Genomic DNA, 72089 nt, shown 5'->3' with positions numbered 1-72089 from the left:
GGCTACTGTTTTATACATTTAAGTAGGCTTTATTAAACATTTTACCATGTACTATACTGTGTTGGACACATTACCTCAGTAAAAGCCTTATTATATCATATGATTTATTTCTCCTGCATATTTTTAGAAGACAGCATTGTTTCCTCCCATATCAATTTTGTCTCTCCAAAATTGTACCAATCAAAGCTGTGACCTTGGGGCTGGAGCAATAGCACAGCAGGTAGGGCATTTGCCTTGCACACAGCCAACCCGGGTTTGATTCCCAGCAACCCATATGGTCGCCAGAGCACTGCCAGGAATGATTCCTGAGTGCAGAGCCAGGAGTAACCCTGTGAGAATCACTGGGTGTGACCCAAAGAGAAAAAAAAAATACCTTGCAGGCATTCTGCAAACTTTCTTCAGGTACACAAATGAACAAAAGTGTAAACTCTAAAAGAGGAAGGGTATTTATTGTGAACTTTGGGCATCTTTTCCAAAATGATATTATGGATAATACTAACTGTAAATGGCTTTGTAGTGACCTACAATTTTGCTTGCACTAACTCAGCAATAAAAGAAAAGATACATATACAGTAAAATGCTGCATACAACTATTTGCATAGTGTATTGATCTCTTTATTTGCTTATTGCAAATACCTTGACATTGCCAATCTGATCCTGCCTTTTATTCCATCAGCAAAAAGGTGGAAACCCATTAACTCATTACGATGAATTTCTTTGTAAACTGATAACAACAGAAATAGAAGTTGTCAGGTCTATGAAGATAAATGTCATATTTATCCCGCCTGCATGGCAGAGCCTGGCAAACTACCCATAGTGTATTTGATACTCCAAAACAGTAACAAATCTCACAATGGAGATGTTACTGGTGCCCACTCGAGCAAATCGATGACTAATGGGATGACAGTGACAGTGATTTCTATGCCTGAAAATCATAGTATGTTAGGAATAAACCCAAGGCCAGCCTACTGGCTATAGGATATCTAGATGAAGGTCTTGTAGAGAAGTGTTTTCTTCAAAGAGGAACCCCTTCAATTTGATGAGGATCTTGTTTGTAATTTTCACTAAATGTACTCTTAAGGGCTAAATAATTTGTTCTGGGGGCTAACACGGTAGTATAGTGGGTAGGGCATTTGCCTTGCCTGTGGCCAACCAGGGTTCAATTCCCATATGGTCCCCCAAACACTGCCAAGAGTAATTCCTAAGCATAGAGTCAGAAGTAACCCCTGAGTAACCCTGTGGCCCCCAAAAATAATTGTACCAAAGTCTCTTGCTTATAGGTAACAAGGTTTAGAGGTTGAAAGAAAGCAAATAATTTAACTAAATTCACATATAGTGTACTTTCTCAACGTATGTGTATATACAGATTTCCACTTCATGCCTAGAACTATTTCAAACTCTGAAGAATGCCTATTTGAGGCATTATGTAGAAAAATGTAATATAAATGCTCAAATTTAAGAACTACCAAAAAAATCATAGAGAAAAATACGTACAATGCTCTACTGAAAATAAAGATCACGTCAAGCTATTAGAACTTTCAGGAAAGGAGCTAGAAATTGGGGTTTAAAAGCTGGAAGGGAAACTAGAAATCAGCCATTAAATGCTTTCAAGCAGTTTCTAATCAGTCAAGCTGACATTTAAACAAACAATTACATAAAAAAAATGTAAAATGCAACTATTGCACAGTCAAATGACTAGGAGTGAAATTAGGGTGGAAAATAAGACTGCTAGCATCCCAGTACTGTGCCTCGCACAAAGCCTCAGAGCTTTCCTCAGTTCAGCCTGAAATTCCTTGAAAGTAAAAGCTGAGAATGTCTTCATTAGTACTACCATTAAATATTAACAAAATAAGTTTGAAATAGGAGCCATGTTTTTCCCTTTAAGTAATCCTCAAATATTGTAAGAACTGATTTAGATATTAATCAGTTTGATTAGCAAAACAAGTTCTATGTTTCATTTTTTGCAGCTGTTAATATATTGGAAATTTTTCCTTGCCACGTGATCAAGATAAGGCTGATGCGATTCCAGATAGAATGCCTGACTCCAAGACAAGGAAAAAGTGACAATTCCAAACTGAAGTGTCTTTTTTTTCTCTTCGTTCACAGCAGCAGACACAAAAACAAATACAGACTACCAGGTAGATGCCTGCTTATATCTTCTGGGCTACAAGCAAACATACACCATTCTTTTTTTTTTTTTTGCTTTTTTTTGTTTTTTTGGTCACACCCAGCGATGCACAGGGGTTACTCCTGGCTCATGCACTCAGTAATTATTCCTGGTGGTGCTCAGGGGACCATATGGGATGCTGGGAATCGAACCCGGGTTGGCCTCGTGCAAGGCAAACGCCCTACCCGCTGTGCTATTGCTCCAGCCTGACACCATTCTTATCTAGAAATGATATGAGGGAAAAATTACCTTAAATGGTGTTGGGCATAAAAAAAGTCTGGGACAAAATGGATTTCCACTGCCTGGAAGAAGGGAAAATGACTGATAAACTAATGGTACTGACTATATTTCTAAAAAAACCTATCTCTTCTTATCATTATTCTATTTTAATTTTTAGAACTGGGAACTCTGCTTATTTTTAGCTTTGTTAAGATAGCCAGTATATTTATGGTTGGGATTGTATCCACAGGTTCATACTAGACCTTAATAAGTGAATGAAATTCAGAAAGGTTTAGAAACAAGTTAAAACATTACAAGTAGAAGGACTAAGGTCAAATTCCTGTCCCTGATACTTGATGGCTTACTTTCATGTTCATTTGAGAATAACTCATCTTTTCTAAAATGTATAGAGCGTCCCAGGCAGTGCTCAGGAGCCCCAGAGTACCCCCACCAATGCTTATCAGCTAGCCAGGTTAAGGGTTCAGTGTTCAAGCATCTGAGGCTGAGAAGGCTGTTGGATCCTGTGATATAGGAGATACCTGGGCCATGCCAGGGATGCTTGGAGGATCTTGTAGTGCTGGAACTCAGATCCAGGATCGAGGCATATGTTCTAACCATTCTACTGCTGACCGGATCCTTCACTTATATTTGAATGCGATTCTTCATTATCACTTCACTGTAAATATCTTACGAAATGAAAATACTTTACTTCATTTCTAATTGTTTTGAACTAAACTTTTTTTTTTTTTTTGCTTTTTGGGTCACACCTGGCGATACACAGGGGTCACTCCTGGCTTTGCACTGAGGAATTACTCCTGGCGGTGCTCGGGGGTCCATATGGGATGCTGGGAATAGAACCCAGGTCGGCTGCGTGCAAGGCAAATGCCCTACCCGCTGTGCTATTTCTCTAGCCCCTGAACTAAACATTTTATATTGTTTGATGGCGATTGTATAAATTTACTTGATTTAATACTGCTTACACAGATTATTAACTATGTTAATAATTTTTGACTTTCCTAAACTTAAATTTCACTTCTACATGTTACTGGCATATAAAACGGAATAAGATATTCCACTTTTTGACTTAGTTTTGTAATCTATCAGGTGAGGCAAATCACAATGGTTTCCTTAAGGGTTGGTACAAGTAATACCTGAGTGACAAGAACTGAGCACTACCACTTGTGGTAAACTGATTATATGCTGGAACACTAAAGCTCTTCTTTTTTTAACAGAATTATTGCTGACATAACACCTTGCATAGGAAATAATCTGAATTTAGGAAAATGAACCTTTAAAATCACTAAATTTTATCTCTCCCTCCACCCTTACACAAGTGGTTTTATATTTTCTGTTTCAGTTTTAGTTCAAAATATTTATATAATGGAACATTTAAAAACTATTTTGCTAAGTTATTGGATAACCCATCTATATCTTAATATAAAGTTGAAGAAATAATGTTCTTAGGGAAATAAAGAGACTTATCTGTAGAGAAACTTAAGGCAACACAAGATTCATGGATAAGACTAACTTTCCTACTGACTGCCATTCCCCATTATTGTATAATTATGAACTTGCTACATAATTATCTCCCTAGCCATTTGATTGCATGCTTTAAAACTCCTATCATAAAGAAAGTAAAATGGAAATAAACAGTATTAAGTCACAGGATGAAATAGTCTAGTTTGGTAAATACTTACTAGTCTGATATTTCTAAACTTAAAAAAATTGCTAAAGATTTCAAAAACTGAATTCCTGTTGAGTAAATTACAAAACTAGTCATCGAAATTTCCCCTAAAGATAGGATCCTTACAAACATGATGACTCTCAGTATCTGTCTTGCAAACCAGAGAGAGAGAGAGAGAGAGAGAGAGAGAGAGAGAGAGAGAGAGAGAGAGAGAGAGAGAGAGAGAGAGAGAGAGAGGAAGAAGGAACGTGCCTGTCAGGGGGACAGGTGTGTGTGGGGGAAGGGTGACAGGGAAACTGGGAACACTGGACATTGGTGGTGGAAAATGTACAATATACACTGGTGGAAGATGAGCGTTAGAACATTGTATGGCTGAAACCCTGTCATGAACAGCTTTGTAACTATGTCACAGTGCGATTCAATAACAACAACAAAAAGAGAGGATCCTTAAAAGAACCTTATTTTCCTATCTTAGCCTTCATTCCTCAAGACATTACTTGCTAGGGAGGTCAAGGCAAGAGTACTTGGAGTCTACAGGCATTTGAAACGATGATGCATTCTAACAGAAAAGAATTGATCTTGTCTTTTCACCAAAAGAAATCTAAGCCATGGGGGCTGGAGAGATAGTACAGAGCTTAAGGCACTTCCTTTGCATGAGGCCTGCCCAGTTCAAATTCCTAACATGACATATTTATGTTCCCTTCAGCAAATTCAAGAATAAACCTTGCGCACAGCTGGGCACAGCCCCCAAACTTAAACAAAAGTAATAAAAACAAGTCATGACATGAAATTTGTTTTCCAGATGATGCCAACAGAGCCTGTGTGAGGCTTCGATTTGGTTGAGTTGAACAATGTTTCCCAGAGTTTGTTCTACAATGACCACAAGAGATAATTTGCACAGGAAAACAAAAGTCAAGAGTTGTCATATCTATTCATAATGGGAATCAGGAAGTAGATGAGGCCAAGTAGATGAGGCCATTTTGTAGCTCCCGTATTGGTTTTGCAGCTTTATTGGTTTGTTTGCAGGTGAGAGAAAGAGCAGGAAGCAGGACCCTTTTACTTTCCTTGGGAGCTAGCTTCCCCACCTTCTGGCCGGGTACCAGTGTTGCTCTACTAAAAAGGTGCCAGTTATTTCTGCAGGTTCTCTCATGGCAGTGAAATTGGAACTTGGAGATGAGACAAGGCCAGCAAGCATTGGTTGGGTTAGAGACTGACGTATCTTCCAATGTTAGTGTATGTGCTGCCAAAGCAAGTATGTCACATATGTTCCAGTGATGCCTGTTTCTTGTCATTTTTCTTCTTACCTGCCTGCTCTGGTTTTAGCCTCAAGTTCAGGTGCTAAGGTTGAAGAAGCCGCCCAGCCATTTCTGCTTTTTCAGCTCCTATGTTAGAGAAGGGTCCGATTGCAAGAGCAAGTCCCTATAATTCTAATCATTCCTTGTAATTCTGCTTGTCAACTTGCATAGTATGAAAACTCCCTTTCCAATCTTTCCAGTGCAATAAGTGGTAAGAATTTCTGCTTACACGTTGTTAAAACTTTCCTTGCTTACCCTGACACTTTTGGGGGGTTTTGGAGGGCACACTTGGTGGTGCTCAGGGATCACTCCTGGTGGACTCAGGGCATCTTATGGAGTGCCAGGAATTGAACCTAAGTTAGCTACAATCAAGACAAAGCAACTTCCCTCTATACTATTGCTCTAACCTCCTACCCCCCCCCACTCCTTTTTTTCATTCTACCTTTGTTCTATATTTGCTTCTCGTGTAAAATTTTAGTGCCAGCATTTCTAAGTTTGATCTTTTGTGATTATGTAATCTGTTTTCTTTGAAAACTTCCCTCATCTTTCCTCATACATATCATTTTAGCGTATATCTATTTTAGAAATGATAAGATGCATTCTTTCTACCACGCAGATTCAGATGAGAAATATTCCTAGCCAAATGTATTCTCTGAAGGAAGGGATGGGCATATATCAGTGGGAATAGAGTTGACAGAGGCTAAGATAACTTTGTCATCCAAATATATTCTGAGTCCTGCTTTATTGTTTCTGAATACCAGAAACCGAAGAAAAGGCTGAGGATAATGCACACACTTCTTTTACACAGCTTCAGTGTCTTGTGGAGACTTTGGAATTTCTTCTACACTTAGGTTTCCAAATCCAGCTGGGGAGACATTAAAGTAAGAAGGCCAAGTTGTAAAGGTGGGAAGTATCACAAGCCAATGCTTTAAATAAACACCACTGGAAAGGTTTTTATTTATGGAACATGCAATTGTGGTAACTTTGATTGGGTTTCTATTGTTTAATGCTCATGTAGGGGTGAGTGTTTGGAAGAAATAGTATGGAGGAGGATTGTGAGATTTTGAAATTGTTACAGAAAAGGAACTTGTAATTAACAGTCAATACTTCAAATGCCTTTCCTGTAGTTTATATAAAAACAGGATATTCTGTCTGCATTCATGAATATTATGATTTTCTTATTCATTATTTCAACAACACAAAGAAGTCTGACTCACTTAGAACATTCGCCATCTTCTTTTCTGCCATCTATATGTACTTGTTGCGTTACATGTATTTATATAGTATAGTAGATATATTGTTTTAACTTATGTTAAATTGCTCTTTCAAACCTAAAATATTATATTGCATTATGCCATGGTATATGGTGGGAGTTGGGAGTGTGTCTCAATATAAATATATAATCATATATATACATATATACACATATATATGTAGGTAAGTGGAAAGGGATGGGAATATTTTGAATGTATTACCTAACACATAGTTTTATAGATCTTTGGCCTGGGATTCCAATATAGCCATAAAGGAGGTTATGCAGAGATAACCGAAAATTTTGAGCTGTGTCATTTACCAACACATCTTTAACTGTATCTCTAATCCTTATACTCTATCCTGAATCTCAACTTGCAATCTACTTTAAGCTTGTCTAACTCTAGTGCTGCAATTTCTAAAGATTATTCTGTATTCTGTATTTTGGACTGGAGTGATAGCACAGCAGGTAGGGTATTTGTCTTGCATGCGGACGACCCAGGTTCAATTCCTCCGTTCCTCTTGGAGACCTCAGTAAGCTACTGAGAATATCCCGCTCACATGGAGAGGCTGACAAGCTACTCATGGCGTATTTGATATGACAAAAACAGTAACAAAAAGTCTCACAATAGAGACGTTCCTGGTGCCCTCTCGAGCAAATCGATGAACGATGGGACAACAGTGACAGTGATTCTGTATTTTAGAAGTATAGACCTGAAGACTAACTTTCTTTCTTAAATTGTTCAATCATTTATCCCCACACAAAGAATCACCTGTATCACCTGTCATCCTGTTGCTCATTAATTTGCTCGTGCAGGTGCCAGTAACGTCTCCATTCAACTCTGCTACGTGCCAGTGTAGCCCAGGGGCATCTGCTCATTCCAGAAACACAAAGAGCATCAAACTATTTTAAGCAGCCTCTCCTTACTCGTCCTTTCCACAGAGTCCCATTATTGTTACTGTTTTTGGCACATTGAATACGCTACAGGTAGCTTGCCAGGTTCTATCATATGGGCAGGATACTCTTGGTAGCTTGCTGGGCTCTTTGAGAGGGATGGAGGCTCCAAGAGATTTTGTGTTGTTCTCTTCCAGGAGCTTTGTTTTATAGTCTCTGGATCTTGGTTATTGATGGCATTACATGGCTGCCGGGGGCAGTTTGTGGGTGTGATTGCCAAGCTACTGAAAAACTGGGGATCTGGGTGGAGGAGGCCTAGTCCCGCTCTAAGCAGGCTTGGATATCTTAGCCATGGGTCCCACATACCTGGGTTTCTCTGTCAGTTCCTTCATGGGGGAGGCTCGTTTGAGCGTGTGGAGAGTGGCCTTCGGCATGACTATGGCTGGGTTCTGGAGGTTTTCGGCTACAGTGGCACTGCTTGGGGTGGGGAGGGAAATTCAACCTGCCTCCCTCCGGGGGGTCCCAGTGAAGACAGCCTGGTGCAGAGGCAGGAGATTCTGCCACCCAAAGAATCAACACACAAAAAGCTGTTTCTCTTATGTATTTTCTGTATTTTTCTTCCAGTTTCTTGATTGTAGCACTGTAGTCCAGTTCATTGATTTGCTCAAGATGGCATCAGTAGCGTCTCCATTGTGAGACTTGTCGTTTGTTTTTGGCATATCGAATACACCACAGGTAGCTTGCCAGGCTCTACTGTGCAGGCAGGATACTCTCAGTAGCTTGCTGAGCTCTCTGAGAGGGATGGAGGAATCGAACCCAGCTTGGCCGTGTGCAAGGCAAATGTCCTACCCACTGTGCTATAGCTCCAGTCTTGATAGTATTCCTTAACAGTGACACTCTTTTTATTTTATTTTATTTTATTTTATTTTACTTTTTGCTTTTTGGGTCACACCCAGCAATTCACAGGGGTTACTCCTGGCTCATGCACTCAGGAACTACCCCTGGCCCTGGCGGTGCTCAGGGGACCATATGGGATGCTGGGAATCGAAACCAGGTCAGCCGCATGTAAGGCAAACCTGCTGTGCTATCACTTCAGCCCCTGACACTCTTAATGTAGAATTTTCAATAAAGAACAAAATATGTACGGCCTTAAAAGCAATGAAAAACATGTGCCTTGCCTTAAAATATATACAAGCATCTATGCATAGTACAAAAAATATCACAAAAACGTCTCCTGATTTCTAATCAGCTGAAATTAAATCTAGCTTTCCATATGCTGTTATACAGTCACCTGTTGCCTCATTTACTCTCAATATCTCTATTTCCTGTGAACATCTCTACTATTTTTTTTTAATTTATTTCTTTATTTTTTTTTTATTGAATCACCAAGTGGAGGGTTACAAAGTTCTCAGGATTATGTCAGTTATACAATATTCAAACACCCCTCCCTTCACCAGTGCCCATCTTCCATCCTCAACCCCCCCAGTATATCTGCCACCCCCTCCCACCTCCCTAGTTCCCACCCTTGTACGTGATAAGTTTCACTTCATTTGCGCTTATCTCGATTACATTCCATGTTTCAACACACAACTCACTACCGTTGCTGGGGTTTCCCCCCAAAAAGAAAAAGACAGTCCTATTGCCAATGAGGCATTTGATAATTCTCCATTACTAAGCATATAGAGATATTAAGTCCTGCTGTTTGTTACATAACTTTTCTTTTTCCCCCTTGCCCCGCGCCACCGAGTTCACGCCTGTTTAGTAATCGCCACGCTGTCTGACAAAGGGAAAAAAACCGAAGAGGATGGTTATTTCCCGTCATCAGCCGGCGTGGGGCTCTGGCTTAGTTGATAGTCTAGTAGAGTGTCTGGAAGCAGTTTCTGGAACCAAAGCTCTTGCGCTGATATCGGCTCCGGCTCGAGATACCACCAGTGTCCCGCTGGTCCATGTACCTAATTTTTCCCCTTATTTCCCATTCCCACGCCACCAGGTCTGATTGCTTAATGGACATCACACTATGTTTGACACCACGCCACGTTTCTTCCTGAGAAAGAAGGATATTTCTTCTCAGCCGGCGTGGGGATATAGCTTAGTTCAGTCTAGAGAGATGGCTACCATTTTGATTGCCTTCAATATTTCAACAAAATACTTACTATTCTTGTTAGGATCACCCACAAAAGTCCGACCCATTAAGAAGGAACCATTACATACTGCTGATACTAAGATGACATTAGGACGCGTGGCCGCGGCAGCGGCCGCGCAGTTCTGGGTTTCTGTCTAAAGTCCAGGGAAAAAGTTGAAGGAGAGAGAGAGAGAGAGATTTCCGCACGGGGGACCTGGCGGAAACTCTCAAGTCACATACTGCAGGTTGCTGGTGGGCTGTCGGTGTCCCAAGCAGCTTCCTCCTCTTCGTCAGTCATTCTGGGGCTGCGGGCGCGGAGAAATGGGAAAGCCCACGTGGCTGCACTCTCTTTAAGTGTCCGATGTGGGCGGAGACCGGTACTTCCCCGCCCTCGATCCCCCGTCAGCCGCGCCACGCACTTGGGTGCGTCTCTCCATTTTGTGCTCAGAAGTGGGGTAGATGCTGTGCTGTGCCCAGAGGTTGAGGGGAAGAGAGATCGATTAAAGAAAAAAAAAAAAGAGAAACGCCAGGCCCCCGCTCGGGGGACCTGGCGGAAACTCTCAAGTCACATACTGCAGGTTGCTGGTGGGCTGCCGGTGTCCCAAGCAGCTCCATCCTCTTCGTCAGTCATTCTGGGGGTGCGGGCGCAGAGAAATGGGGAACATCTCTACTATTATATAATAAAATGGTGCTTTTTATAGCCAACAATGCCGTCCATTTTACTATTTTCTTTGGAAATATTCCATACATTTTGTGATATTTACCAGCATTCACTTGTTTCATGCTTTACATTTTTTGAGGTTTTTGGCTGTTATGTTTTTGGGTAACACCTGGATGTGCTCAGGGCTTACTCCTGGCTCTATGCTCAAGGATTACTCTTCTCAGGCTCAAGGTACCATATGGAGTGCTGGGTATCAAACCCAGGTCTGCCTTGTGCTAGATAAGCACCCTACCCCCTGTATTGTAACACTGGCCCTGACTTTACATTTTAAAATGGATTGTTCCTTTGGATTTTGGCCATATGGTCTGCCTTCTATGCCTTAGTTCCTTTAGCTTGGTAGGTATTTTATGTTTCACCTAAACTCAGTAATTTTTATTTTATACACCATTGTTATCCTATAAATGTTATAGCCTTAATTGTTGTTCATCTATTATTCATCCCAAAGTAGTTGTCTATAGTTTAGATCTTAACTTTGAGCTAAAAACTTGATTATCTATCATATGCACATTTTCAATTAAATGTTTACAGGCATTTAAAAGTTGTTATTTACTGAAGTCAAATGCTCTAGCTCTCCAATGCAATCTTTTGCCAATCTTACATTGCAAATATGATACAGTAATTTTAAATTTGAAAGTGATCATTCAGTAGCCTTGTCTGCTCATTTCCATCATGTGTACCCATCTTACACCTCTGATCACACACAGAAAACACAGTAAATAAGAAAAGGTAAGATAAATTCTCTTTAGGTATTTACCTAATTAAAATGGTAGAATCTATCTTGTGCCTAATGGCTTCCTGGGTTAATGAGATGACTAACTGAATCTCTTGCAATGTGAAGAAAGCTACAAGAAAAAAAAAACTACAATTAAAAAATATAAACTCAACAGTTTGATAGAGTCAGTGATAAAGTAAAAGGAAAATGTTTGAGTGTGTTACAATATAGTTTCCTAATCAAACATAAAACTGATTCTATTTCTATTCTTTCAAAATCGGTTAAGTCAATACAGATTCCAGTTCTACCTTTTAATGATTGATTTGGGCTCTGTCATGGTAAATGACACCATTTTGATGACAGTATTTAGTAAACACTTCTACCTTCATTCTTGTGACTATGAAAGTTAGAAAATTAGTTCTCCACGCTCTTTGACCAAGAAACACAAATATCTCTACATAATTATCTCTAGCATATCCATTTTATCGATTTTCCTGCCACTATCATCATATAAATTATCATTCTGTCTCAAGCCATAATTTAATGATTCTCATTTATCAATCTCTGTTACTCATAAATGACCAGGATAATGTTTTTGGTTGTTTTGTGTTGTTTTTTGACTGTGGTGTTCAGGGCTTACTTTTGGCACTCAGGAATCACTCCTTTGGGGCTCAGGAGATCATTAAGATGCCAGGGATCAAGTTGGCCGTGTGCAAAGCAAGCATCCTACCCATTATAATATCTCTCTAGCTGCAGGATGATATTTTAATGGAGATGCTAGAAAATGTTACTATTACTGACATTCTTAAAAATTTTTAATGGACACTCATTGCTCAATGAATAATTATCTAGAATGTAAATGTGAGCACCCATTTCCTTATTTCTGTAACATTGCATTTTTGAATTATTTGTACTTTGGGGGAACATTTCATGGCCAGTGCAATGCTATTATATATTAATTTTGGCTGTGATAATCTGCATTTAAGTATACATATTTTGAATTTTGTTTCCAACTTTTCTACTTCAAATAAGGTTTTCTTATTATATACTTTCTTCATATTTATTTTACATTTAATCATAAAGAGAGCATAAAGTATTTAATTTATTGATGATTCCTGGTTGATAATATGTGTCCCTTATCAGCATGCAAATTCATTTAAGATTGTGTTTGTCTTTTAAGTGCTATTTTTTCAAGGTCTAGGAACTTTAGGAATATTCAATTTTTTTATTTTTTTTTTTAAATGGATAAATGGATTTGGGGACTGGAATGAGATTTAAAAATCCTACTTAGGCCCTTTGGATACGGCTGCGGAGCGAGCATGATGGAAGAGCCCAAGGGAGCACCCTTGGACTCCAGGCAGCCCACTGAACTAATTCCGGCATGGGACCAGAGACCCCACGGTGCGCTGAAACAGTGGGAACCGGGCATCCCCCAATTCTTTTAACCTGTCTCTCTCTCTCAACTCCTCCCTCCTGAGCACAGTGCAGGATCCGCGGTTTTCCTGAGCGCAAAATGGAGCCGGCGATCCAGCTGAAACAGGACGATTTCGCGCGCTTGCAGGAGACCCCAGGGGGCGGGGGCGGCGACCCCTGCCCACCGCAGATAGATATTTAAACCCACCTCCCCCACGTGTGCTTCCCTTTGGATCCGGCTGCGGAGCGAGCATGATGGAAGAGCCCAAGGGAGCGCCCTTGGACTCCAGGCAGCCCACTGAACTAATTCCGGCATGGGACCAGAGACCCCACGGTGCGCTGAAACAGTGGGAACCGGGCATCCCCCAATTCTTTTAACCTCTCTCTCTCTCAACTCCTCCCTCCTGAACACAGCGCAGGACTTCTCCATCTTATGAGCACCATAAAAGGGTAAAAGTTTGTAGTGATGTTATTTCTGGTTGTACTTTCCCTGGACTTTATACAGAAACCCAAAACCGCGCGGCCGCTGCCACGGCCGCGCGACCTAATGTCATCTTAGCATCAGCAATATGTAATGGTTCGCTTTTAATGGGTCGGACTTTTGTGGGAGATCCTAACAAAAATAGTAAGTCTGTTGCTGAAATATTGAAGGCAATCAAAACGGTAGCCATCTCTCTAGACTAAACTAAGCTATATCCGCACGCCAGCTGAGAAGACATTTTCTTCTTTCTCGGGAAGAAAAGCGGCGTGTCGTCAACTACAGTGTGATGTCCATTAAGCAAACAGACCTGGTGGCGTGGGAATGGGATATGAGGGGAAAAATTATGTACATGGAACAGTGGGACGCTGGTGGAATCTCGAGCCGGAGCCGATACCAGCGCAAGACCTTCGGTTCCAGAAACTGCTTGCAGACACTCTACTAGTCTATCAACTAAGCCAGAGTCCCACGTCGGCTGATGACGGGAAATAACCATCCTTTTCGTTTTTTGTTTTCGTTTTTTTTTTCCCTTGTCAGGCAGCGTGGTGATTACTAAACAGGCGTGAACTCGGTGGCGCGGGGCAAGGGGGAAAAAGAAAAGTTATGTAACAAACAGCGGGACTTAATATCTCTATATTCTTAGTAGTGGAGAACTATCAAATGCCTCCTTGGCAACAGGACTGCTTTTCTTTTTTGGGGGAAACCCCAACAACGGTAGTGAGTTGTGTGTTGAAACATGGAATGTAATCGAGATAAGGCATAAACGAAGTGAAACTTATCAAGTACAAGGGTGGGGACTGGGGAGGTGGGAGGGGGCGGCAGGCATACTGGTGGGGTTGGTGATGGAAGATGGGCACTGGTGAAGGGAAGGGTGTTTGAGAATTGTATAACCGACATAATCCTGAGAACTATGTAACCCTCCACATGGTGATTCAATAAAATTAAAAAAAAAATCCTACTTAGAAGATTAATTTACAGAAGTACATTTCGTCCCCTGGTATTTCTTCTGTTGAAATTTATTTCATACTTCTCTTTCACCTTCCAGTGCTACATACATTGGTAAAAAATTAATGTTGAAATGATCAAAAGTCCAGAAAAAAAGTCAATGAATAAGGTTCTAGAATTTCAAAGTCATAAACATGTTCCGTTATTTGAAATGATGAAAGTTGTTATCTTGAGCAAATACATTATAAATGGAGTTAACCTCTTTTGCAAAGAAGACCTTCCTTCATTAGACTATCTTAGTATTGGAGAGAATATATAGAAATATTTTATTAGTAGTTGGAAGATGGCTCAAGTCCAGACTTATTTTTTTAACTATTGAAGAGATAACTCTTTAATGAATGTTTTTATTTGAGATATATTCCACTGGGGCAGAATATAGGGAGACGGGTAAAGTGTGGTTTCATAGTCCTAATACACAAACTGCATTTGTATTCATTACAATGGGCCTTGAGCTCTATTGAGAATGGAGAGAGAAAATTGGGGGAGATAGGGCAAAAGGACAGCAAGAAACTTTCCGCTGCCTCAGGCAATGGGCAGGGGAAAGGAATGATAGATGCTAGCATCTCCTTTAGTCACCTGGATGCTGAGATATTTTCAATTTTTTTGGACACTCATTGCTCAATTTATGGACACTCATTTTCAATTTTTTTAAAATATCCCAGCATCCAGGGATTTTCATTTTTTTAAAAATATACTTGAAAATAAAACAGGGATTAAGTTTATTTTGTTATTTTGTTGCCAGAAATACAACATTTATTTATCTGGTGATTCTTTCTTTCTTTCTTTTTTTTTTTTTTTTACTTTTCTCTTCAGGGGATACTTGGTTTTTTTACTAATAGGTGAGATATCTCTGACTTTTTCAACTTTTGCACAAAAGGTTATATTTTCTTCTGAAGAGTCCATACAATTGTCTGGGAAAAAAATCAGAATCCCTCTGTGATTTAATTCGTAACACTAAAATAAGGTCAGGGTTTTATGGAAACTAGATCTAACTATATAGAAAAGAAAAATAGTATCTTACATTGTGTGAATATTAGAATAGTTACTGACCTTACTAAACATCTTCCTGCAATATGATTTCAAGGTTGTAGAGAAAGATCTTTACCTCACAAATATTCTCCATCACATACATATGATGATTTGCTCTGATACGGCATTATACCATGCTGAGCTGTAGAGTGTTTTAAACTGAGTATTAGAATCATTGAGCAGAAAGCATGGTCCTCTTCTTTGAGTCCCAATGGAAGCCCCCATTAACAGGGCCTGTTAAATAATGGTTAAGATGCTGTTGCTGATGTTGCTGATCACCAAGTCAGGGTAGCACCAGATGCAACTAAGTGGAAAAAAAAAAGTTTATGAACACTGGAAAGGACATAAAAAGCAAATCAGAAAAGAAGAAAAAAACACTACCTGGAATTTTTTAAAAAAATAATTAGTATCTTCAGATTAGTGGTTTAAAATATGTAGACAAAATTATTCCCAAATGTAAGCTAAAATTTCCAGTATCTCTGGCATCTTTGTATCTAATTTGCTATTAACTCTATATCACTGTGTCACTGTATCACTGTCATGCCATTGCTCATCGATTTGCTCAAGCAGGCACCGGTAACTTCTCCATTGTGAGACTTGTTACTGTTTTTGGCATATCGAATATGCCACGGGAAGCTGGCCAAGCTCTGCCCCGCGGGCGAGATACTCTCAGTAGCCCGTTGGGCTCTCTGAGACGGGCAGAGGAATCAAACCCGGTTGGCCACCTGCAAGGCGAACACCCTACCCGTTGCGCTACTGCTCCAGGCCCCATTATATTAACTCTATAATACTGGTTATAGAAATCAAGCTAATAATTAGAAAATAAAAACAACTATGGGTAAAATTAATTATTCAAATCATTCAACTTATTTATGTGAATGTGCACTTCCATCCCTTCCACATTCACATAAATAAGTTGAATAATTTGAATAATTAATTTTACCCATAATTGTTTTTAATTTCTAATTATTGGCTAGAATGGGCTGGAGCAATAGCACAGCGGGTAGGGCGTTTGCCTTGTATGCCACCAACCTGGGTTTTATTCCTCTGCCCTTCTCAGAGAGTCCAGCACGGTACCGAGAGTATCTCGCCCATGTGGCAGAGCCTAGCAAGCTACCTGTGGTGTATTCAATATGCCAAAAACAGTAACAACAAGTTTCACAATGGAGACGTTACTGGTGATCGCTCGCACAAATCGAAGAGCAACAGGATGACAGTGACAGTGACATAGTCACACTTGAGTATATAATTTATGTGAATATTTATTTAACTGAATAATGACAACAACAGGATGATTAAGTACACTACAATATATTTTAATTATTTCATCATAGTGAATTAGCTATAGTGGAGCGATAGCGCAGTGGGTAGGGCGTTTGCCTTGCAGGAGGCTGACCCAGGTTTGATTCCTCCACCCATCTCGGATAGCCTGGCAAGCTACCAGGAGTATCTCACCTACACGGCAGAGCCTGGCAAGCCACCCATGGCATATTCGATATGCCAAAAGCAGTAACAACAAGTCTCACAATGGAGATGTTACTGGTGCCTGCTCAAGCAAATCCATGAGCAACGGGATGAAGTGACAGTGACAGTGACAGTAAATTAGCATTGTTTCATTATTATAGTAAAATGATGCTTACAAAAGTATATGAAAAATGTTCTAAAATGGCATGGTACTTGGCAAATACATGTTGTTGTGTGTGCATGTATATGTGCATGAGAGGGAGACATAGAAGCAGAGACAAAGACAGAGGGAGACAGAGAGTGAGTGAGAGAGAGGGGGAGAGAGAGGAAAAGGGAGAGAAGTGGGAGAGGGAGAGAGGGAGGGAGAAAAAGAGAGAGAGGAGAAAGAGTGAAGGAGAGAGAGAGGGAGAGAGAGAGACGGTGGGTAGGAGGAAGAAAGAGAGAGACCTGGCAAGAAGACCAAAGCGTGTACAAAGTGTGTATTCTTAGTTCTCTTGATGTAGGCAGGCAGGTAGGGAAGCCACCTCCACCCACCGCCCCACCACCCTGCCTCAGCAATGGGAATGCATTTCCTGGGAAATAATGATATCAATAGCCCTGAAGTTGCAAAAAGCCAACTTTGCAGACAACAGGAATTAAGGTCTGGTAAGACTTCACCTGGAGCCAGCAGCAGACCCAGAGAAGGCTGGAACACCCCAAGGGAGAAGTTCCAGCAGGAACAAAAGGCCGGGAAAGAAATTTCGAAGACATTGAGAGCTTCCATCTCTACCCACCTTGGCAACCTCCCTAGAAATGGACTTTTACCTTGGTAGAAGCCCCACGTGGGGGCAGGTTGGAGAAACCCTATAAAGCCACCTCGAACGAAGGAAGGGCGCGCATATGCTGGCCCAGCTCTTGTGCTGCTTGCGCCCATGTGGCTGAGCACATGTGCAGCCGAGCACAGGTGTCGCCTGCATCTCCAAGATGTGTACTCTCATGATTCCATATATAATGCTGGCATGTATGTGTAGGGGCTCTCTCCCCCCCTTGGAGACACCTGGGCTTTCTCTTGAGTGTGTTACTCTCCACAGTCCCCCACTTTCTCTCCTCCCCTTCAAAAACCTCCAAATAGAATCTGTTTTACTTCACTGCGCGTCTACTCTTGAAATTCGTTTCTGTGAGGCAAGATGAGAAGCCCAAAACCCTCCCAGGTGGCAGAGAGGGATTGGGAAAAAGTGACTCTCTCTCTCCTCCCTGCTTCCCATAGGGCACCAGGGGGTCCCACCGACATCACTCTTAAGATAGGGAAAGATGAGGGGATGTAGGATTCTTTTTAATTTATAGTCTTTCAGGTCTCATTTTAGAGTTTTGCCCATTGTTTTTATGAAAACATCCTATTTTTACCTAGTGCCTCTGATTTCTCTAAGCATGCCATCTTAACTAATGCTTTACACATTTTCATTACAATTATTTCTGTGTATACATGTTTGCTCTACTGGATTTTAGAACTGCTCAAATATTAAGTTATTTATTTCATAATGTTAATCATGGAAAGAACATAGTAAAGTTTTATATATATTGAACTGATTGGAGATGCATAAACACATATGACTAATAAGGAAGAAACAATAGTTTCAAAGATATGAAACTATTATTGAAATTTAATTCAGTGTGATGATAGGTTTTGGGGAAACAAAGAAATCAGAGAAAAAAAGAAATGTAGAGAGAGAAATCTCCAAATCTATTGTGCAAAGTCACCCTTCTCCACCCCCAGCCTCTTGCTGACAACAGAAACTTGCAGGAGTGACATGAACACGACAACACAACTGAAGATAAAATGTCTGAAACCAGATGGGCTGAGCTGACCACTGCAGGAGGGAAATGAAAGTTTGCACTATGAATCCAGCCAACTTAAGTGCTTGCTGAAAAATAAGATTACTCAACACTCAACATTCAGTCCTCTTGGGAAGATTATTACAAAATATCTAGAGCATATCATTCACTAATAAGCTGTCAAAAAGTATTTTATTCAAAGAACTTAAAGAACACAACACATTCTGATGAGAAAATACAGTTCAATAAAGACTAATTCTGAGATAATACAGATGGTGGAATTAGCAAAAAAAAAAATACTGTGCTCAGTGATATAAAAGTCTAGCTATCTTTGCCATGCTAAAAAAAATCTCAAAAATAATGCTGAAAATAAACAAATGGAATTATAAAGCAAAAAATATTCAATGTTGGGTTAAAAAACACACTAGATGACTTAACAGAAGTAAAACTCTAGAAGAAAGTACCTGTGAACTTTAAGATTGATGGATATAAATGACTCATTAAGAGCAGCGATAAATATATTCAAACAAAGGAAGAGATTTTCAAGGACCCATAGAGGTAATACGGGTAGCAAGGCTCATGTTTTGCATGAACCCAACAAGACCCAAATTCGATCAATCCCCAGCACTACTAAGCCACTACTAAAGATCACTGGGACCCACCCTGGAGGCCTCTACAGTTACCGAGAGGAGGCAAGGACAGCTCAGCAGCACTGAGCCATCAGGTCTGGTTAATTAATAAGTGCTGAGAGTGACCCCTAAGCCCCCTGTGCACTGATTTGGAGACTCTGCCCCATTCCCAAAAAGATAAAAATATTGCATAGTGATAACAGAGGGTAGAGAGCAGAAAAAAAATAACAGAATACTCTCAAATCACATGAATTAAGTCATAGACAATTTTTTTTCATCTGAAAAATCCAGCAACTCTAAGTAAACAAATAGAACACACTATACCTTGTTATATTATAACCAAGCTGCTGGAATTCATAAACAAGCAATAGTATTGGGACCAGAGAGATAATACAGGGTTTAAGACACATGGTTTTCATTATGACTGATCATAGACCCCAGTTTCATCCTGGTTCTCCAAGGATAGATTACCTGAGTAATCTATCAGGTTTAAATTGGTTATAGGTACAAGGATAGTGTAATACGTTCAAGAGAAAATGAGGAGCTAAATTTTGCACAGCAGTCTTCTCTTGGGTCTTATTCATAGGATGAGACATTTCTAACCACCAGAATATTACAACATTCAAAGTAAATAAGCCAACAACATAGCTTTGGCTTCATGATCAGCTTCTTGATAGGCAGGATGGTTAGATATTTCCAAATGGCCTTCAGGCTACAGACTGGGACTCAGGGAACACCAGAAAAAGGGATGATGCAAAGTGCCTGGAGCAGACTAAAAGTTAGAGGCTGTGTGTAACAATATTCCCAGAAATACACTTAAAAAATTTGTTTGTTTTATTTTGGGGCCAAACCCAGTGAAACTCAAGGCTGTGTAAGAATATCCTTTTAAAAAAACAATCCCATATCCCTTCAGTAACACTACTGTATAGATAGAGGTAACCCTACTGCATAAATGACATTTATGGAACCATAAAATAGTTAAGATAGGTATAGAGTAAAAAAACAAATAGAAAACACTCTGAGAGAAAGATAAAATAGTATTTTATTCTTCTGCAGATAAGGTCTATCAAATTACAATGTTATCATTGCTCATTTTCTAAATAGAAAATTAAAGTTCCTTTTGGGAAAGATTAATTTATCCTGTATGGCTGTTAAATCCTAATATATATGTATGTGTATACATATATATTAGGATAGGGATTTGACAGGTATTTGTAATATTATATATATGCTATATATTATCATTAATTGATCCTTTTGGAAATCGATTCTGCACATATCCATTTTACATATTTAAATTGGCTTACCAAAGACCATTTGACTAATCCATATGCACTATTTCCAGACTGTAACTTATTATCTTCATTTCTAGTCTAAATTTTTCTGTAAACCCTGTTTTTAGGGACATATCTCTCTTGTTTTTGTTTTGGGTCACAACCAGTTATGCTCAGGGCTTCCTCCTGGTGGTCTTTGGGGTACCATATGTGGTGCCAAAGATTGAAACAATCGACCCCATGCAAGGCAATCGCCTGCCCACTCTACCCTCTCTCCTGGCCCTAGGGACCTGTCTTTCTTGGCTATGTTTGTCCATGGCCATCTGAAGACTTGAGTCCTGAGGTCTGAATGCAGCAACCATGCGATATTTTATTAAAGGGCTTCTTTGCTCTGTAACTTTGCAGGCATCTCTCTCTCCACTTACTATTTTCTTGCTTCACAGTGACAGCTGGAAGCAACCGTATCTATCCACTTGATGAAATCAGAACGTATAAAGCGATTTCTTTGCTGCACGAGGAGGCCATTATGAACAATTTTGACTTTAGGTTGAACATAAAAAGAATACTAGGCTGTGTGGAATTTAATCTCTGTTCGAATTTTCAGGTGAGCGCAGAGTCTCTGTGTTAAGAATGAAGCTAGGAAACATCTTTCCTGTAATATGATTTCAAAATTGTAGAGAGAGACCTTTACCTCACAAATGTTCTTCATCACATCCATACAATCTTTTTCTCTGAGCACAAGACCTTCCTTTTCACTAAAGAGAAAAATGCCATTCTAACTTTTCCTGGGGAGGGTTCTGTTGTGGCCATGTGCTAAGATCCCTCTCGATGGCTGCTTATATGCTGCTCATTCTTTGATGTACTTTGCATTTATTATTACCTCAGTCTTGTCAACAACTCTCTATGCAGATTTTATTATCGTTCTCTTCATACAGATGAGGAGACAAGCAGAGAAAAGTTAAATGCCTTGCTGAGCATCATAACATTTAGGAGCACTCAAGCTGGGTTTCAAATCTGAACAATTTTGATCTGATCAGTTCTTTCTGCGTGAACATTCCTCTCTGTACCTCTCTCAAAGAGAATGGAAAGAGAAGCACAGTCTAGGCCTTGGTAAAAACAGATTCCACAAGTAAAAAAACAGGTATTTATAAGAAATGATAAAAATTACAGTGAAGTTAACTGAAGGCTTTGCAACAGAAAAAGTTAAATAAGTAGAATTAGCTGGAATCAGATACCTTCCTGGGACACTAACTGGGGAGGTAGTTGTAGCTGAGAGAGTAAATTATTTCAGTGATAGGCCAAGACTGGCCTAATAATTATCACCAAAATCACCTGGTACCAGTTCTTTCTGTTGCTGGTGGCTTGGTAAAGTAAAAAACAAGTTGATTAGATCAAAAGAAAATGTGCTTCCACCTCCTTGTTTGACCCACGTTGGTATTAGTTCATGAGGAAAATGCCTGACCATTCTGACTTCAAAGTTTTCATTCCCATTAACAATTAAGGAAACTTTCCGTGGCTCCACAGTATTTTCAGTATTTTGTGGTATCAGTATTTTGAATTTCGGCTGTCCAGAAATGTGAAAATAGTATCTCATTGTTTACCAAATATGCAATTTGCTGCTAGAGTAAAGACATTGCATATCTTTTCATATGCATATTCTCCATTCTTCATTCATTTGGGTTTTCATTTGTTTGTTCTGTTTTTGGCCCACACCGAGCAGTGTTCAGGACTTACTACTTAGCTATGCTCAGGGATCACCCCTGGCTGTACTCCACTACCATACATATGTGGTGCCAGGAATCATGATAATCCAGGTCAACCACATTCAAAGCAAGCACATATCTGCTGCACTGTATCTCTGGTACAAAATTAGATGTACGATTCTCTGGTACTTTTTTGTTGTCCACACCTGACTCACCTCAACACTTCCTGACCCTAAAATAAAGAACTCCTGGAAGGTTTCAGAGTACCATATGTGGTTCTGGGGGATCAGAATAGGATTGACTACATGCATAGCAAGCACCTTACCATATGTACTATCTGTCTGGCCTTCGTAGTCTACATTTGTATGTTATCTTTGGTTAGGTATCTGTTGAGACTATTTATTCATTTTTAAATTGTATTTTTTTCTTTTATAGGAGTTCTTAAGAGTGTTATTCTTAAGAGTGTTATTTTTAGGATATAATCTGTTGTGAGATATGTCTCGCACGAGTACTTTCTCCGACTGTATAAGTTTTTATCTGCTTCTCTTGGCAGTAGTTTTAATTTTAATTAATATTTTAATTTAATGTTTAGTCTACTTGTTATTTCTCTAGAGTCATTGTCAAACCCAAGATTTTCTTCCTATGTTACTTTCTTGGAGTTTCATATTTTTGTATTTTACCTTTTGATCTATGACATATTTAGAACTAATTTCATTGAAAGATGATACCTTTGATAATTATTTCTTGCAGCTGTATGTCCAATTGTTCCAACACCAATTTTAAAAGAAGTTAGAGCCTGAGATGTGGCTAAAAGATAAAAGTAGATGCTTTATGTTCATAAAACCTGGTTCAATTCCCAGCACTGACATTGGTTTTTCTCCTCATTCTACTCTAAAGAGATCAGTTAATTACATTTATACGGTTCTGCATCTCTCAATTTTCCATCCCATTCTGTTTGCCTTTTCTTTTACCAATATGACACTTTATTAGTTATTAGAGTTTTTTATACAGTGTTTTATATTTTACAATAGGAGCACGCCTGGAAATAATGGGTGACTAGCTACTTTGGCCCAACAAAAATGAGGCTTACCTGTACCACACTCAGCAACAAGCAAGATATAAAGGGTGTTCATTGTTGCTGTAGATAAAATACAGGGTTTAATACATGCTAGTCATGTACTTGACAACTTCAAATTTCTCTGTGCTCCCTTTTACAACACAATAGATTATAATAGATTTTGATTTTTAGTAGCATCAGTCCTCTGTGTTTTTGTTTGTTCTAAATATATATTGTGATAAATATTGTGACTGCTCTGAGTATTTTAACTCTCCATAATTATTGGAAAATCAAATTGTTAGTATTCATAAAATCCTTGATGGAATCTTGATTGTATCATTTTAAATCCATAAATCAAGTTAGGAAGAACTGACCAATTGACAATATTGATTCTTCCTATTCATGACCATGGGAATATGTATTTATTGGTAATTCTTTTATTTTTATTATAATTCCATTGTTTTTCAGGTGTCTTGTACACATTTTGTTAGATTTGTGGTATCTCAATTTTCAGGTCCTATTATAATTGGTGGCTGTGTTCCAGATGTCTTCAACTGTCGAGGCTCTGCTCAGAGTGAGGAGGAAAATGCAACCTGTCCCCTCTTTGGGGCCCCGGTGAAGACAGCCAGGCGTGGGGGCAAGAGACTCTGTGTAACTTTCTTCCGGGACCTTGGTTTTATAGTCTCTGGATGTTGGCCCTTGATGGGATTATACGGTACAGGGGGGCAGTTTCTGGGAGTGACTGCCTAGCTACTGTAAAATGGGGATCTGGGTGGAAGAGGCCCAGTCACAATCTGAGAAGCCTTGGAGATCTTGGCCCTGGGTCCCGCACACCTGGGTTCCTCTGCAATTTCCTTCATGCATGAGGCTTGTCCGAACGTGTGGAAAGTGGCCTTGAGAATGGCTGTGGCTGGGTTCTGGAGGTCTTCAACTCAAGGACATGCTCAAGGCCACTTTCCACACATTCGGACGAGCCTCACACATGAAGAATCCGGCAGAGGAACCCAGGTGTGTGGGACCCAGGACCCAGATCTCCAAGCCTGCTCTGATCTGGACTGGGCCTCTTCCACCCAGATTCCCCATTTTCCAGTAGCTAGGCAGTCACACCCAGAAACTGCCCACCCCCCCGTGTAATCCCATTAAGGGCCAACATCTAGAGACTATAAAACCAAGCTCCCAGAAGAGAGCCATGCAGAGTCTCTTGCCCCCATGCCTGTCTGTCTTCATCTAACAGCCTGGTGAAAAACTGACAAGCTACCAATCGTCTATTGCCTGCATGGGAGAGCCAGGCAAGCTCACCATGGTATATTCATATCCCGAATACAGTTAAAGATATATACATACCTCTCAGAGAGCCCAGCAAACTACCAAGAGTATTCCACCCACACAGCAGAGCCTGGCAAAGTACCCATGGCGTATTCGATATGCCAAAAACAGTCTCATTCCTCTGACCCTGAAAGAGCCTCCAATCATTGGGAAAGACGAGTAAAGGAGGCTGCTAAAATCTCAGGGCTGAGTTTAATAGAGATGTTACTGGTGCCCGCTCAAGTAAATCGACAAACAACGGGATGAAAGTGATACAGTATAAATGGTATGATTTCAATTTGGGGTTATAACTGCACATTGATGTTATAAAGATAGCATTGAATTTTTTGTACTGATTTGGTGTCCTCTAGTCTTGTCATCATCCCTTAGTTTTTTAGAAGCATATTGTTGACTAATGTATATTTTCTTTATAGATGATCATGTCATCTGTGAAGAAAAATAGTCCTGTCTTACACTATGATCTGTATAGTTCTATTTCTCTTGTTGTCCTACTACATTGATTAAAGTAACTAGTATGATGTTGACAATGAGTGGTGAGAGAAGTGGCTTGACCTTTACCTAATCTTAGTGGTTAAGCTTCTTGGTGCATAGATGTTCTGTCGATATTCTTTGTCAAATTGAGGACTTTCCTCTTTAGTACAACTTTGCTGAGTATTTTAAATGAGTGAGCTTGTGACAAATGCTTTCCTTCACCTATGGATACTGCCATGAGACTCTTTTATGTGACTTTTTGACATCACCTATTTATTTGGGAAAACTTTCAAACACTGTTATTTAAAAGACATTTTTGTTTGTTTATCTGTTTCTTATGTCTGGCATGGCCCTTATGTATGTGCACCATATTTTATATATGCTTATGTTTACTTGATATACTTGTCAATTTTACCTGTTTTTAATACGCTTTTTATCAGGGGTTGACTATTACCCTCCACTCTAAAAGTTAAGTTAGAGTGAAGGGATGGCCCATCTGTCCACCAGTGTACATTTCCCAGTACCAGAGTCCCCAGTTTTCTTCCCATCATACCCCCTCTCCCAGCCTGACTCTATGCAGGTGCTAGGTGCTGCTTTTCTTCTCTCGCTGTCTCTCTGTCTCTGTCTCTCTGTCTCTCTCTTTCTTTCCTTTTGGGCATTGTGGTTTGCAGTACAAATACTGAAAGGTTATCAGGAATATTCCTTTACCTACTTTTAATGCTCAGTTCTTGTCCAGTGTGATCATTCCAGGCTATTAATGCTATTTGCTTTTTAATTTTGAAAATTTCTATTGATCTTTTAGTTGTTTTTTTTTTTGTGTGTGTGTGTTTGTGCCACATCCAGCAGTGCTCATTGGTTCTGTTGGGATCACTCCTGATGATCAGCTGGGGGAATCATATGGCATGTTGAGAATCAACAGGCAAGCACCCTACCTGTTGTACTATCAGTCTGGCCTTATTTATATGTTCTTAAGGTCAGAGATTCATCCCTCAAAGGCTTTTGTTTTTTATCTTTTAGAGATTCAGAAACAGTGTTTTGGACCTCTAGAATCCTTTTTGATCCTTTTCCTAGAATTTATTTCTCTTTCAACCCCCCTTCACAACATTGCTACTGGAGGAGGAGTATAATTGTAAATTTAGAAATTAATAATCACTGTCACTGTATCACTGTCATCCCGTTGCTCATCGATTTGTTCGAGTAGGCACCAGTAACGTCTCTTGTTGAGAGACTTATTGTTACTGTTTTTGGCATATCCAATATGCACGGGTAGCTTGCCAGGCTCTACTGCACGGGCTTGATACTCTCGGTAGCTTGCCAGGCTCTCTGAGAGGGGCGGAGGAATCGAACTTGGGTCGGCCTCGTGAAAGGTGAATGCCCAACCGCTGGTATTTTAATCGTTATTATGTTTTATTTAAAATATTACGGATTTTAAGGTTTTGGTTTCACACCTCAGTAAATAATACCATCACTGTCACTGTATCACTGTCATCCCGTTGCTGATAGATTTGCTCGAGCGGGCACCAGTAACGTCTCCATTGTGAGACTTGTTGTGACTGTTTTTGGCATATCAAATACTCCACGGGTAACTTGCGAGGCTTTGCTATGCGGGCGAGATACTCTTAGTAGCTTGCCGGGTTCTCCAGGAAGGGCGAAAGAATCAAACCCAGGTTGGCCGCGTGCAAGGCAAGTGCCCTACCTGCTGTGCTATTACTCCAGCCCAAATAATACCATACCCACCAGCAAAGTTCCAGTGTCATTTGACCACTAAAACAGTGCATTGCTCATGACCCTTCCTTTTTTCCCTTTGTTGACTACTATAGTTTTCACTGTCTCAGAGTTTTGTTGTATTGTGTTACTTTGCTTCTTTTAATTATCCATTGTTTTCATATAAATGAAACCATCTGGTAATTGTACTTCACTTTCTTACTCCATTTAGCAATCATATCAAGATCCAAACATTTGACCCCCAAATGCAAAATCTTCTCTTTTTTTTAAAAATAGCATAAATATTTTATTGAGGATATATATCATGGCTTCTTTATCCAGCTATCTATGTCTGTACTTTTTGGTTAATTCTGTGTATTTGGCTATTATTTATACTGCTTCTAAGACACAGATATTTAAAAATACATGCATTTGATATTACATTTCTGCCGTATCTCCGTCTAATTTACGATGTTTGCCCTGTCTTTTCAAACTGTTTTTTATTTTTAGTATGACTTTCAATTTATTGTTAGAAGTCATGCATAATTATTGTTTAGAAGGAACTGCAGTAAATGGGATTTTAGTGATATAAATGTAAGCTAGGGTTGGGGACAGGACAAATATATTATTGTCCTATAATTAGGTCTCTGTCTTTTTGTGAGCCCATGTCCTAAGATGATAAATCTCACAAGCATTTTTTTCAGTTTTCCCTAACATAAATTGGACAAAATGGCCAGAGGCAGCCGAGGTGAGTTTTGTTCTTTCTCTTTGTGCAAAGCCAGAATCGTTGGACTCTTACAGACCATATATAGTCAAAAGTCTGGTAGTGTAGACCATGTTAGATAAGATCTCAGTAAGGAGAACAGAAAGTTTGAGGATATATTAGAATGGCTACAATCCTGTCTTTCTGTTGAAATTATAGGGTTTCCCCATGGAGGGGTGAGGGGGTGGGAACTCACTGTGAATCTGTTGGAGGTTTCTGAGGTAAAGCTCACAAGAGTGTGTGAGATCTGTGTGAGTCTGCAGCTCACCTGGGTCAGAGATTGTCAATTACAGCTCAGGGTTTCTGCCTCCAACTCCGCTTCCAATGCTGGTTTCTACTTTTGATTGTCCACTCTGTCAAATTTTGCAATTCCATATCTTCTTGAGTTTTCCTGTTGAGGTCAGCAGTTTTACTCGTGACCTAAATTCTCGGATAAATCTAAGGATTTCCACACCCCCAGTCCCAGTTTGATTACTGACTTTTAATTTCCCTATGTGCCAGCCCCTCTATAATGTTTTGAATATAATTCTACTAACATTAGTCCAGCTATCTCTCTGTTGTTCTTCACTTCCCCCCGAAAGCCTAAATGATTTCATTAATTTGTATTAAAATGTCTGAAAGCATTCTGTCCCTAATCAGTTATCACGACTATAAATAACCCAGAGGTAGCCACTTAAAACAGTAGGACATAGTATGTATTAGGGGCAGTTTGATTCTGAAATGTGAAGGCAAATGAGTGGGATTCTTCTTGATGGATCACTAAGTCTCTCCACTTAGAATCATATAAATCATAATGAAAAATGGACTGGAAGGCCCACTTCATATATCCTGACCTAGTTTCCGAAGGTAGAACCTTGCAATATCAAAGTCAGTAGCTCAGCATTTCACATGCAAACCTGCAGCCTGACTCCTGCAGGAGTTAATGTGTTAGCATTTTAACAAATTGAACCACTTCAGTGGCCTATTTATCAGTTCAAGCTATTTGGAAATGTTGCGACCATATGTCGTCCATTGAAATGAACACTAAACACTGAATTTATAAATGGTAATTTATGACTCATAAATGTCTTTGCTATTAGAGCCATTCTGCCACTGTGAATGGAATTGATAGCAGGTTCTAAACTCTATGGTATGTGTGTGGGTTTTTTTCCCCCCTTTTTAGGAATGTTGTAGATATTAAAGCCTTAGTGCCTCATGGAAATGTTATTTTTAAAAAGCTGCGCATATCAAAAAGATTGCATCTTATGCTAAATTTTCATATTCATAAATTTGACAGGCAGGTTAAATATATGTGTGCATGTGCATATGGTAAGGAGTTTTTTTTTCAGTTCTGTGTAGACAAAGATTTTAGAATTATAGCTCTGAGATGTGGAAGTTATACCTTACTCTCACTCTTAAGATTTTTTCATATTGTTGCCACTGTTCATTATTAACAGTTTTATCTCCTCTTCCCTTCTTAGAGAAAAAATGCTTGAATTTCAGTTAGATGTATGACCCTCAAGAGTACAAACTTTAATTGCAAATGGAATGGCAAAATGACAGAACAGTGTAAGCAGAAAATCTGTGTGGAAGTTTCTGAGAAACCACATGAAAGTAGAGATGGATTACTTTGCACATTTTTATTGGTTTTTACTTTGTTATACTTCCTTAAATATTGATGTCAAGACAGGATCTTAAGCAACCATTTGGCATTGAGGACTATGGTCTGACTATCAAACCTGGAAATATCTGGTAATTTGCTGTATAATCCAATGCCTAGGGAAAACTAAGTCTAGACTTTTTTTTTCTCTTTTCCTTTCCCTGCCCCCTCCCCTCCAAAATAAATCTTTATTTGCACTGTTTTATTTTTGAAGCACACATCTATAACTTATATGATATGATTAGGTAATAATAGACATGATACTGAGCTGAATGTTGAATCATATATGTTCTATATTATTTCATTTGTCCAGGGGTCACAGAATTCTATAATCTTGAGGAAATATCTAAATTTCATGTATTTAAGCTTTGGTTCATTATTATTTCTGAAAATATCATGTGTTAAGACTATAAACAGATAAGCTTAGGGGATTCCATTGTCTAGTAGGGCTTATAGGGTTTCCAGTCATGCAAAGTTGACAGCTTGAAAGGAAGGAATATCTATTTGTTAGTGCCACCTAAGAAATTTACTAGTAGGTATGAGAGAAATTTATATCAACATGTAGGAGTTACAATAGCTCAACAAATGTTCTAGTTTCTTCTATATACATGGAAGTTCAGTTACATTTGTTACTATTACATAATTCTGTTGACTATTTAAAAATGAATTGCTGGGCTGGAGAGATAGTATAGCTGGGAGGGTGTTTGCCTTGCACACAGTCAACCCCGATTCCATCCCTGGTATCCCATATGATCCCCCAAGCACTGCCAAGAGTAATTCCTGAGTGCAGAGCCAGGAATAACGCCTGAGAAGGCTGGGTCTCACCCAAAAAAGTGGGAAAAAAGAAAAACATTAATGATTAACTCTCAATTTATATTTATAATTAGTACAACTTCAACACAAAAGTTCTAGTGTGCTATTTAAAGTTTTTCTGATGCTTTAGAGCATATGTATTATTATTAATATGTATGTTTAATGCCATGGCATTTATTCCTAAGGATAATTAAAATTTGATATTTCAGCAAAGTTATAAAATAATGTGAGAATCAAAGCTTTTAGCTAATATACCTCTAGAACATGGGGAAAAATATCCTCATTGTTAAAGAGTAATACAAAGTCCAATTTTTTTTCTTTCTTTTTTTTTTAATTTTTTTAATTTTTTTTTTTAATAAGTGAGTCACCGTGGGGGTACAGTTACAAATTTACCCATCTTCGTCCTTGTGTTTCCCTCATACAATGTTCGAGAACCCATCCCTCCACCACTGTCCATTCTCCACCACCAATGAATCCAGTATCCCTTCAACCCTCCACTCCCGTCCCCCACCCCCACCCCACCCTGCCTCTGTGGCAGGGCATTCCATTTTGTTCTCTCTCCTTTTGGGTGTTGTGGTTTGCGATAGGGGTATTGAGCGGCCATCATGTTCAGTCTCTAGTCTACTTTCAGTATTCTCTTTTCTTCTCGCGCAGGGTCCCCAACCACATTTCACTTGGTGTTCCCTACTCTATCTGGGCTGCCTTTCCCGAATCTTTCTTTTTTTTTTTTTTTTTTTTTGCTTTTTGGGTCACACCCAGCGATGCTCAGGGGTTACTCCTGGCTTTGCACTCAGGAATTACTCCTGGCAGTGCTTAGAGGACCATATGGGATGCCAGGGATCGAACCCGGGTCGGCAGCGTGCAAGGCAAACGCCCTACCCGCCGTGCTATCGCTCCGGCCCCACAAAGTACTATTTTTGAGGAGAGAGATACCTCAACATAGGAATCAGAATAAGGCTGGAGTGATAGTATAGAATGACCCAGGTTTAATCCCCTGCATCTCATAGTTTCTCTTAGCCCTGTCGGGAGTGAACCCTGAGTACAGAGACAGAACTAAGCCCTGACCACTGCCAGATGTGGACCTAGAACCAAACCAAACTATTTTTTTTACCATGTTAAAATATTACTCATAAAACTCTAATAATTATGTGACAACCAAACAAATAGATGCCTTTCAAGGGAACAGACTGGGAGGGGGAGGAGGGGAGGGAGTTGTAGGTGGGAACCTGGGGTCACTGGTGGAGGGAAGTTGACACGGGTGGTAGTGGGACTGGTGCTGGAACATGGTATGTCGAAAACTCAACTCTGAATAACTTTGTAAATCATTGTGTCTTAATAAAAAATAAAATTTATTGCAACAGAAGTTTTTGTTTTTATATCTTTCATAAGATTTTAATATCAGATCATAATTAGAGCAAGTTGTAAAATATTTTTTAAATGTTTCCATATGTCCTTGATCTTGCTTCCTTTCCTTGTGAGCATCTTATATAATCATCACAAAATTCGGTTGTTGAAACCAGCTAGTTAACCTTGGTAAATTACAAGTCTCTAAACTCTAGACCTTAACTCAAATTTTCTGTTTTTCCTCGTTTTTTTTTTTCTTTCTCTTCTGAGATCCTACTAAATAACCCACATGGTCTTCAGTTCCTAATTTTCCTCAGGCTTTTCAAATCATACTAGCTCCTCAGTTCATTCAAGTATTGATGGTTTTGAAGAACCATCTGGGATTTTGTAAAACTTTCCCTAATTTGGATTTATTTCATCGTTTGTCATTATTGAAATGGGATTGTGCTTTGTTTTGTTTTGAAAACACTGCTACAGGGGTGATATGTCTTCGACATATAGTATCAAGGGATTCTTGAGGTGAATATATTAATAGTGCTCTTAACCTTGGTAGTTTGCTTAAAGCAGTATTTGTATGGATTTCTTTCCAGCTGTGGGTGATAGGACTCACCAGACTGTGCTTGGGTGAGTAAAATTACTCCCACTTCATATTTAATAAATGTTTTTGAGAAAGATATTTTATGGCTGTTTAAAATATTTCCTTATCTTTTACCTACTAATTTTAGCATTGTTTTAGAAAGACTTCTGCATTAGAAAGTCTCATTTTGTATGTTTTGTACATTTTGTATTTGTACATGTTTGATTTCTTTTAAAGACACATCCACGAGTGTTATTGACATTCATCAAATCCACATGTGGGTTTAATGAAGATTAACTTTTTAAGACACTTTTCATTTTTGAACACAATACAGTTCATCCATTCATGTGATGAACTCATGGGAAGTAAATATTTTTTATTTTTCTGTCAAAAGAAAGTAAGGAATTTTTTATGTTAAATGTTGTAGAACTTTTTATAACACTTTAGAGTAGTATAAAATGTAGAGATATTTTATAATAAAAATTATCATATATTTTAATATCCAAATCCATAAAATAGAAAAATTATCATTTCATCCATGCTGTAAAAAAATGTAAGGAATCCTAAAGTGTTTTATGGAAGTGTTTCATTGTGTATAGTGTTTCCCTGGTTTATTTTTCTTCCCCTGAGGTTTTATACTTTAGAGAGGATGGTGACCTATTTAAAAGCAGAAATATTATAAATTCAATTTCTGTTCATAAATTGATGTGCAATTCAAATTCAGCTATCAACATTGAAAATAAAATTATTTATTGAGCTAATTCATAGGAGAACATCTGAAGATGCCTAAGACTACAGCAGATAACTTATTCTTAATAACTATGAAATTGTAACTATCCTACTCTGTTATGTTTAGTTCTGTTGTAGTGTTGACTAGATATCCATAAAAAATATGAACTTATATAGAAATATATTTGCAAAATGAAATAATTTTTTTCAATTTTTCAATCAAATAATTGACTATTGAAAGAAAAATTCTATTTGAATTTATATAAATAATGCTAAAAGAATGAAAGTATTATTAATCATGTAATAAGCAAATATTACTATGGAAACAATTTTATTTATTCATTAAATAAATCACCTGGATGACAGGTGACCGCTGATGTATTAAATCACCATGAGATACAGTTACAAAAGTTTTATGATTTTCAGTCATACAATGATCGAACAACCATCCCTCCACCAGTACACATTTTTCACCACCAATGTCCCCAGTATCCCTCCTCTACCCTCACCCCATCCTACCCCCTGCCTCTGTGACAGGCACCTTCCTTCTTAGTCTCTCTATACTTTATTGTGGAAACCATTTTTAAACAGACACCTTTGAGAAAAAGATCAATAAAATGTAACATGTTTGATCAAGATCATTATCAAGAAAACTAGTAAATGAATGGCTACAATTGAATATTATTTCTATAAAAGGTCTTAAATGCTAAATATTCCAATTTTTACTTGCTTACAAATATGTAAAATGAGGCCTTCAAAGGATAAATTACCAAATCACAATCAGAACACCACTAGAATTTTCAGTGAGTTCCCCCACCTTTCCTTTTCTTTTTTTAATTATGTAAAGATTCTGTTATCAATAGATCTTTCTTTTTTAATTCTGTGGTAATTAGAAAATATCTGCTAAGCAGAACAAACCTTAGACCCACGAGACCTTAGTACTTATTAGCTAACTTCCCCCAAATGGTACTACCCATTGTAGGTTACAGATAGGAGGGCACATAGATACAATAGAGATAGTCAAGCATCTACATGAGGGGATCCATAGTTCTAGTAAATTCTGAGGATTCATGCTTAGATAAAAAGTGAATAAGAAATGTCTCAGGATGAAAGACTATAGATGTATTGAGAAAATTAAGTGGGGAAGGTATTCTCAATTTTAAGAACTCCAACGTACACAAAGGGGAAAGATGAATTTATAAAACAATAAAAACAGGTCACTTTGGGGGGGATTACTTTTGGTCCACATCTGGAAGTGCCCAGGGCTTACTTATGGTTCTGTGCTCAGGGATCACTACTGGTGGGGTTTATGGTAACATGTGCAGGGTGCAGGGGATTGAATCCTGGCTGGCCACATACAGAGCTAAGTGCCCTGCCCACTGTAACACCTCTCAAGACTCAACAGATCATTTCTTATAGTTTCAGCTTTCATCTGAGATAACTCTTTATCTGTCCAAATGCTCTTACACCAAGTGTTTATGGTTGCCAAGGATTTTACCTTTACTGTTCAATCTATTTTCTAAGTTTGGGCTTTTCCAAAGACGTTGAATTGGTTGTATCTACTCTCAAGTACAATGAAATGTAATGATGAAGGCAGTTATGAAAAAAAAAATTAAACCTTTGGAAGAGAGTACTGAGCTGCCTGGATCCTTCCTCTCTAAGACATATTCATCACATGCTAAACCCAGAGGAATTTGGTAAAATTGCATGCATTTCAGTATGATACCATATTTTACCACATTTCCCACATATTTTGTGGGCAGGGTCTTCAAGTAGAGTCCTGGGAGTCCCAGGGCCCCTCCCACAGATACTCTGAACTTCCTGACAGTTCTATGTGACGTCCCAAGGATGTGGCATTTCTTGGGCTCTACAATCACTGGAGACCTCCAGGGCCACACTTGGCCATGCTGTGCACTATGGGAATTACATGCATGGAGGCCTCCACTGCTATCCTCAATGACTGGGGTTGGGTACCTTTGTGTCTGGAATCCAACCAAAACCCTGTGCTATCTTTTCAGCCCTTATTTAGACATTTTGATTGTAATTTAATCTATCACTGATAGTTGAGGAAGACTAATGGATTTTGCTCCCCTCTCAAGTGGTGGAATTATGTGATATTTCTCAGTGTATTTGTAGCAGTTATAGCATTCTTAGAAATGAAATAAAATTGAGGCTTTTTTTCCTATTCAGGAGAGCAACAATCAACTAGTTAATGTTTTTGATCACTGCTGACTTTAGAAATGAATGTTTAGAGGCTGGAGAGATAGTATAGCAGATAGGGCATTCACTGCACATGGCCAACCATGGTTCAATTCCTCCAAATCCCATATGGTCTGCAGAGCGCCACTCAGAATAATTCCTAAGTGCAGAGCCAGTAAATTCTGAGAATTGTTGGCATGAATCAAAGAAACCCCAAACAACAACACCCCCCCCCAAAAAGTAAGACAGAAAATATGAGAAAAAATTTGAATGTTTAGATCTTATATTATTAAAATATATTTTAATAATACATTTATTAGAATAATAAAAGTAATATTAGTACCAAAAACATGATTTAAGAAAAATCTCTTCAGGGATATGTATTAAAATAAAATTAAACCAAAATACATCATTCTCTTTCTATTTTGCTCTCTCCTTTTTAAATCTATAAATCTGCACCTTAACAAAGTAAAATCTAGTTGATTAAAATCCTCAATATATTATCAAAGCTTGAGAAAATATATAGTTAATCAAATAATTTCAGAATAATTGCATAATGTTTACTTACAAGTCTCTAATCATAACAGTATTATTTGACCTTATGAATGACCTTATGATATATTTGACCTTATAATGAAAATAATTTCTATGACAGAAGAAATTAAAACCAATATTGAAATTGATAATACAGAGAAAAGTATATATTTGAAGTAACTATTAAAGATGAAGTGTTAGTCCAGACACCGTATGGACATTCTGTAAGTCAGTAGCAAAAGAATAGCACAATACAATAAGCAAAACTTATAAACAGGAATTCTCAGGATAGACAGGTGTTTATTATAAATATGTAAGTTCTGTATTTCTCTACATATGCCAATTATTCATTTCACCAGTCAAATCCTTAGGAAAGTAATGAGATTAATACATTTTGTGAATTATTAATTTATGAATGGCTATTTTTCATGACCGACTGCACTGAAAACATTTTTTTGTAGGAATGTCAAAAGGATTGATATTTTTGGAAATCCTTTAATCAATATTTAAGAATTATTTAGCAGTATTCTTCTATATAATGGCCCACTACTTAGTCTGTATGCAGGAGATCTCTGGTTTTAACAATGGTTTACAAAGCACTATCAGGTATTGGATTAGAAACTCCCAAGGAAATGTCTGCAAAATCAGATGAGAAAAGGTAACTTTTGTTAGGAATAAAAAAATTAGTTAGGACCAAAAATTCAAATCTTATCAGCTTCTAGAGAATAAAGTGATATGAGTATCAGGTTATTCAGATCCCTACGCCAAAGAAAATATTTTGCCATTGTATGACAAAAGTTAGGTGGGATTTAAAGAAGGACACATAAAATTAGAGATTAAAAATCCCAGTAACTCAACTGCCTGTAAGAAACAGGTATGAAAATTTTTTTGTGTGTGTCCAGCTCCTTCTCACATGAAGAGAAAAAGTAGTCCTTCTAAAGAATAGGATGAGATGTCAACAGATGGAGAACAATATTCGAACACAAGTGGATATACTCAGATACGATCTTCCCTAAAAGTTGTCCAAAGGAGAAACAAACCAGAAAGGAGGCGGGTCTCCTTCCTCATCCCACCCTTGATGCCTTTGTTTCCTCTTTTGTAGTCAGCAGAAGGCAGTGATTGAGATTCTCACAGTGTGTCTCGTTTGGAAAGTGGATAGCATACCTGACACACTCATCCAACAAGTTTGCAGATAAGTAATCCTTGGGAAAGGATAAATGGTAATGGACTCTATGAGAATATTTATTTATATGGTCAGATTGCTACAGTGATTATAACAAGCTAATGGTAGGGTTTACACAGCAGCAAACAAGCAGATGTAAAGTGAAACGTTCACTGTTCAATCAGCAGGATAAAGGAACTGCATAATGCCAAACAGCTGGATATTTGGAAACATTCAGACATTTGATAGCAAAGTTCCTTATTCTTTTTAATGGATCCCCCTTCAGAGAGAGAGTGTATTTCATATCATGAAACTGGTTTCTGTCAACATCTTTTTTTTTTTTTGTCTACACTCTTTGCTGGAAATATCTATTCGAAAAACAAAATCTCTCAATTGTTTTATTTAAGAATTAAATATAGAGGTGGAGAGATAGCACAGGGGGGGGTGTGAGGCTGCATACAGTTGACCTGGGTTGATCCCAGGACCACATATGATCTCCTGAGTACCATGAGGAATGGGTATAGAGCACAGAGTCAGGATCAGGAGTAAGCTCTGAGTCTTGCCAGGAGTGACTGCAAAACTAGAAAGGAAAAAGAATAATGTATTTTTTTTGTGATCAAATAAGACGGATCAAATAAACAGACAAAAGGAAGAAAGGAAAATGAGAAGGAAAGAGAGAACAAGAGAAAAACTGAAAGAAGGAAGGAAGGGGAGAAGGGAGGGAAAGGCAGAGGGGGACGTTGACAGAGCAAAACTTACTGCTCTTCAGGATATTTATTAACACTATCCTTTCCTATCCTGTCCTCCCATTGCTCATCAATTTGCTTGATCGGGCACCAGTAATGTCTCCATTGTGAGACTTGTTTTTGGCATATCGAATATGCCGCGGGTAGCTTGCTAAGCTCTGCCATGCGGGTGGAATACTCTCGGTAGCTTGCTGGGCTCTCTGAGAGGGACGGAGGAATCGAACCAGGGTCGGCTGCATGCAAGGCAAATGCCCTACCCGTCTAAGCTCAATTATTAAAGGTATTTCATAATGAGAGACACATGCAACTTCAAGAGATAAATTTGTTGAGGTTGAAAGTTACGATTTGTTCTAAAAATTGCATTATTGTATGAGTTGACACTTCAACTCCAACCTAAAGTTCTAGTTATCTGTGAGCTAGATAACTAGTTATCATCTTTACTGCTATTATTTTTAGGACCACTTTGATTCTCAAATAACCTGGAATTAACTCTATAGAGTCATCTTAAATGTGCAATACTTACTTGTAGATCGGTGAATATAGCAACATCCTTTCCAAATGTATTACATTAGACTTGGTTGGAACATCTACCATCTGTGGGAAAAAATACAATGCTTTAATTCAAGTACGGGGTTTGTGGAACTGAAGACCCCAAATTGCATCTTTCAAAAAAGCAAGGACATCTCTATTCATTAGGCATTTAAATTCACTGCATTGTAAAGTTTTTTCTCTTGGCACTTTCCTTAGTAATTGGGTGTTGACTTAATGCCTTCAGGCTAATTCAATGCTTATGTTGTTAAGATATAAACTGGCTGCGCCTGTGTGAATACTGCCCAATTTTAGTCCATTACCCATCCTTTCCCCCGTATTCCAGTAATGAATAGAGTATTTCTTTCACTGAGAGAACGTCTTTGGACTTGTTTATGTTCCATATTGCTCAAACATTGCACTGCTCTCTTGACCTTTGACTTTTTGTTTTGCAATGGAGGATCAGTTTGACTTGCTTTTCAGCCAGCCCTGTGCTGTGGGTTTATAGGGCAAAGAAACCAGTCTATTTCAGTATAATCCTAGTCTCTACACAGGCCTTCACAAATACACCCATTTACATAAAAAGTGTCATAATGTGATGATGTGACACTTTCTCTTTAAAAAGTCTCTGTGAATTTTTTGGTAAGACATAAAAATATATCCTGCATTTGGTTCTTAATTTCTATTAAAAAAATCTACCATTCTCACATATCTGTACTTCGTTTGTAGAGTACTGTCACATACTCCTGTTGAACATCAGGCTTCTTCACTTACTTGAGAATATACCAAATCTGTGCCACTCCCATGAAAATATTTGTGTCATCATTCCCACTGTTTTTAAAAATTGAATTATAATTTTTGAATTATAATTTTCAAGACTGAGATGCTACATCTAAACCAAAAAAATCAATGCATGTTTGAGAAATAGCTCCAGCATAAAATCCAGACTGCCAACAAGATACCATTTTCATCATCTCAGAAATTTCTTCATTCCTTTCCAATATCAGCATTACTCTTCTGAATTATATCATCATTAATTAGTTTTGTTGTGCCAAACTTCATACATATACATTATTAAAATATATACCATCTGTGTCCAGATGCTTTCACTCAGTGTATTTATTCACCACATTCCATTTATCAGCAGGCTATTTATTTTTGTTGCTATTTGTCCTTTGCATAATACACTATATATTGCTTCCCTATTACTCTGTTACGGACATTTGAGTTTTTTCCAGTTTTGGCTATTGTAAACAAAGCTGCTGTGAACATATGTAAGCAAAGCTTTCAGAAAATATACAGTTTCAATTCTCAATGATAAATATATGTGAATGATACTGGTGGTTTCATAGGGAAAGTATTCCTGCTTAAGAAACAAGTACATCCCTTGCCAAAGTTGTTTTGTCACCTGTAGTTACAACTCTACCATTGATAGAGTCTCAGATTCTTCATATTTTTAGTAAATAAAAAATGTAATTGCTTTTTCCTTTTCCTTGAGTTTTGATCATTGCTTTCCCTTTATTGTTCATATTTCCCAGTCCCCTTTCATATGGATCAAGTGTTGACTCTTTAGAATAACACACTACAAGGGTTTTAGACATCCTTTAAAAGATGAGTTTGCCTGATGTGTTGCTACTCCACCATCCCAGGTGAGGCTTGCCACTGGCTGATATCACTGGGTCTATTTCAGAATAGGGGGAGAACACCTCCCTACTGGGTGGGTTCCAGTCGCCTACATACCTGACAGGTTCCATATTAAGGGCCCACACCACAGTTCCTGAAGCACGTGGCTGCTTACTCATCTGCTCAACAGATCCACACCACAAATAACATACTGCTGATGGTTACTCTTCCTGTCACTCTGTCAGGATGGGTGAAGAAGACAGAAGAAGAAGACACTGTCCAGTGTAACCATCAACATCTCCCAGTAAGACCCCCCAAGGGGAAATAATGGGAAAAACACTCAGGAGCCTTCAGAGTGCAATGAGTGAAAACAGTAATTGAAGGTATAAATAACACCAGTAAATCTTCAGACAGAATCTTTAGTGAAACTAATATGAACGTTCTATCAATGTAAAAACACAATAGCGCAGATAGTCAGCAAAGTACAACAAGTTTAAGAGCTGAAATGATAAAGAAAATATAGTCAGAAATAACAGAAATGGAGAAGATGGTATGTAATATAAAAAAAATAAATGGAAGCTCTGAACATCTGAATAACAGAAGCTGAGCAAATGATCCAGGAGTTCGAGATGAGAAGGAGAACACTGTTAGGAAATAATAGAAGGTGGAAAATAGTCTGAAAAGAAATGAACAGCATGCCGAAGAACTATGGGTTGAGTTAAAGAGGAACAATATAAGAACCATCAGGATCCCAAAGGCACAGGAAGACAAATGTGATAAGGAAATAATAGTTAAAGAAGTTGTTCATAAGAACTCAGAGTTGTGCATTATAAACAACGAGAACCAAGAGGCCCAAAGAGTCCCAGTGAAAATAGACCTAGTTAGGAAAACCTCAAGACACCTTATATGCAAAATGTCAAGATTCAAAGATATAGACAGAATATTGAATGCAACAAGATTAAAACAGGAACAAATACGAAGGAAAGCCCATAAAATGCAAAGAAGATCTATTAAATGAGACTCTATGAGTCAGAGAATATGGAAGAATATAGTACAAGAATTCAACAAAAGGAACACTTCACCAATAATATTCTATTTAGCTGGATTATCATTCAGATTTAAAGAAACTACACAGTTTCAGGGACAGGCAAGAGTTTAGGGAATTCATAGCTTTGAAATTGGGTTTGAAGTCCTTTAAATTACCGGAGAAACTTCCTATCATGTGGCACTGAGTATGGCACTCATTTAATGCACATAGTTGTCCTCTACTGGGTTAATAAAGGTTAACAACATATAGTAATTCATCTTAACCAACTGACGTTTATTTTTAGAAAATTCAACTTGCCAGTATTTTACATTTTATTGGACCAAGTAATCTTAAGTATATTTGTCATATGTTCGCCAAGGGGGCAGGCTGTGTGGGTGGGAGAGATGGATACATTGGTAGTGGATTGGTGTTGGAACATTGTATGCCCAAAATAACTCTAGTATAAACAACTTTGTAAATCATGGTGACTCGATAAATATGCCTCTGTAAAAAGGAGAGGCTAAATACTGCACACTAAACACATTTGCTACGATACAAGTTATTCTTTTCTTCTGATACCTATTTGTTTACTGAGTACTAGTTTATAACTCCAGTAAGAACACATTTGCATATACTTAGAAGAAAACTTAAAAAACAAGCTTAACCATGGCTGCTAACAACATGACTGCTTCCTTGATCAAAAATTTCCCCAGGGGGCTGAAGCAATAGCACAGTGGGTAGGGCGTTTGCTTTACACTCGGCCAACCGGGGTTTGATTCCCAGCTTCCCATATAGTCCCCTGTGTACCTCCAGGGGTGATTCCTGAGTGCAGAACCAGGAGTAACCCCTGTGCATCACTGGGTGTGACCCAAAAAGAAAAAAAAATTCCCCATACATCACTAATTAGTTGGTACTCCTTTTCTTGGCTGTGTCTACTCTCAAAAATCTATTAAAAATAGGGAAGCACAAAGCTACACAAGCTGAGAAAGTTAAACTTTAGGGTGTTATAATAATTGATTGAAAAACTGAATAGAAATGGAAGCATGGCAGAAGGAAGACAAAAAAGTCATTTGGCATTCAAGTTTGAAGTAAAGTATAATAAAAATCAAATTAAAGAAAAATTGAGATCAGTTTCCAGTTTGCCGAGGAATTTCATCATTGAATGTTTGTGGTTTTTGTCAGTTGCTTTATCTGGATCTGGCAAGATACTCATCAAAGTTCTCTTTTATTATGCTAATGTAGTGGATTGCATTAACTGATTTTAAAAGATTGAATAAATCTTGTGTTTCAGAGATATAAAAAACTGGTCATGAAATACTCTTTTGACATTTCGCTGTGTTGTGGAGTAGCCCAACAAAGGGAAGAGACAAAGACATGCACTTGGAGGAATAAGAAACAAAAACACAAATCTATTAAGCACTAATGCCGGCCCAGCAGTCACTCCAAAGGCTGAGGGCTCAGCCCCATGTTCAGGTTACGTTTATACAAGGTGAGTCCCTGGGCTGGGGAATGGTCTGCCCTGGGAAAAAACAGAGTTACACATGGCAAGGTGATATAGTACGCAAACGTGTCAGGGTGACATAGTACACAGATAAGGTAAAAGCACACGCAGAAAGCAAGCCTCCCTGATAAAGGTGTTACGGCGATGAACAAAAAGCAGGAAGAGGAACCTTGTTTCATAGGATCTTACAGATCTCCCCTATTAAAATGAGTCTGGGCCTCATAAAATGTGTAGAGGAATCAGACTTTTCTTCACACTGGGTTTAATTTGCTACTATTGTTGATGGGTTTTGAGCTAATATTCATGATGTATGTAGATTTGTAGCATTCTTTTGTTGCAATGATGTCAAGTTTTGGTAGGCAGTTTGTGATCATGTTATAAAATGAATTGAGCGATTTCTTTGTAATTTTGGGAAGAGTTTGTTAGAGATAAAGACTTCTGGTACTTCTTTTATCAATGTTTCTTATAATTTGCTGATCTTTAATCTTGCATCCAACATTCTTTACATTCTATCCAATATTCTTTATACTCACTTTATACTATTGTTTATATCTATTTACTATTCTTCATATCGTTGCTTTGCAATTACTGCTATTTCCCCTCCCCTGGCTATTCTAAAATTTTAATAAAACACAAAAATATTCCCTTCTATTAAATGTTCTTTAATGCCATAATCTTAAAATAATCCTAGTGTTCCAAAAATTAAAGTTGCACATTACTTTATATTATTGACATGGTGCTTTTGTGTTTTGGCCATTTTATTACAATGATTTACCTTAGTGATTTGATTCTTTCTTATGAGTGAGTATTAAGCTCTTCAACTGGATCTTAAACTTGTTTTATGTCAGCAGCTCATGGTACAGAATCTTGTATGTTTTTAAAAATTTATTTTTCACTTCGTTAAAACTGGCAAAAGGTAGAATTTTGCTACTGACCAGTTTAAAGAAATGTAACAGGAAGTAAGTTTAACTTATCTGCTGAAGCACCTATACTTTTGTCATCCTCAAGGATAAGTAGATGAAATAATAGTTCTTAGGATGCTGTGTATTAGCACTGAAGGATAGTTATCCTATGATATAGAAAACAATATGAAGTAAGCCCTAACATATTACGTTGGGAGAGTTGCTGGGTCATAATGAAAGGATATTCAAGCTGACCCAAGGGACTCTCTGTGATTAGGAGGTAGAACTAAATCCATAGAGACTACGACGGCTGAAGTTGTCAGCACAACGGATGAAAGAGAATTTCAGGAAAATTCTCTTGAGGTCTACAGGGAGCTTTCCTCAGGTATTTAGTAGAGGCCATTTAGTGAATTGTGGGAGGAAACTACTGAAAACTAGGGAAGAAAGTGTGTCTGATGTTGACAATAGGTGAGAGTATAATACTCGCTTCCAGAAGACATTCTGGACACATTCATGATTGTCAGAGTGTTGGACCAAAAAACAAAAGGTTCTTGCTTGAGTGATGAGAAATAATACACCTTAATTATTCCTCTTCTCCTACATGACAAATTATTATCTAATTCTCCTAAGTAAATGATATTTTTCAAAGAAAAACTAATACAGATTTTCCCCCTATAATGCAGTTTTAAATATTTTTTTAATATTTCCTCATGTGTGTCATCATTCAACCAATAGTGATTAGAGTCTTCTGAGTCTTTTCTCCAAATATTTGGGGATATTTCAGGTATATTTTCCTTATAGGTTTAGCATTTATTTTTCTTTGTCAAGGGAACTATTTTTGTGTGCTATTAATCTAATTTTAATTAAAATGCTATTATAACTCTGAATGTTGAGTTTTTTGTGTGTGTGTCAGGATTTTAAACACTACAGTTCATTTTTTTCTACCTTCAGTATTTTTGGTTCTTTACCAAACTCTATTTTTAGTCCTAGTTGAATTCCAGTAATAGTTTTCAAATCTATATATTATTTCCCCTGAACTATGTCCAGCTAAGTTCAGAATGATACAAGTTCTTTTTATATGTCATCTCTTATTATACAATGCCATAAACAATAGAGACATCACATTCCAATGTGGCATTTTGGGACTTACTTGGCTTAGCATGTGATTTGAAATCATGCAAAACATTGCAATTTCACTCAAGCCCATGTCCAGCCCCTCTATTATTTTAAATCAATCAAGGAAGTTGAATCCCTTTGTGGAAATCCCAGCTGTTAGAGGAAAAATAATGCTGCTTGTGTATCTCCTCTTTTCTTTCCCACAATAATTTTGATATTTTTATGTAGCTTTGGGGGCCAGGAAATAGAATAAGCATAGACTAGCAAATTCTTTTAGATGTAAGAAAGAAAAGTTGTTAGTTATCTTTATTTTGATTCATTTAATATAAGTTCGCAAGATTTTTAAGTAACTATAAGAGAAGATAGGGGGCTGGAGCGATAGCACAGGGGGTAGGGTGTTTGCTTTGCACACGACTGACCCGGGTTTGATTCCCAGCATCCCATATGTGGCCCTGAACACTGCCAGGAGTAATTCCTGATGCATGAGCCAGGAGTAACCCCTGTGCATCGCTGGGTGTAACCCAAAAAGAAGAAACAGAAGAGTCTCTGGTTTTTCTTTTCTTTTATCGGGAGTTAGGGTCTGGACCACATTGCCATGTCAGGGCTAATTCTTTGCTTGATACTCAGGATTCACTCCTGGAAGTACTTAGTGATGCAGTAGATGTAGTAGAGAAAATCAAACCATGGTGCTATGTAAGGCAAGCATCTTTTCCTTGGACTGTCCTTGGTTCTTTTTTATTTGTTTGTTTTGTTTATTTTTGATTTTTGTGTGTGTGTGTGTTACATCTGGTTTTATTCAGGGATCACTCCTGGGCGACCCAGGGAACCTTATGGGGTTAGGATCTCTAACCCCATTTGTTTGTATATAAGGCAAGCATCATACATGCTCTACAATCTCTCCAGCCCCTAGCCCCTGGAAATATAATTTTATATATGAATATATATTTATATGTAAACATATTTTACATATATTTATTATTTATTTCCTAATAAAATTATGTGTTTTATGTAATATTTACCATAAACTTTAGTGCCAATCATGTTTCTATGAGATAAATATCCCAAAAAAGACATGGATCATTTTTTCTTGTATGTGTGTGAGTGTGTGGGGGGCAGAGTGGTTGCAAATGGCTTATTCTCAGGGGTTTCAAGAAGAAGCTCCTATCAGCTTTTCACTTGAATGTTGCTCCTGATAGTGTTTGAGGGAGCATGCAGTGCCTGTACCTGGGATAAAACCAAAAAACAGAATCTTTTTTTTTTTAATTGAATCGCTGTGAGATACAGTTACAAAGGTTTCATATTTGAGTTTCAGTTATACAATGATCAAACACCCATCCCTCCACCAGTGTACATTTTCCACTAGCAATGTCCTCAGTATCCCTCCCTCCCCCCATCACACCCCCCCTGCTGCCTCTATGGTAGTCAATTTACCTCTTTCTCTCCACTTTTTAGCATCATGGTTTGCAATACAGATACTGAGAGGCCATCATAATTTTTGTTAGTTTTTGATTTCCTTCTAAAATAATTCCTTAAAGATTAAAATAAATAGTTGGGAGGCAGTAGTCACCATTACTGTTTGTCTTTCTAATTTAACATTACTAGTTTTTTTTCTGGGACAAAATGACCCATTTTATACAAGGGTTCATTTCTTGGTAAATGCAATTAAATTTGGAGCAAACATTCTCTAATATTCTTTCTAGTTTTGATACCCTGGGTCACGATGACTTTATTTATCTACATTTTCTATCTTATTAGTAGGAAATAGTTTAAGAACAAAAGTGATGGTTATTCTTATTTCTTTTACAGAGTATTTTGCTATGTGATTAGAAAACTAAAATATTATCACCTTTTAAAAGTCTGCATATAGTTTTGATCACTGGCATTTTTTTCTTATTGAAATTTTGAACCACCTGATATGATCCTTAAAATCAACAATCTGGTGGAGGTTGGAGGGAAAGGGTGAAGATTACCAATAGCTATAAGCTTCCAGTTATAAAGTAAATAAGTTTCAGACATGTTATGTTCATAATGTTGACTATATAGTTAACAATACTATGTTGTATACTTGAAAGTTACCGACAAGTGAGCTTTTGGAAAATGAGTTTTGAAAGTTTCTGTCATAAGAACAATATACCTATAAGGTGATTAATATTAAAAAAAGATTTCTGTGACAATACTTTTACGATACATATTTTATAAATAATTATGTTGAATACTTTTAATAATAGCATACTCCATATTAAGTCTCAATAAACTGAAAATGATGTTATGCAACCAATCAAGAAAAGCTCAATACCTTACTAGAGATAAGTCAAAGCAATCCAAATCTGCCAGTCTCCTGCTTCCTTCCAAACCCAGTACATTTCAATCAGGAAAGTCAGGGCATGAAGCAGAAACATGTGGCTAAACAATAAATGCTTTAAATCTCTTATAATGCTTAAAATGTTGCATAAGAGTCAAACTGACAGCCTTGTACAGTCATGTGTATAGGAATTACTTTTTCTTTCCCTGTGATTTCTGAATTACTTTTTCTCACCCAAGGCTCTGTTCCAGCAGGCAGCAGAGAAGAGCAAAAGCAAATTAAAAGTATTTGCTATTTCCTGGAGCCCCAATTATGCTCTAAACTTGAATTAAGAATAGCCCAAGTGGTGAGGCATAGCTGGTTTGATCTGGTCCACCCTTGTAATAAAAAAAAAAAAAACACCAAGCACCATAAAGTCTTGATAGACCTGCTCCCATTGCTACTGATCAAAGAGAAAGAGTGATTTGGGCTGGGAGAGAAAAATGGATAGTGTGAGATATGTTTAGCCCCAAGCATTTAGCCTGCCTCTCTGATGGGTCATCAAAGCCTCTATACAAATGACTTCTGGGTCAACCCAGGGAGTCAGACACCACAGGAAGAGAGAGAATGTGAAGACACCATGATGCATACCCTTTATAGGCTCACCACTGTCGCTAGAATCCTAAAATCTCTGGCCAAGTTTGTCTTTCTGCTGAATAAGGAATCCCAAATTCAGCTACAATCCTGCTGTGCTTTGCTTTATCCTGTTTATATTGTTACTCAGTTTGTAAACGGGGGACTGTGTGTTTCCAAGTTTCTTGCATTGATAGTTGAATACATAAAATCTCAGTCTCTCTAACACACCAACAGAATCTAATATGTAATATGCCAAGATATCTGTGTATTAAAATGATCTCCTATATTTCTATTCATACTGGTTTTCTGATAACAATAACAACGTACCTCCTGAGATAAGGTAAGTCCTCCTTAAATATATAATAATGCACTTAATGTCTCTGACAAATGGAATAGCCCATGTCTCATCTATTCATTATTTTCCTAAAAATAAGCATCAATTTCAATCCTATATTTATGTACATTAAAGTTTACATGAATAATATGTATATTAACAAGCCAAAGTAAACAATGAGGTTTAATGTAAGGAATATAAAATTGCTGCTTATTGATACAGTTTAAGACTCCACATTGTATTTATCGCTAAGAAACTGCCCCTTTTTTGCATCTTGGTTTAATATTAAAGAAGAATAAAAATGTAAGTCCACGTTTGTTTGTTTGAAGATCCCACCCAGTTGAGCTTCTGGCTCTGGGTTCAGAGGTCTGCCCTGGTGATGATCAGGAGACCACTGCGGTATTGAACTTGAGTCAGCTGTGTGCAAGGCAAGCCTCTTACCTCCTATAGTATTTCTCAAGTTCCAATCATGGTAGTCTGGAGAGGATATTAAAATGTTCTTATGTTTTCTATTACACATATCACTGAGATAAAATCATATTTGTGTATTTCCACTAAAAGATCCATTTGCAACAGATTGGATAGAAAAAAATAACAATAGTTCAACTGTCTTAATTAGATCACTGAAAATATTTAATAAAATATTAAAGGATTAGACTTCTCTCACTAATTTTTTCTGTAAAATGCAGTGATTCTTTGTAAACATGCAGCATTTATGTTGCATAATAGATTTATTATTGTTGCATTTATTATCAGTATTTTTTAAGTTTTCTCAATGGAGAAATTAATGGAGTATCCTTAAAAGGAGCACCATAAAGATACATTCTTTATAAACAGATCTTTAGGGGATTCAACATTTCTGGGGAGTGGAATGGGTTCCTGAGACCAAAAGGTACAGAATACTCAGACCATTTGTTTTTCTCCAAACACTTAGGAGCCAATGCTTTAGTTGTATCTGAGAACTTCAGAGATCTTTTTTGTTTTGTTTTGTTTTGGGGCCACATCCCATTGTGCTCAGGGCTTACTCCTGGTTCAGAGCTCAGTGGTCACTCCTGGTAGACTTGGGGGACTCTGAGTTGCCACAGATCAAAGCTGGATTGGCTGCATGCAAGGTAAATGTCCTACTAGCAGTACTATGATGGCTCTGGTTACTCAGAGCACTAATTTTAAACTGCTATGGCATCTTAAGAGTCACATGACCAATAAATAAATAAACGACATATTTTGTAGATCTTATTGAGTGTTGCTAGCTTGGGAACATCTATTCAATTAGTCAAGGACCAAAGAGCAATTTATATTATACGTTTATATTATATATTTAAACCCTTAACATCTATACCCAAGATATGTACTATCTTAGTTGTGATTGTAAAATACTATAGGTTTCTCTTGTAAAATGACTGAATTATTCCCAAAGTATCTGATTATTTCCATTACTCCAGTGACTCATTCTGATATGTATAGGATCATAAAAAATACTCCAAAGATGACAATGGAGAAAGGAATATTTAAACATATACGTGGAAATTATTATAATATCTTCATTATGCTTCTCCAACATTCCTTTTTTAATATCCAATAAAAATTTGATCTATTCTATTTAAGATACAGATACAGGTGAATGAAAATTAGTCGTAGAGCTATAACTAAGATCAGACAAACTAGGTTATATTTCTAGAGATCTTATAATCAGTGAGTTGTCTTCAAAGAGCTATATGTGTCAAAACATTCTGACTGTCATCCCTACCTTGTTTTTGACAACTAAGTGCTACTACCTTCTATCTCCCAGGAATTCCATCATCTCTCCTACAATCAGAATGCCTGTCTCAATTGACAGCATCTCACAATTGACAGTAACTTGCAATTGACAGCATCTTTCACATTAATTTTTAGCCTGGCCTGCAGAGAATAAGCACCAAGTTTTTCAAGGATGCTAGAACTCCCCTCAGTGGTTCATGTACCATGATTTCATGAAAGAAAATTCTCTAGATGCTCTCAGAAGATGGCTAAACAAAAAGGGGTGGCTGAACTTCTCATATATAATAGATCCTATATGGGAGCTGGAAAGATAGTATGGTGAGTTGGGTTCTTGCCTTGCATGAAGCCCACCCAAGTTCAATTCCTGGCACCCAACAGAGTCCCTCAAGTCCCACCGAGAGTAGTCACTGAGTGGAGAGTCAGTGGAAGGCCTGAACACCACTGGGTATGGCCCCGCAACACATTAATAATAAATTCCCTATATTATGATCTATAAAATCATGATTAAGGATATTTAAAATAATAACTTCTCTTTTATAGAATCTTTCTGGTTGGTCTTTTATATTTAAAGATTTTACTCTTAGACTTGCCCTCTAAACTCATGTTCTTTCAAACATGGATTTTCTCTCTCCCTCACATCTTTCTTTGTTTTTTATTTTTATTTTTTTATTGAATCACCTTGAAATGCAGTTACAAAGCTTCCATGTTTGTGTTTCAGTCATGCAATGATTGAACACCCATCCCTCCTGCAGTGTACATTTTTTTTTTTGCTTTTTGGGTCACACCTGGCGATGCACAGGAGTTACTCCTGGCTCTGCACTCAGGAATTACCCCTGGCCGTGCTCAGGGGACCATATGGGATGCTGGGACTCGAACCCGGGTCGGCCGCGTGCAAGGCAAACGCCCTACCCGCTGTACTATCGCTCCAGCCCCTGCAGTGTACATTTTCTACCACCAATGTCCCCAGTACCTCTCCCCCCCACCCCCCTGCCTCTATGGCAGACAATTTCCCTGTGACTCTCTCTTTACTTTTGGGCATTATGGTTTGCAATACAGATACTGAGAGCCATCATGTCTGGTCCTTTACTTTCAGCACACATGTCCCATCTCGAGTGATCCCTCCAAGCATCATTGACTTATCCCTCACATCTAAGTAAGTTTTATTTAATAAAACTTATCTTGTATCACTAATAAAAATTTAATGAAAGATTTGACTTCATAATGCTTGATAAAAAACTATTTACTCAATTAGCTGAAAAGAATATTGACAAAATAGACAAAATATATTAAGATTTTACTAATAATATTGGTCAAATATATAGCACCCATTGTTCATAGATTTGCTTGAGCGGGCACCAGTAATGTCTCCATGGCGAGACTTGTTGTTACTGTTTTTGTCATATCAAATATGCCACAGGTACCTTGCCAGGCTCTGCCGTGTGGGCAGGATATTCTCAGTAGCTTGTTGGGTTCCCCGAGAGGGACGGAAGAATTGAAACTGAGTCAGCCGTGTACAAGGCAAATGTGCTACCCACTGTGCTGTTGCTCCAGTCCATCGTTGGTCAAATATAGGTAAAGTAAGTTTCAAGGTTTGTCTTTAAAAATCAGCATGTGTGTATACTATAATTTATAGTATACCCTTTACAATAAAATTCTATAAATTACTTTTTGTTTCATGTTGTGTATGTTGTGTGTTGCTTTTGATTTTTGGCTCATACCCAGCAGTGCTCAGGGCTTACTTCTGGCTTTGTGTTCAGAGGACCATATGTGGTGCTGAGTGTGACACCTGGGTAAGCTGTGTATAAGCGCCTTAACCTCTGTATTATCTCTCTGGACCCTATACTTCATGATTTTATCCTTCCTTCCATTTTCTGTATCCTGGCAACCATTAATCTTTCTACTGTCTTTATAGAGTTGTCTTTTCCAGATGTTAAATTGTTGGAATTATAGAATATGAGAGCTTTTTTTATATTGGCTTCTTTCACTTGGCAAATGTTTCAGCTTCCTCCTGTCTTTCCATGAATTGATAACAAATGTCTTTCAGCACTGAAAAATATTCTATTGTCAAACGATTTCTGCAGTTTATTAATCAACTCGATTATTAAGAACATCTTGACCACTTTCAAGCTTTTGCAATCACGAATAAACATCTATGTGTTTACACGTGATTGTTATAAACATCTGTGTGACTTTTGAGTGGACTCAAGTTTTCAAAAGTTTATATAAATACCGAAAAGTACAGTTGTTGGGATCCTGGGAAAGAGTTTAGTTTTATTCAAAACTACCAATTGTTCCGATTGTTTTCAAAGAAACTAGGCCATTTTGCATTCACACCAGCAACAAATGAATTTCTCTTGCTTCTCTTTCTTGACAGCTTTTGATACTCTCAGTGTTCTGGAGTTTGACCATTTTAACATGTTGTGTATTGATGATGTCGGTTATGAAGCATTTTTCACAAGCTGATTTATTATTCATATACATCTCTGGTAAGATGCCTAAGTTAGTCTTGGGCCCCTGGCTAAATTGGGGTGTCTTTAGTTTTGGCTTATTATTGAGTTCTAATAGTTCTTTGTATATTTAGATTTTTGTTTTCCAGATACAAAAAGTATCAGATAATAGCATCATTCATCAGATGTGTTTTTGCAAATGTTTACTCTCAATCACCAGTAAGTTCTTTATTCCTTTTGGCAGCACCATTGACAGTGAAGAAACTCTCAATCCTAATGAAGTACAGTTTCAATATATTTATTTTGAGATTTCGGGCCACACCCACTAAAGCTCAGGGGCTGCTCTCACCTTGCACTCAGGGGTGATTCCTGGTAATGCTTAAGAGATCGAATGAGGGTCAGCTGCTAGCAAGACAAGAGATTTACACCCCTATACTAGCTCCCTCGCCCTAACTATAATTTTTATAGGTTGTGACTTTGGTGTTGTAATAAAGGCCATTTTTGTCTGAAATATTATGTAATTAAGCTGGTGAAGAATTCAGGCTGTAACGTCTAAATTACAATTGCCACAGTGATGTACTGTATACCAGTGATATATATCTTACTGTTTCTATAATTCAGCCAGGCCCGTATTAGTAATAAATTCTAAATTTTAGTATCAATTCATACGAATTATTAAATATCCTTGTGAAGAGTACTTCATATGCTAAAAATACAGGCTAGATATATGTTTTGAGAAAATTCAAGTGGGAAAACTTAAGCACATTTCACTATTTACTCGCAAGTTAAATTTCACTTCAGGGAACCTTCTTGCAAATCCTTTTAAAGGATTACTGAGTTAAAGGAAGGAGGAGAACTTGTTAGGAGCCTAAAGTTGGCTAAATTTAGATATGCAAATGAACCCATAGGGTGTGCTTATACTCTATAGGCTGTCTGTGCAATTTCTCTCTTTCCCCCCTTAGTACTCCACCCTTAATTAAAAGACTAATTTAGTTACAGGGTCAAATTTCCTGTCTTGACCTAGCTCTGAGTCTGCTTTGAGAGGGGTAGTAGCTTGTATACCACAGAGAAGTGGTAATTAGTTCACTGTAATTAAAGGATGAATGATACTAGCAAATGGAGGTGGGTTTTTCCAGTCTGCTGAGTGGGAAAACATGGAATAAATTAAAGAGGATTTTCTAAGCATTTTATCTCCTAGAAATGGGTTCTCCATTTCTTCTAGAAATGGCATGTAGTTCTGGGATGAGACTCAAGCAAAATTACTGCAATTTTGGGTTGGATTAGAAACTAGAGAAACTCACACAGACTCACTCACCAAGAGCGGCCCTTGGAACAAATTAGTCCCATTTGTAATGAGATAAAAAGCTCCCTTAGTCACTCACAGGGAAAATTCTAGCAAATGTAATACATTATTTTATAATCAAAACTTATTGGAAATAGAAATACAAACACAATTGTCAGTTTTACTCTCAAGTCAAATTGTCTGGTCCAATAACAAAGGTTCATGTGTCTGTGTGTGTCCGTGTGCATATGTTTAAGTAGCAGACTACTAATCAATTTATGTATGTAATGACAATTTAGATATAACAGTTAACAAAAGAAACAGAATACAGTAGCAAAAACTGATCAGAAACACAAGCCTCACAATGGAGACCTTACTGATGCCCACTCGAGCAAATCGCTGAACAATGGAATGACAGTGCAGTGCTACAGTGCTACAGGGCTTAATATGACACCAATTTCAGAATTTATTTCAGAATAGTAGGTGCCCTGAGCACCACCAGGACTGATTCCTCAAGTGCAGAGCCAGGAGTAAGCCTTGAACACCACTGGGTGTGGTCTCCAAACAAAAAAACAAAAGAGCAGTAATTTCAATCTCTAAGTGTCATATTGATATTCCTTGGGCTTTTCAGTTCACAAAAACATGTGATATATATTGTTACTCTTTTCAGTTGTATTGCCCAGGGAGTTACCTTTCACTGCTTCTAACACATCTTTCTTGCATAGAGGAAGGAAGATCGGCTGTAAAAACTTGATGAGTTTCAAACCAGTTTACTGAACATCTTTACTAGTCAGTGGTACCAAAAAAAAAAAAAACAAAACAAAACACTTCAACGTTCAATGTCTAGCAAAGGTGAACACTCATTTTTGCGTGTGCACAGAGTGTATTGAACTTTAACACATTAAGATGAGATGGAGTTTAGTTTCTGGCTATAGGGTAACTGCAGTTATCCAAGGAACGCTTTTCTCATAGCAAGAAGCAGTTGTTTAAGAGGACTCTCTGACTAGGTCAGAACATCTTTTCAGGTCTAGTTAAGAATCTTCATAGGAAAAAGCAACTCGAAAACTAATCTCAAGTTAAATGTGCTTCAACCTCTAGGAGGCCACTAGAATCAGGTAAATTTGCAACATTAGTGCAGGATATAGAAGAATGCTAAAAATCTACTAAAAAATAAAAGCTCCTTATTCCATTTTTCACTCCTAGGACTAGTCTCACTTTGCATAGTTTCTGAGGCTCTCACGACTTGCTGCTTCCCAGAAAATCAGAGAAAATTAGGGGTCTAGAAAATTAGGGCCCTTCTTACATCCCTCCCCTGTCTTCCTTAAATTACATCCCCAAGACTTCCCAAAATTTGGTAACAATATAGTCGGACCTTCCTCGACTATTCCCACCTCAACACAGTTCTTTTGTTTAACTTTAGTCTACTTTTTAGGCAGGTTTGTAAACACAATATATTTTTAGATTATTGGTCTGCATAGGAAACTTTGTTTTCTTTGTTATTTTTTAAAAATCATTTTCTAAAATGAACATTAAAAAAAAATCCAAGAGTACCAAGTTGATCAGTGTCTTAAAATCACTTAATTTCTGAGTATTCTGCCCATGTCATGAACAGAGGTGAAAATAGCATTTTAAGACTTTTTATAAGTTGATTGCCTTAAATGTGACATTAAGCATTTAGGAAATCTCATGATCAGTCTAATGTCACCTGAAGGAAGTCGCTGATTCTTGTGTTTCTTGGATTGTGAATTCACTGATTCCCTCACAATTCTCTGGTTCCTTCTAATGCCATCCGCATTTTTCTGCGCCTGTTTTGCTCATAAGGGACTTACAGTCTTAGCAATCAAACCAGACATCAATAAAACACCAGTGAATAAATCAAATTTCTTTTCCTTAAGGACACTTTAATTCAAAATCTGTTGTCTCCAAAATATGTATTTCTCTTTCTTACTGTCTTTTTCTCAGCCAGAAAAATACACTGTCAAAAAAAGCCCATGTAGAATGTGAACTAGCTTAACCCCCTTGGCAAGCAATATGGACACTTCTCAAAAAACTAAGAATTGAGCTTCTGTATGATCCAGAAATTCCACTTCTCAGCATCTGTCCCAAGGGTCTAATAACAATATTTTGAAAGAGACGTTTCTGCCTATGTTCATTGCAGCACTATTTACAATAACTAAGATCTGGAAATGACCCAAGCACCTAAGAACACATGACTAGATAAATACATTTTAGTAAATATGTGATAGCACAGCCGGTAGGGTGTTTGCCTTGCATGCAGCTGACCTGGGTTCGATTCCTCCGTCCCTCTCAGAGAGCCTGGCAAGCTACCGAGAGTATCATGCCTGGACGGTAGAGCCTGGCAAGCTCCCTGTGGCATACTTGATATGCCAAAAACAGTAACAATAAGTCTCACAGTGGAGATGTTACTGGTGTCTGCTCGAGCAAATCAACGAACCACGGAATGACAGTGCAGTGTTGTACAGTGCGGTGTGCAGTGTATCTACTCAGTGATAAGAAAATATAGAATCATGCAAGGTGCTGCTGTACAGATAAAACTAATGATTTCTCATGTGGGAATATATATATGTATGTGTGTGTTTATATGTATATATATATATATTTTAGTAATGGAGCAACAAATGGACAAAGGAAATAGAAATGGATTGTTTATCTAAAAAACTGAGCTTATCTTAGATGGGTGTTGGAGGTGGGGAGTGAGAGTAGGGAATTAGGAATTTGTGGCAAAAAAGTGAGCACTCCTGTGGTAGTGTGATGTTGGAACTCATGTTGGGACCATGTATACATGAAACAATCATTAACAGTTTTGTAAATCTTGGGACCTCAATAAAAATGGAAGAGATAAAAGAAAAGACAAACCATATAGGCGCCACTCATGCCCTTAGATGACTGTCAATCATGCCACTAGCTCAGGTGAAAGAAGGCCTCAGTCAGGAGGTTGAGCCCTGTTGATGATTGAAAGCAAGACCTGAGGGTCTTGTTTGTGTGCTTGTTTTTTAAGAAATTAGTCATCACTATCACTTCTTGGCCTTTTAGATAAGACTAAGTATAGTATCTTCTCTACTCACTTTAATATCTGATACATCCTCTCTTTGAGGACAATATATTCAATGAATTTTTGAATTTTTGGACAGGAAGTTGGAATAGGAGTTTTCTCTGTCCACTCAACACATCAACCTGGTATAGCAGTACCTCCAGGAATGGTGCACCAAATTAAAGAGAGAGAGAGAGAGAGAGACAGAGAGAGAGAGAGAGAGAGAGAGATAATTAGTCATCACTAATTCACCTGAGTAGGTGTTTGAGGGGATATAAGTAATTTATGAGGTTTGAAATTTTTTTCCCTTAGAGAATATTTCCTCTTTATTTCCTCTATATCTAAAGGATTCTGGTTCTATAATTAGTCGAAGGAAACAAAGGTAAATGCCCTTAAAAGATTCATAAAGGCCATTTTGCAGCAATAGTCCGCAGTAAGTTGCCGGGCCAGTGGCACTGCAAGCCAGAGAATGCTCCGGACCTCAGACCGGGCCAACAACACCGGGGGCGCCAGACAGAGAAGATGCAGAGTCCTCACCTTCTCCAGTTGGAGTCCCAGCAACACTGAGCATCTACTAACATGGCTCCGGTTTGTGGGACTGGAATATCTCTCCAAACCTCGGCCACTTACGCGGCCACATGACCTTTCCTGATATCCAAAGAAAACACTCAGGAACAGCTCCGCCACCCCTAAGTGGCCATTATAGCAGAGGCACAGAAACCCAGAGGCTGCTGGCAGCTACACTTGTGGACCTTGAACTTATCTATAGTCCCGTGCAGCCCAGGGAGGAAAAGGGTTTTTGCCCTCATCCATTTCCCCTCTTGGCATCATGGAGACCACCACCGTTTAGTGCCAATTAGACAGAGAGGTAGGAGCTTGCAGTGATGGGATGCATGGGGACTTTCGCGATGGGCGGGGGGTGGGCAGAACCGGCTTGACTTCCGGCCCAAATGAAATCCCAGTGGACTCCCATGAACAGCTTCCCTGCTCCTGAACAGCCATGATCCCAGAGGCACACAAACCAATCTTGGAATGCAGTGGCTGCTGGCAGAAATACCTCTGGACTTAATACCAGAATCCCAAAACTAGGCGGCCAATTTCACGACCGTGCAACATCATATGCTCATTGTTATCCACAATAGGAAACGTACCATCTAATGATGCCATTCTGAGAGGTCTGACTGTTGGGGGGAAAACTCCAAATAATGATAGTGAGTTTTCGGTCAAAAATTGAACGTTATCGGGGCTGGAGCAATAGCACAGCAGATAGGGCATTTGCCTTGCACGCGGCCGACTTGGGTTTGATTCCCAGCATCCCATATGGTCCCCTGAGCACCGTAGAAGGTAATTCCTGAGTGCAGAGCCAGGAGTAACCCCTGTGCATCACCGGGTTGACCCAAAAAGCCAAAAAAAAAAATTGAACGTTATCATAGCAATGAGAGAGTTCATTGAAAATCATCTGTCACACAGGCAGAGGGGGAGAGGGAGGGAGGGTCTCTGGGGTTCTTGGTGGTAGATCATGTGCACTGGTGAAGGGATGGGTGTTTGATTATTGTATGACTGAGACTTGAAAAATAAATAAATAAATAAATAAAAGGAAGTTATAATCAAAAAAAAAGAAAAAAGAAAAAGAAAAAAAGAAAGTAATTGAGGAAAAAAAGCTGATAGGATGAATCTAAAATGCATTGTGATTAAAAATTTCTGCTTATTAAAAAAAGATCCATAAAGATAATCTGAGTAGCAACGTGTAGGCCACTGATTTGGCCACTGGTAAGTGGTGATCTTGGATCAACTGTATATTCTTTCTAAACTTCACTCCTTTTAGCTATAACTCATGCTGAAACAGTGGTGGCTAGGTGATGAAATGAGTGGTGCCAAATTTCTAATCATAGTTATCTAAAACATTAAAAATGTTTTCACATTTACAGTAATATTGACTTATTTAGTGGTAAATATTACATAATTAATATATTTGAAACAGAAATAAATCATTGGTTGTGTGGTTATATCACATACAAAATGTTTATATATAAGATGTATGTATTTATACACATATACATCTGATAGCTGGAAAACTAATAACACTTACAAAATCTTTTATTTATTTGGGGGGTGGTCTGTCTCAAGTGGTGCTCTTGGAGCCTGGATGCCATTCCTAGTGATCTTTGGTTAACTAGACCACACAGCTCAAGCTGTTGCTACCACATCTGGCTAGAATAGTGTTGGTCAGGGGTGAGGGGATGGGGGAGGCATGGGGGTATTGGTATCACTCTGGTTGGTATTCATAGACCTCCAAGGCTACACCTTTCAGTGCTCAGTGGGCCATGAGTTTTTCTGCAATATGTAAAAACATCTGTCACTGTCACTGTCATCCCGTTACTCATCGATTTGCTCAAGCAGGCACCAGTAACGTCTCCATCGTGAGATTTGTTGTTACTGTTTTTAGCATATCGAATACACCATAGATATATATTCTTATATAAATATATGTGTATCATATGCACTTTCCAAATTGCTAGATATTGGAAAAAACTGAGTAAACTATACCCAGTTCTTTTTCAGAGAATAGGGTGTGAGATCCTAAGATGTGCTCAGAGTTTTTGGGGTGTACCATTGGTGTTCTTGGCTAATTAGACTTGCAATTCAAAGCAAAGGCTAGAACACAAGCTACTGCTCTTATCCTGTACAGTTAGGGGCCTCCAGAGCTGCCGGAAGTGCTCAAAAACCTGCAGGACTATAAGGACAATTCTTAATGGGGTCATGTGGGGTGTTGAAGAAGGATCTGGGGTATGTGCGTGTATGTGTGTGTGTGTGTGTGTGTGTGTGTGTGTGTGTGTGTGTGTGTGTGTGTGTTTGGTGCTCAAGGCTTACTTCTGACTCTGCACTCAGGGTTCACCCCTGGCAGTTTTGGGAGATCAGATGGGATGCTAGGGATCACACCCAGATTGGTCGTGTGCATTACAAGTATTATACCTGTTGTACTGTTACTCTGGCCCCCTAGAGAGGGATTCTTAAATATTTGCAATGCCATTTAACAAGAGAATTACAATGTGGGCTAACAGTAACAGACATTTACTGTTACATAATAGTAACAATTACAATGTGGGCTAACAGTAATAAAATTCATTACACAACTGATTTTGAATTAGTTTTTAATCATTGTGCAGTCAGTAACTTTCCAGTGTTGACAAATTTTTTGAAAGCCTCCACAATAAGTTCTGCAATCAACAGTTTAAGAAGCTAGGAGAGAGACTGTTGACCATTATTAAACAACAAAGCAGAGCAAAGAGACAGTCTAAAATTATATTTTGGAATGGGAGATTACAAGGTTATTTATTATCATGAAGAACACTTTAATTATGGAGAATAAAACTATCTCTGTTAAGAATTAAAATCTCGAGTCAGAGCCATATATAAAGTCAAGATTAAAAGGACAGGTTATGTCAAAATAAGATGTGGGAGAAGTATTATAAAATGAAGAATATGGTAAGTCATATGGTAAGTGTCATAAAGGGGAAAGAGGAGTTTCGCATTATTCCCACAAGCTTCAGAATAAGTTCCAAAGGAGATAAGATCTGAATCACTGAAGCACAACACCATAAAGCTATTGGATCGTGTTCCTGCCTTGTGGATTCAGGGGAACTGAGATAACATGGGGGTAATGGACTCTCTGGTGGAGGGTACGGTATTGGAACATGTTTACACAAAACCTTCACATTATTAGTGTTATAAATCATAGTGCCTCAAATAAAATTTAAACTATCTTTTTGGATGTTGAGATAATTACGTCCTTTATTTTCAGTTTTCCTGCTTTGCGGGATCCAAAGGAAAATCAAATTATATTGAAACCAAATTATATTGAAAAATAAAGTAATAGCCATGGAGTCCCCCTCTATAACTTATACCATCATATACCATTTTTATGGTTCAGAAATTATCTTAGCCATTTATAGTCACTTTTCTATTAAACAGAAACACTTATAAGTGCATGGACTAGTGTATTGTGTTCGTTTTGCATTCGTAGATCCTTGAAAGGTAGCTGATTTAATATTTGTTCATATTTTAATAATCATTATAGCAACTAGTAGATATGATTGCATATTATAACTATTACCATTAATTAATAAGACATATCATAAATATGATAGGATTTAGATTTAGCTCTCTTGGAATTGGGCCATTAAACAAAACAAAATAAAACATACCTGCTCTCCTCCATGCAGTAGAAGTAACTTGTCCAGAACTTTCCAACTTGCTAGATATTAAATATTTTAATTTTCTCCAAGTCTCACTCAAGATAAAAACTCATGTAAAAGGAGTAATGGGATAAATCCTTATAACTTCAATGCTAAACTGTGTAATGGAGGTCTAGTTTTCTCTTAGGGCATGGCGTTCCCAACTGTATGAATTCCTTATGTTTTCTTCATGGGTTAATGTCCCCAAGTTATTTGTGTCACCTAGCAAGTTACAGAAACGGGGATTTTATTTTTCTATCTATCCCTTGTGAAAAATGGCATTGAATATTCCATGCCAGTGGTCGAGCCTCATTAGGATAGGATAAGAAGACAGCTGTTTCAAGCAAGTTGCAGAAAGCAATTAAGTCAGAGACAGTAGGAGAAAAAAAAAGTCTTTTTAATCTTTAACTTTGGAGTATCCAGTATTCTAATATGCTAAGTAGTCTTGTCAACTAATCAACTTTAAAAATCCCACTAGCATGACCACTTAAAAGAGAGCTTTTCATTAAACTGTTCCAAGAAATTCTAGGGCATCATAATGACATCTGTCTTCTTTCTCACATCACATCTGCCTCCTCTCTGAGTTTGAGATCAGAGTATTCTTTTTCCTGATAATCTTTCCTCTTAAATGTTGAAATTGACCTTAAGCAATTTAACTTTTTTTTTCAAGTCAGGAGAGATTGGTGAAGCTAGTTTCTGAGTTTAATGAGCTCCCTATCCTAAGCATCTCCCCCAGGTCATTTCTGAGACTAGAACTGGCTACCTGTCTAGCACAGGAATCAATTCCCTCTCTCTGGCATATGTTGAAGTTACCACTGATTTTGAAAAAACACAAATAGAATAATTCAAGGAAAAATTATAAAGTTGGTCAAGTGTATTTTTATAATAATTCTGGCTCTTCATTCCATACTTTCTTGAGTCCTTCCTTAAATTCTGCATGCACATAGGTAACTAAGCAACAGTGGTAAACAATCCTATTTGGTGAGATCATTTTAGATATTTCATCCCAGGGATTTGGAGTGAGAGTAAAATCTCCTCAATAAACCTTAAAAACAATGAAGGAGTATACTAGAACTGATATTTGCAGTGCTAACAGGTAGAAAGTTCTGGGCAATCAGCATGGGTGGTCATGTTAAAAGAAACAGTTTGCCTAGTGTATTGTTCTATAGTACTCTTATTACACGCAATGCCTCCTCACTTCTGACTATGCATATTTCAACTGCATGACCATATCTATTGCTCTAGGATTTGTCTTGGACCTCAGTTCCTCTAGAATGCCTCTCTGGACTCCCTAAAGACTAAATTATAGATCCACCCTGCAAATTCAGTATTCCCTTGGTAGACTTATAGTGCCTTAATTTATTCTACTGTTTTGTTCCTTATGGTCAGCAATTCTATCATGTTTTGTGCTATAATCCAATACTCATTGGGCTGTTGAAAGATTATAGCAAAAACTAATAAAAATTATTTCAAAGCAAGGTATTTCAACCAATATTGGCCAGGATGGGATAATCTCAAAACAGTCTAAGCAGTGATATGATCTTAAAGGAAAAACAGCAAGATAGTGTTTCTGGGAATTTTCAAGAAATCACAAAAAACTTCTGCATGTGACCTTTTCAATAGATAATTTTGTTTTTTGGGAGGCATACCCAGCAGTGTTCAGTATTTACTTCTAACTCCCTGCTCAGGGATTACTCTTAGAAGAGTTTGAGGAAGTATACTTGGTGCTCCATCTGGAGAAGGTGTGCTGGCTGTACCTCCTCCGTCTGGCTCCTCGGTGTTGCTGGCCCGGTCTGGGGGCCCGGGGCATTCTCCGGCCTCTTTGCTTACCAAAACGCCCAGATTCTTCTCTGTTGAATGTGGCAAGATGGCGCCAAGGGCAGGTCTAGGGCGTGACTTCCGGCGGCCGGGGCGATTTGGAGACTGGGCTGGCACCGCCCCACTCCATTGCCCCCCGAAGATTGGAGATGTCCCCAGTCCCGCATCCCGGAGCCGTGTTAGTGGAAGCTCAGTGTCACCAGGGCTCCATCTGGAGAAGGTGAATTAAAATGTTTTTAAAAATTAAAATCAATAAATATTCAAAAATTTTAAAAGAGGCTCATATAACAGAAAATAAGGGTGAATTTTTTTCTTTCAGCTCAAATAAAGTCTAAGTTATAGAAACCCATAAGTAAAAAATTTGATTACTTTTCCTTCAAGGTAAGTCTTTTTAAACTAAAGTCAATGTCTCCTTTCTTTCTTTCTTTCTTTCTTTCTTTCTTTCTTTCTTTCTTTCTTTCTTTCTTTCTTTCTTTCTTTCTTTCTTTCTTTCTTTCTTTCTTTCCTTCTTTCTTTCTTTCTTTCTTTCTTTCTTTCTTTCTTTCTTTCTTTCTTTCTTTCTTTCTTTCTTTCTTTCTTTCTTTCTTTCTTTCTTTCTTTCTTTCTTTCTTTCCTTCCTTCCTTCCTCCCTTCCTTCTTTCTTTCTTTCTTTCTTTCTTTCTTTCTTTCTTTCTTTCTTTCTTTCTTTCTTTCTTTCTTTCTTTCTTTCTTTCTTTCTTTCTTTCTTTCTTTCTTTCTTTCTATCTTTCTGTCACATCTGGTGATACACAAGGGTTACTCCTGGCTCATGCACTCAGGAATTACTCCTGGCAGTGCTCGGGGGACCTGGGTCAGCCGCGTGCAAGGAAAATGCCCTACCCACTGTGCTATCACTCCAGCTTCAATGTCTCCTCCTTTTAACAGTATCAACATATCTGGATTTTAAAATTATGATTTCATAGATATAGAATCAAATCTAAGAATGTATATATTTTATACATTTCTCTACAGACATCCATAGTTAGCTTGATTGAGCCTAATAATGCTGATGATACTGCTATGTTGGAACTTAGGTTATAGTGATATTTAAAAAATGCATAAAGTAACCTTGCTTCCTAGTTACTCACTGTCTAAATAAACAATTCTTCAGATGTTTCACAAGAAGTATTATGAGTTATTAAAGTTACTGTTTTCCTGGACCTGACTAATGTTATTCCTTCTATGCAACACCTTTCAACTCTGGTTTATTTTACAGATCCTGGATCTAGAGCAGTAGTTTTAAACGTTGAGTGTATACTGAGATTTTCTGTGATGCTTTCAAACTATATGGATTCTGGACCATGTCTGAAGTAAACCTGGTAGGACTGGGATTGAATGGTTTTTCCAGGTGATTTTACGGTTTAATCCAGGATGAGAATGACCCTTGGGAAACGAAGAATAAGATGAGATCTGGAGTAGCAGAAGAAGTTAGTCAGATAAAGTAAAGAAATAAGGATAGTATGCTATAGGTATGTTAGAATGTGGTTAGGTGGTTTGGTAATAAATACAAGAAATGTAGACAAATCCTTTTACCAAGTGAAAGCTCTAATGTGCTTTTGTAGTGATATAATGTACAAATGCTTGTGATGAAAGTTTGTTGAAAAAAATGTATCAGTGTGTTTTGTAAAATGAGTAAAATGGTTTAAAAACTAATTAATTTAGGTAAATTTTGAATTCTAGATGGTATCATTTTAACATAAAGAAACTGGATACATGAAATATGAAAGAGAATATATTTTCACATATAATTCCTTATTTATGGCAGTATACGTTTATTTTCTATTATCCTGAAAAACAGAGGTCCACTCCATAGATCCCAATTACATGTAATTCCATTTGGCTATAGACATTTTCTTCAGTATGTGGTTCTACGATCTTGCCTCATTAATTCCTCTGTGGTGAATATCACTGAATCTTTCTTGAATAAATGAGTAAGCTTGTGATTCCCCAGGGGCATCAATTAACAGTATGTAAGAAATTCAAGTCAGTATGCCCTGACCCCAGGACATACCAAGGAAGTGGCTTTTTGAAAGAAATCGCTAACATCAGCTCACTTTACAGTAATCAGCTTCTTTTTCCTTAAAGGAAAATTCTGGGGGAAGGGAGATGAGTCCTTAATTGAGTTCAGTTTTGTTTCAGTTCACTGCAGTTTCCTTGGGCCGGTAAGTGAAGGTGAACTTCCAATTTTTCTTGGAGCAACTCTTTGTAGTGAGTAACCTGTCCCAGGAGGACAACAAAGTAGTGCGATGTTAAAAGTACCTCTACCATGACACCATTTCCCTAATAAATAAACTCCAAACATTTTCACAGATGCACATGACAGGGAATGTTCTGCTCAGTACTGTCATTTGTGAGTGTGGCAATCTCAGTAGAATATAGAAACCAGAGCATTTAGTTTCCGGAAGCAGCTCAACAACCACTGGCCAAGAATTTGGACTGGTGGTTGGACAACTCGGACATGGTCTTCCGCTTTAAATTAGAGAGGTCATCGGTCTATGGTTTTCATGTTACAGGAAATGTAATAACATTCTCAGTATCAACATGGTCTAGTTACAGTGAGAGACCCTAGAAAATATGACGTCCTTAAGACCTCTTTCTGAATTCCAAGCCTCAGCTCATCTCCCTTCCTTTGTGTATCGAGGGGACAAATAGAAGCCCTAGTCCTAACATCTAAATTGATGTAACTTGCCTTCTCCTTTGTGGTTAAGCCTTTCTAGGCAATCCAGGGATGGGATCTAATGGGTTTTTCTAAATGGTTCCCTTTTCACTAATATGGCAGACAGCTTTAAAATTGCTTTGATGAATCCGTCTTCCTAATCTAGACCTGTGCCATTGAAATGGCATATTGTTTTTAGTATGTAAAATGCATTCCATAAAATGCCACATTTTGTATGTTTTTAGGATACCCGCCCTGGTTTTAATGTTCCTCACGGCTCCCTTCCCCTGAAGATGGGATGGATCTAGTAGTTCTTTTCTAACCAAAACAATACATAGGAAATAATGGATCTCAGCCTGGAGATGACATTAGCAAAACCTGCCTCATTCTCTGCATGACTGCTTTTAGAGAAACAATCTGCTATATTGTGAGAGCCCTACGGAAAGGCTGATATAGATAATCATCTAAGTTTTTCATTATTGGTCAACAGACAACGTGAAGTCTCTACCTTGATCTGAATAATTCCATTTAGAAGTGAATCTTCTAAGATAGGCTCTTACTCAAGTGATAAACCCTGTAAATATATGTCCCTCTACGCAGCACGGAGATGACCGTGGCTATGACATTTACTTGGATTACAGCTACAAAAGACCAAGAGTTAGAGCCACATAGCTCCCTCTCATTACAAGAGGTTCTAAGTCATAAAATTTGAAGTAAAGTTCTGCTGCAATCACTGTCACTGTTATCCTGTTGGTCATCGATTTGCTTGAGTGGGCACCAGTAATGTCTTCATTGTGAGACTTGTTGTTACTGTTTTTGGCATATTGAATACGCCACATGTAGCTTGCCAGGCTCTGCCGTGCAGGCGAGATACTCTGGGTTGCTTGCCGGGCTCTCTGAGAGGGGCAGAGGAATCAAACCCGGGTCTACCACGTGCAAGGCAAACGCCCTACTCACTGTGCTATCACTCCAGCCCTCTGCTTCCATATATATTTATAATACACATGCCCCCTACCCCATCTTTGTGGCTCTGACCCAGCATCAACTGCAACCTCCTGAAATTCAAGATCTTGTTATGAGCTTTTGCTCTATTTTATGCTCAAGCCTATGTTCTCATTGCCATGATCCTGAGCCAGAGTTCCTGACCTAACCGTGAGGTAACAACTCACATCAATGGCTCCATTTGATTCTTCCTAAATGTTGACTTATAAGATCCCATAACCATTTTACAGGCAATTAGAGTGTCACCCAGAAAAACAACTTATACAAGTAGGAACATTAGGACTTTTGACTCCAGTTTCAAGTTGCATTGTATAATAATGTATAATAACTACATACAGGCTACATTAGCACGTCACAGGGATGAATGGAGACGTTACTGGCGCCCACTTGAGCAAATCGATGAACAATGGGATGACAGTGATACATTGATTGAAAAGCTATTATAAGTTACTTCATTAAGGAAATGGAAAGTATCACATCTCTGTGCCAAGTGAGTAAATATATTTGTTTAAGTTTCAATACAATATTTAATTGCAATGTATATAGACATATGTGTATATTTTCTTTAATATGGAAATTCATGCAATTTGAATTCACATTTGAGATTTACACATATCTTAATTGTTTCTGATAATTAAATGACCTTACAGATATATGATAAAACCTGTCTTTTTAAAATCTTATTTCTATTTTTCTTAAGAACAATACTTTTTCATTGTTAGTTATCATTTTTATTTTGATTTTATTTGGTAAAGATTAAACAAGAAGGGGATATAAATGTCATAACAAATACAATTCCAAATGAATCCTTTCTCTCTACTCCATTATTAAGGGTCAGGTGAAAGATTTTTTTTTCCACACAAACCTTCCCGAATCTTTAAATTTGTATGTAAAACTGGCACTAGTTCATCATTGCTTTGCTGAGAAAAAAAAAAAATCAAAGTCACCCATGGAGGATTTCCCCCCTCTTTCTTTAATAATGGATACTTTCAGAGACCTCCTAAGGTCCCATTCCCCCTGTCATGTTTAAAGGGTTTATTGTTTCCAGAAAAGCTTTTGCTGCTCCCTCTGGAGACTGAGCTGATCCAAGGTAATATTAATTCTGTGCCTCTCTCTTGTCGGAACTCAACTTCAAATGGAATATATAAGATGAAAGCTGAAAGAGAGGTTATGTGGGCTGTCATCCACCATTGTGTCTCAGGCATCAACTGTGCTCAGAACAAATTAGGTGTCAGTCTGGCAAATCACGGTCAGGAAGGCAAATCAGTTTATAGAAGACTTATTTGGTCTCCTGGAAGGCTCCACCATTTAAAAAACAGTTAATATATATATACATATATATATACACACATATATATTTTATTCTTCATCTTTTATTTTTTAGTAATTAAAAAAAATATGAGATTTGGTTGGTCTTTTTGAATGTCTCCTTAATCCCTCCCTTCAAAACGCACACCTTCTTTCTTTCCTTTACAGAGATGAATATCTGCTACTCTAAGAAACTAAACCAGTGACATTTACGGACCCATTTACATAGAATGTTTCAATATTTTATTTTACTTCTCTAAACGTGAAAAGACCCCAGAAGAAAGAAAGAGGGAAGGTAAGACTGAAAAGAGAGAGGTGGCTTAGCTTCTAATCTTGTATTTAGACTGATTACAGATCAAGGGAGAGAATTCTTATGGAAAAGGAAACAAATCAATCTCTCATAGCACTTATTTCAGTTTTTAAAATTCCCTGTTTCCCACTTTAACCTTTCATAAAGTAGTTTGGATGGGAGAATAAAAGTAGTCACTGTTCAACTTAATGTAAAATTTTGAATCTGTCTCGTTTTTAACTTAAAAAAAGGAAAAAGAAAAAAGAAAATAAAAAACCAAGATATATATGTATATATATGTGTGTATGAGCATGCACATATGCATATATGTTTGTATATATACAATGTATGTACAAATAAAATATATACATATGCATATAGATGCATGTATGTATTGATATATATACAATAAACATATATGCATATACCTATATTTTTATATCAGGCTACTCAATCTGGCTGCTTTAATCTTAAACAAAATATTTTTAAGTTTTAATTAAGTAAATTGGATACTTTCTTTCCCAAAAAATATTGAGGTTAGATTCAACAGTTTTGCCAACCATTTCAAGACCTTTATTTCAAGTAAACAAAATATATACAAAAATATTGATGTTTCTTAACCTTGGTCATATGTTTGTTCCAACTGTTCACAAACACAGGCATTTATTCAAAGTTCATTCATCACAATCTGAATTCCCATTCTGCTTATATTGTCTTTACTACCATTTTCCCCTCACTTGGAATGAGTTTAAGTTGCTTCCAGAGGAATCACAAGACTTTTTCATTTTATAAACTTCCTGATTTCAACTTTAAATTATTTCCTAGTGTTTTGATCAAAGACAGTTCTACAAAGGAAAAAAATGGAAGCCTTAACATCTTCTACTTATTTCATTTAGTTCAGTATCTTTAATATATGTAATCCCTTCCCTTTTAATATTTGGGGGCTACACCCAGCAGTGCTCAGGACTTACTCTAGGTTCTACATCCATGGCTCACTTCTTGCAGTGCTGGAGATTGAACAGGGGCCTACTTCTTGTATTTTTATCTTGGCTATGTGTAATCTCCTAAAAGACACCTGGATACCTGATATTCTATCAAGATCCAGAATCCTTTTCAAGTGCAAACTCTATTCCCTACATTTTAGATTTATTTAGTTTTGCTTGTTTCCATTCAGTTGTGTTTAGTATAAGGCAATTCTGATGTAACATAAAGTTATCTTAAGTGTCATGATAGATATTGGTTCACCCCTTTGTTTTCGGGCGTTTTGGAAAAGTGCATTATTTTCTTTTCTTTAACACCTGGTAGAAGGTCACCATAGCATAGCCAGGGCTAGGATTCCAGGTAGTTACTAACCAATAAAGGGATCAATCTGAGAACTGGAATCCAGAAACACTCTTGATATTTTCTCTTCCCAAATAGGAATGTTCTTGAACGTGATGGCTGGAACAAACACTTATATGTGTTGACTATGCCTCTCACTTGCCATATCCCCTCATCTGTACTCTCATCTTTAAGAAACAATTGTTATACAACAATTATACAATAGAAATGTTTTACATTTCTATTTATTTACATTTCTAAATGTTATGCAATAGAAATGTTTTCCATTTCTAATTGCTTTTTCCAAAGAATAGTATTCTTTGTACTTTGTAATATATTTTCAATATTAGTTATAATCAAATTGTCTAGTACACTAGTTCTCATCCATTCACCCTCTGAAATTTTGCTTTTTAAAATCTGTGTCTTATATGTTTCCTTCTGTTGAGCTAGTACTGAACTCTTGGCAACAGTGTCAATTGTCCAGTGAAAATATCAAGCATTTTGAAGCAAAAAGGTATAGTAGAAATGACATCTGCATTTCTATGTTCATTGCAGCACTGTTTACAATAGCCAAAATCTGGAAAAAAACAGAGTGCCCCAAAACAGATGATTGGTTAAAGAAACTTTGGTACATCTACATAATGGAATACTATGCAGCTGTTATTAAAGATGCAGTCATGAAATTTGCATATAAGTGGATCAACATGGAAAGTATCGTGTTAAGTGAAATGAGTCAGAAAGAAAGAGACAGAGAGACATAGAAAGATCGAAGTCATCTGTGGAATATAAAGAAACAGAATGAGAGACTAAAACCCAAGAGTAGTAGAGATAAAGACCAGGAGGTCTGCCCCACAGCTTAGAAGCTGGCCTCACATGCTGGGGGAAAAGGCAGCGCAGGTAGAGAAGGGAACACCAAGTAGAGGATGTTGGGAGGACCCATTTGGGTTGAAAGACGAGTGCTGAAAGTAAACTATAGACCGAACACGATGGCCACTCAATACCTCTATCACAAACTACAACAACAAAAAGGAGAGAGAATAAAAGGGAATGCCCTGCCGCAGAGGTGGGGTGGGGTGGTGCAGGATGGGGTGGGGGTAGTGGGAGGGATACTGGGAACATTGGTGGAGGAGAATGGGCACTGGTGGAGGGATGGGTAAACGATCACTCTATGACTGAAATGCAAACAAGAAAGTTTGTAAAATTTTTTTCTTTTTTCTTTTTGGGTCACACCTGGCGATGCACAGGGGTTACTCCTGGCTTTGCACTCAGGAATTACTCCTGGCGGTGCTCAGGGGACCATATGGGATGCTGGGAATCGAACCCGGGTCGGCCGCGTGCAAGGCAAAACACCCTACCCACTGTGCTATCGCTCCAGCCCCGAAAGTTTTTAAATTTGTAACTGTGCCTCATGGTGATACATTAATAAAAATTAATAAAAAAGAAAATATCAAGCATCTTTTTTGGGGGGTCACATCCGGCAATGCACATGGGGTTACTCTTGGCTTTGCACTTAGGAATTACTCCTGGCATTGCCCAGGGGACCATAGGGGATGCTGGGAATAGAACCCGGGTAGGCTGCGTGCAAGGCAAATGCCCTATCTGCTGTGCTATTGCACCAGCCCCTTTGTTTTGTTTTTTATAAATACTGCTTTTCCTTTTTTAATTGCCCATACTCCTGTTTTCCATTTCTAATTGCTTTTTTTCCTACTGCATCGACCACTCTTTTGTGCCTCTCTCTTTTATACTTTCCAATTCTTTTCACACTCTACCAATTTTAAGTTTGAGTCCTTGTACTTCTTACCATATTGTCAACCTTCACTGTCTCTCTTCCCATCTGTGTTTCTGTGTCTTACTACTGCCTCAATGATCTATATCCACATTTTATGTATATGGCAGATATAATTTATTTAAAATTGACATTTAATCAATGTATTTTCTATACAGTTAGTCCTTTATTTCACTCAATAATTCTAACCAGATATTTAGTTTTGTCTCTTAAAACTCAATTTCCACTAATACTACCCTGCACATAGGCACCAGGTACCTCTCTCATAGTTCATCTGCGATCTTTCCAGCAACTTCATATTTAAAGTCATCATCATTTCTCAATATGACTTTCTGACCTCCCTTTCTATTATTCACCCTATTTCAGGTAAGATGTGTTTCAGAGTTTATGTTCTTTTCACAGCACCTAGAAAATGTCATAGTTTGCTTTGTTCCATATTGCTTGCTTTATTTTCTCATATGGATTCTCCTCTGTAAAGATTTTAATTTTAATTTTATTATACTTTTTTAGCTCAAGTGCCTCCTGTGTGAAGATTTTTTTTTCTTTTTCTGATTCTTAGTCCTTCCTGAATTATTCTCAATTTGCTTCAAGTACATTCGGTAACCTAGGGAAGATTTACAACTTGTTGTTATCTATATTTTGACACTAGCATGAGGTTCAGATTAAAGTCAAGGTCATCTTTTGTTTTGCCCTGGAGCTGCTAATAATCCATAAAACAGAAAACTCCTTGGATTTTCAGATGGGTGAAATTGTGATTCAGCTTGTCTTTTTTTTTTCTTTCAATTCTTAACACTGAACTTTTTCCATTCTGGAAGAGAAATGATTTTTTTCTGTTTGTTTGTTTTTAACTCTGTGGTTGGAACCCAAGACTCCTTGAAATGTGATCTCTGCTTCCACTAGTATCTGGAGAAAGAAAAAGCTGGATGAGCCAGGGGAACCCCATGAGGCCTCGTCGGGTACACCCGAGCCACCTGTATTTATTTATATCCATTAAAAACCTTCCAGTATTATGATAGCTAGCTTTTAGGAGATCAAAGGAGCCAGTGCAGAAATGTTGCTGCTCCGACTGTGCAGCATGCAAACATCATTTCATGTCCCTGCAACATGTGCACGCATCCAGAGCCCATTGGAGCATCAGGCAGCCCTGGGAGCTGGCACTCTGCCCACATTGTTAGCCCTGCTTCATTGTGGTGGAAATGACAGGCAGGAGAGACACCGATAGCACAGAATGAGGTGGGGTGTGGCATGGAGAGATGCTTCTTGTAGCCAGATATCTAAATTTCTATGTTTGTCTTTACATGCCAACCAGTTTGAGAAGGGTTCTGCAGTTTCTGAGGCAGAGGAGGGGGTTTCCGTGACGGGAGCTCCTGTTCTAGCCTCCTCGGAGGCAGAGCCTGCCCCTGCGGCTGCATTAGCTCTTAGCATAGAAATGCAATCCCCCATGTCTAGAGAGCAGACGTGGGTGGTAGACAGTCTCGTGGCTAGACGGGTCAAGTGACTGAGACCAAGGAACAAATAATGTTGCAGTCAACGGAGTATCTGGTCAATCTTTTCCAAGGATATTCTTCCTCTCAGTATGCTGTCCATGTATTTCATGGGATGATTTTCATAACATTTATTGAACCTGTTTGAATATACAAAACATTTTTTTTGTATTTATTCAGTTATTTGGAACTTAAATCTTTCAGGTAAACTGGTAAAATATTCAAGCTAGAAACTCTCTCAGAGTTCAATTCTCCAACATCTGCTTTTACTAACACCCAAAGAGCTGTTGCTTTGTCTAAAGTCCTTAAAGTAGTTAATAATATTAATCCTCCGCTAGTTAGTTTTTTCCTCTTTAGAACTATTTCCCACAAGCTCTTGGAGCTATCTAGACAAGAATGTGTGCACGGTACAAAAAGAGATTGCGGCTTCTGCATTTGGGAAGAAGGGCTGTGTAGCATTCTTTTTTTTTTTTTTGCTTTTTGGCTCACACCCGGCGTTGCTCCTGGCTCTGCACTCAGGAATTACCCCTGGCGGTGCTCAGGGGACCATGTGGGATGCTGGGAATCGAACCCGGGTCGGCCGCGTGCAAGGCAAACGCCCTACCCGCTGTGCTATTGCTCCAGCCCCCGTGTAGCATTCTTTGTAACTTGTATTAAGTGCAGGGGAGTGATCACTATGTAGAGGATAATATTGAAACAAGCATATGATTACTGCACTGTTTTGCTTTTAATATTTAGTAAAACTAATA

The 72089-nt window shown here is 38.0% G+C and overlaps 1 non-coding gene across 1 annotated transcript; it reads left to right on the top strand.

Moving 5' to 3' along the window:
- Positions 1 to 55406: 55406 nt before the first annotated feature.
- LOC129402668 (U2 spliceosomal RNA) lies at positions 55407 to 55604 on the top strand. Its single transcript, XR_008628769.1, has one exon. It is a non-coding gene; the product is annotated as a U2 spliceosomal RNA (small nuclear RNA).
- The last annotated feature ends 16485 nt before the right edge of the window (positions 55605 to 72089 follow it).

The sequence above is a fragment of the Sorex araneus genome, chromosome 2 (assembly GCF_027595985.1).
Source record: "Sorex araneus isolate mSorAra2 chromosome 2, mSorAra2.pri, whole genome shotgun sequence".
Classification (NCBI taxonomy): Eukaryota; Metazoa; Chordata; class Mammalia; order Eulipotyphla; family Soricidae; genus Sorex; species Sorex araneus.
The sequence above is the reverse complement of the archived record's forward strand: the minus strand, read 5'-3'. Positions and strand labels throughout refer to the sequence as shown.